Source organism: Tauraco erythrolophus, chromosome 1 (assembly GCF_009769465.1).
Source record: "Tauraco erythrolophus isolate bTauEry1 chromosome 1, bTauEry1.pri, whole genome shotgun sequence".
Taxonomy (NCBI): domain Eukaryota; kingdom Metazoa; phylum Chordata; class Aves; order Musophagiformes; family Musophagidae; genus Tauraco; species Tauraco erythrolophus.
In genome coordinates, this window is record NC_141465.1 from 51,948,177 (window position 1) to 52,005,236 (window position 57,060).

Here is a 57,060-nt window from a genome sequence, read left to right on the forward strand (position 1 = left end):
GTGCTGTTATGACAAAAGGTTTGGGTTTTTTTCCTTTTGGTCTCATATGCTGCAATTCACTTTCTTCTTTGCTACTTTTGAACACGGTTTTCATTTGAACTGTGTATTTTACCTAGCTACAGTGTCATACCATAAAAGCCATAATAACACCTACTCCAAAAAGATGAACATCCAAGCCATGGGGAATCCCAAAGGAGGGCAATTACAAAATATTTGGTGACAGTGTAAGATCAATCAGCTAGGAGACAAATGCCTTACATAAGAGTAACATTCAATTCAGACAACTAAGATTTGCAGAAGCTCAAGTTTCTTCTCTTTTTCCTCTTTTTTTTTTAGTGTAAGCGGCACAAACAAAGACACAGAGATTGTTAATTGATGTTAAAATATTTTAGATTTGGAAGTTTGGTAATGTTTGTTATTATTATTTGGGGTACATTTCTGCTGCAAATACCTTCAAGAACTGGGACAAATCTCTTAAGATGAATACTTTGTGGAAGAAATGTCTATTAAGTGAACGAGGCTTCAGGGAAGGGAACCAAAATAAACCAGGAAAAAAAGGAACAGTGGTAAGGGCATAGGAAACAGTATGCAAAAAGATGAAAACCATGGAAGAGTGTAGAAGGAACCAAGTTAAAGATGACATGCATAGACTTAAGCTGGTGACAGTACAGCATTTCATGGAACATGATGTCTCTCTGAGAGTTTCTTGCTTAGGAGTTTCTTACTTAGAAGTTTCTATGCTTGGCAGGAGAGACTAGTTCGATTGTTAGGATATTGATTAGCAGGTTTGGTGTTTTGTGGGTTTTTTATGTCTTCTTTCCCTACACATTTTTCTTCACATTTTAAACAGCAGTTCATAATTTCTCTGCCTCCTGTGGACCTGAGGAACCCCTTTTGGAAGACTGGAATCTGAAGAATGAACAGGGAAAGAGTCTGCAATTATACTTTAAAATGATCTGGTTTTACTGACTGAGTCATATAGTCATAAACAAAACCAAGAAAGTGTACGGCACCATTATTATTTCAATCAAGGGCTAGGAAAGGGCTTATTAATTCACTATAGGTTCAGGACCGCATTTCTCACCTTTGTGCCTGATTACTAATAGTAATATAATAAAATATGAGTCCTCTGCTATTTACTGGTAACTGGATTTTTCTTTTCACTAGAGATGCACTGAGGTTTTCATTGCAGGTTATAATAGCTAATGCAGACGTCTCACTAAAATCCTGCTGTGTTCTGCAAGGCCATTCAACACTTTTCTGGTAGGAGGAAAACCTTCATTGAAAGGACCTTACACTAGCTATTACACTCCGAATATTTCACAGATTGTATGCCACCAGAAGAGAGAGTTAGCTTCCACTCATTTATAGCTAGCTACCTTATTATAAAGCAAATGTGCTTAATTAGTTGTGAAAAAGCACCTAAGAGAATGACTTAGCACAAGTTGGATTGTGAAAGCTGATTTCTTCAAACACTTAACCACATTCCTGGCTTATGACACCGGAGCATCACTTAAATATGATATGTTCAATGCCCACTCGCTTTGGTTGTAGGTAGCTTTTCTAAAGCACAGTGTCCAGTCACCCAACCCCGTAATTTTTGATAGGTGCTCAGTGTCTTTGGACATCTTCCTTACTGTCTGTGCCTACAAACTTCAGAAATTTTAATTGCTGTACCAATGCTTTGCCTTTTCTTTTGGACTAAAACTGTTCTTTTTTTTTTTTTTTTTTTTTTTTTTTTTTTTTTTGTGTTAGGAACTCTCTGTCACACAACCAAGAGCACGAGTTTCAATTCCACACAGAGTGAAACTGCAACTTTAGCTGAACGCTAATAGAAACACAGAGCGCTTTTTTGCCTTTTTTTTTTTTAACCTAAGAAATGTAGGAAGCAAAATACAGTAATATTTTCCTTCAAAAGGTGGGGATTAAAAGCAGAGGAGCCCAGCAGTCCATAACTTCAGAATTATAACTTTACTTTTAGAGGCACAGGGAATCACTGATACACTGATTTTGAAAGTTCAGGTTTCCCTCAGACCTTGTGCAACATCTCTTTTACCTCCTGTGAAATACAAAGTAACAGAAAGTAGAAAAGTACTTCCTACTGGACCACGTGCTAGGGAAGGACCCACTGGTAACAACACATGTATTTCGCGACCTCTGTGAGTGAAGAATATAATTAAAAATACAGCAAAAGGCTTTAATTGCCTTAATCCTTCATCTACAGGTTTGGGTTTCAGTTAGATTGAAATCAGGCTGGTGAACATTACATTTATTTTTTCTTTTGTCTTCTAAATGAAAACTTACAGAAAGTTGCTTTAATTTATTTATCAAAATCAGGATTCTACTACGTTTATCTTAAAGCTGGTTAGTTTACTTAAAGTCTAAAGGTCTTGCAATAATGTCTTTTCTCTAATGTGCTAATCGTCATACCAATAATTATGAAACAACCCCACATATTCATGGTTAATACGATGTTTGGTGTAACATTGCACAATTTACCCAGGAAATTATCAAAGAGATAAGTTGCTCAAATTTTGAAATACATAAGTTAACTCTTCAAACTGATGTAGACAGATGTACAAAAAGAACCACAAAGAGAAATGGATAGCAAAATTGAGGAAATGATAACAAAATCACTTGCAGAAGCCTTAAGGGATGTAAAAATGTAGAATCCCTGTTAATAACACTTGCAGAAATGTGTTTGCTGGTGCTTAAAGTAATAAAAACAATAAACAGAAGACAACAGTAGAGAAGACTGGCCTACAACAAAGGCAGAGAAAGCTCTCAGATCTCTAGTGAGGGAAAAAAACCCTCACAGATCTACACTAAGAGCTTACCCAACTGCCCAGTGTGCTAACACATGACCAAGGGAGCCACTTGCATCACAGAGATAGACTTTCCCATTTTTGAAAGCTGAAGCTACCCCAGTGCCAAGATTGACCTTTGGTGTTTACAATCCATTAAAACTGTTTGCTGAAAGCAAAGGTTCCTGGCATTCAGAGAATAGAATAGAATAGAATAGAATAGAATAGAATAGAATAGAATAGAATAGAATAGAATAGAATAGAATAGAATACTTTCAGTTGGAAGGGACCTACAACAATCATCCAGTCCAACTGCCTGACCAAAAAAGTTAAAGCATGTTATTAAGGGCATTGTCCAAATGCCTCTTAAATGCTGAAAAATATGGAGCATTGACCACCTCTCTAGCAAGCCTGTTCCAGTGTTTGACCACCCTCTTAGTTAAAGAAATGCTTTCTAATGTCCAGTCTGGACCTCCCCTGGTGCAGCTTTGAACCATTCCCATGTGTTTTATCAGTGAGAAGGGAGGGAGAAGAGCTCAGCACCTCCCTCTTAACTTCCTCAGGAAGCTGCAGAGAGCAATGGGGTCGCCCCTCAGCCGCCTTCTCTCCAAACTAGACAAGCCCAAAGTCCTTAGCCGCTCCTCACAGGACATGCCTGTCAGACCTTGCACCAGCTTTGTTGCCCTCCTATGGACACATTTAAGTACCTTCACATCCTTCTTAAAGCGTGGGGCCCAGAACTGCACACAATACTTGAGGTGAGGCCACACCGGTGCTGAATACAGTGGGATAATCGCCTCTTTTGACTGGCTGGTTGTGCTGTGTTCGATGCACCCCAGGGTGCAGTTTGCCCACTTGGCTGTCAGGACACACTGCTGACTCCTGTGAGCCTGCTGCCAACCAGCACCCCAGATCCCTTTCTGCAGGGCTGCTCTCCAGCCACCCCTCTCACAGTTTATACTTGAGCCCAGCATTGCTCCATCTTAGGTGCAGAATTTGGCATTTTGACTTGTTAAATGTCATGATTTTAATGATTGCCCAAAGCTCCAATCTATCTAGGCCCTCCCAGGGCCTCGTGACTGTTTTATAAGGGTATCTTAGAGGGTAAGGAGAGGTTTCTCTTACCACTCTATGTTGTAATCTTCCATCCCTCCTTATCCCTTGTGACACTGCCTTCCTCCTGGCACAAAGTAAATCCAGGACCTGCCTCTGCAGTGGCCACAGTCAGTTGGTTTCTATGCATCATAGATGACAGAGTACAGCTCCATTGATCAATCTCTCTCTCACATGCCCAAATACTCAGTCTGCCCACCTCCTCCTGCAGCTTGGCCACCAACCAGAGCAGTTCATCATCTACCTAGTCACATCTCCCACAGCTTTGCTTGCAATCACTTTCTACCTCTAGGAATATCCCTTCACACATCCCACAGCCAGAAACCTGGTGGCCACATGCTTGAACAGAAGCTCTGTCTGTGTGGCTGCATTAGTTCTACCAGCTCAGGAGAAGCAGCGGACGCTGCTTTTTGCCGGCTGGTCACCATGTTGTTGCTGCCATGTACCTGCCTTATTTCCTGTTACTGAAAGTGAGTTACCTTCAAGAGAGGCAGTGGGCATCCAGAAATACCTGAAATAGGATGCAGTTAGTTTCCAAGTTCTCCAGAGTCAGAAATGGAACTAGACCTCTCCCCTTTCCCCCTTCCTAAGGGGTCAATAAGATAGGATAGCCAGAGAGGGCATCACTGCCTTCCTCTGGAGGATGAGGAGGAGGAGCAGTGCTAAGGCAGCAATGCTGGAAGTGGTGGTGCATGCTAGTGCAGGAACTGAAGGCAAATCATGGAAGTTGCAGGTTCAGAGGAGTTGGGCACTTGTGAATTGGATATCCTCACGTCCTATTTCTCAGTGATGAAATGACTAGCTTGTAGGACCACCTCAATTTGAAAAGTTTCATGTAGGTAATCATTCCATGGTTTATGAAGTCATTTTCAGGCAAGAGCACGAGGGAGCACTGAAACAGCCACTACAGAACACTGCGGAAGCCCAACACTGACAGACTCGACAAAATCACATAACAGGAAAGAAGCACCATACTAAATAAAGGCTTAAAATTAGGGCAAGCAAGCAACCGTAATTATGCTCACGTTAAACATGATAGTGTGTCAATTTCTGGGTTTCTAGGAACCACAAAAAAGCTGATGTTGTAATTTATTTTGGAGCTTGATATTGCCTATTAAGAAATTGTGCATGACTTTTTTATGGGAGAAGGCTACTACTCAACTGAGTTCATTTTGATCCTAATTTCATGGAGTGCGATTGATACAGATTAATCTCCTTTCTCCCTCTCTTTATATTTTTACAGTACATAATATCTATATAATATAGATATTTCTATTAGAAACCAAAAAAGCACCTGAGAACAGTCACATAGGGAGCAGAGCTTCTCCTCACAAAAAGGTGGCAGGATTAATTGCCCAAACGAAGTGCATCTATATCAACGCACACAGCATGGGCAACAAACAGGAGGAGCTGGAAGCCATTGTGCAGTAGTAAAACTAAGACATAGTTGAAGTAATTGAAACGTGGTGGGATGACTTATACAACTGGAGTGCTGTAATGGCTGGCTATAAACCCTTCAGAAGGCATAGGCAAGGAAGGAGAGGCGGTGAGGAAGCCCTGGAATGTTATGGAGTCCTGGAGCCTTGGTAGCCCTGTGAGTGTTTTGACTGTGCAGAGCTTAATGACAGTGATGAAAGGGCCGAGTGTTTATGGGTAAGAATCAGGAGGAAGGCCAACAGGGCAGATGTCATGGTGGGAGTCTGTTACAGACCACCCAACCAGGATATTCTATAAGCAGCTGGGAGAAGTCTCGTGATCGCTAGCCCTTGTTCTTATGAGGGACTTCAGTTTGCTAGATATCTGCTGGAAATATAATACAGTGGAGAGGAAACAGTCTAGGAGATTCCTGAACTGTGTGGAAGAAAACTTCCTGGCACAGCTGGTGAGCCAGCCAACAAGGGAAGATGCCCTGCTAGACCTGTTGTTTGTAAACAGAGAAAACTTGCAGGTGATGTGGTAGTTGGAGGCCATCTTGGATATGGCAATCATGAAATGAGAGAGTTTTTGTAAGGAGGAGTATCAGGAGAACTGCTACCTTGGACTTACAGAGGGCAGGCTTTGGCCTGTTTAGAAGCCTGGTTCACCAAGTCCCTTGGGAGGCAGTCCTGAAGGGCGAAGTAGTCCAGGAAGACTAGGAAGACTGAACACTTACAGAAGGAAATTAAGGCACAGGAGCAGGCTTTCCCTGTGTGCCAAAAGACAAGCAGATTGGGAAGAAAACTGGTCTGACTGAACAGAGAGCTTTGGCTAGAGCTCAGGGAAAAGAAGAGAGTTTATGATCTTTGGAAGAAGGAGCAGGCAATTCAGGAGGACTACAAGGATGTTGTGAGGCTCTGCAGGGAGAAAATTAGAAGAGCCAAAGCCCAACTAGAACTTAATTTGGCTACTGCGGTAGAAGACAATAAAAAAATTTTTTCTAAATATCTTCCCCTCAAAAGGATGGCTAAGGAGAATCTCCGTCCCTTAGTGGATGTGGGGGGAAATATAGTAAAAAAGGCTGAGGTACTTAATGCCTTCTTTGCCTCAGTCTTTGATAGTAAGACCAATTGTTCTCAGGGTACCCAACCTCCTGAGCTGGAAGACGTGGACGTGGAGCAGAATGAAGCTCCCATAATCCAGGTGACCTGCTAGACCACTTAGACACATAAAAATGTATGAGGATGGATGGCATCCACATAAGGGTTGTCATGGTTTGATGGGGGGGGGGAGTCTGGTGGCAGGAGAGGGGCTTTGCTCCCTGTGACCTCCCTGGTTTTGGAAACGGGTTAGACTTGGTTCTGGCCACCAAATTGGACTCCCATCCCCCTCGGGGTTGAGCCAATCAGCGCCTCTGCGAATTGCCCTATTTAAGTCGGGACAAAGGAATGGGAAAAGGTGCTCTGCCCAGGAGCGAGCAGAGAAGGGAGGAGGGCACTGCCCCCGCTCTCTGGCTCCCGGCTGGGCGGCTGCCTGCGTCGGGCCAGCGCCGCCCACTGAGGATGGCGGTGGCGGAGCCAGCTGGGGAACTTGGGGGCACCCCACTCCCAGGGTGCCCACTGGGCTGAGTTCACCCGGAGAGGACTGAGATCTGAGAGAAACAGCCGCATCGACAGCAGGTCAGTGAGGATGGAGCGGGAGGAGGTGTGCCGGAGCTGAGTTTCCCCTGCAGCTGGTGGCGAGATGGCAGGCGGCCCCCCTGCAACCAGGACGGCCTCGGTGGAGTAGAGACCCACTTGCAGCCCATGGAGAGAAGATGCCAGAGCCTGAGGACGTTTGTGTTGGGATGTACGACAAGGTAGAGAGGCATCTGGAGTCTGAGTGATGACCCACGCCAGAGCGAGTGGCTACAACTCCCTAAGAATCCGAGACTGCAGTAAAGCCCGCACTGGGGCAATCCGATGGGGAAGGATTGCATCATGTGGGTAGGACTCACACTGGAGAAGTTTGTGAATTTTTCCTCGTGAGTAGGGGATCCACTGGAGCAAGGGAAAAGGGTGTAAGGACTCCTCCTCCTTTAAGAAAGAAGCAGCAGTAACAGCACAGAATGAACTGACCTCCACTCCCCCAGTCCCTGCCCCCTGTGCTGCTGGGGGGGAGGAGGTAGAGCCGGGAGGAAAAGGAAAGGGGAGGGGGGAGGGGGAGGGGCAGAGGAAGGTGTTGGTTTTAAGATCTGGCTTTGTTTCTTTTTATCCTCTCAAGTAACTGGTTTGGTTTCCCTTTGTCCTGCAAAGGAACAGGAACTGCAGGCCTGTCAGTCTGACCACGGTGCCAGGAAAGGTTAAGGAGCAGATCGTCTTGCGTGTCATCACATGGCACATCCAGGACAACCAGGTGATGAGGCCCAGTCAGCATGGGTTTATGAAAGGCAGATCCTGCTTAACTAACATTATCTCCTTCTATGACAAGATGACCTGCTTAGTGGATAAGGGAAAGGCTGTGGATGTTGTCTACCTAGGCTTTAGTAAAGCCTTTGATACCTTTTCCCACAGCATTCTCCTGGAGAAACTGGCTGCTCATGGCCTGGATGGGTGCACTCTTTGATGGGTAAAAAAACTGGCTGGATGGCCAGCCCCAAAGAGTTGTGGTGAATGGAGTTAAATCCAGTCGGCGGACAGTCACAAGCGGTGTTCCACAGGGCTCAGTACTGGGACCAGTTCTGTTTAATATCTATCAATGATCTGGACAAGGGAATCGAGTGTACCTTCAGTAAGTTTACAAACACCAACTTGCGCAAGAGCGTTGATCTACTTGAGGGTAGGAAATTTCTACAGAGGGATTTGTACAGGCTGGATCAATGGGCCGAGGTCAATTGCATGAGGTTCAACAAGGCTAAATGTTGCGTCCTGCACTTGGGTGACAACAAACCCATTCAACACTACAGGCTTGGGAAGAGTGGCTGGAAAGCTGCCTGGCGGAAAAGGACCTGGTGGGTATTGGACGACAGTTGGATGAACATGAGCCAGCAGTGTGCCCAGGTGGCCAAGAAGGCAAATAGCATCCTGGCTTGTATCAGAAAATTGTGTGGCCAACAGGACTAGGGAAGCAATCGTCCCCCTGTACTCAGCACTGGTGAGGTCGCACCTGAAATACTGTGTTCAGTTTTGGGCCCCTCACTACAAGAAGGACATTGAGGTGCTGGAGAGTGTCCAAAGAGGGGCAATGAAGCTGGTGAAGGATCTGGACCGCAAGTCTTATGAAGAGCGTCTGAGGGAACTGGGGTTGTTTAGCCTGGAGAAGAGGAGGCTGAGAGGACACCTTATCGCTCTCGACAACTACCTGAAAGGAAGTTGTAGCGAGGTGGGTGTCGATCTCTTCTCCCAAGTAACAAGTGATAGGATGACGGGAAAGCTGGCTCCTGAGCTCAGTTACTTGCTCTCTTCAATGTTTTTTGTTCTCTTTCCCGTCCTTTACATGTCCTTACAAGTATAGCACCACAGAGGCCTGAAGAATGAGATAAGTGTCCATAATCACACCTTGTTTCTCACTTATGGCAACCATATTGGGTCTGGCTGGGACAGTGTTTATTTTCTCCTTAGCAGCCCCTATGGCACTGTGTTTTAGACTGGTGACTAAACCAGTCTTGATAACACACCTGTGTTCTGGCTACTGGGCAATTTACACAGCCTCAAGGCCTTCTCCACTTCTCACGCTGCCACCCTGGGGAGTGGGCATGGGGTGGGCAAGAGACTGGGAGGGGACACAGCCAGGACAGCAGACCCCAACTGACGAAAGGCACATCTGATATCTCATGGTGCTGTATCCAGCAATAAAACTTGGAAGGGGGAGTTTTGCCAAAGCAGCCATCACTCAGAGGCTGGCTGAGCATCGAACTGCTGGCAGGAGGTGTCGAGTGATAGCTTTTGTACCATTTGCTTTATCTTCGTTTATTAACCTGTCTTTATCCCCACTCAGGAGCTGCTCTCACTTCTGCCCTCCTGGCTCTCTACCCCAAGTGGATGGGTCAGGGCTTAGCTGCCGGTCAGGGTCAGCCCCCACACAACAGACCACAGAGCACCAGCACTGCCAACAGACACCCAACCAACAACTCAACGTGACTTGTGCAGTGAGTTGCACAAGTGCTCAGATTTCAATCCCAATAGTCCACTGCCTCAGCAACAGCTTTTGACATTTAAAAACCTTGGAACCCTCAGCAAGAGCTTCTAGAAAGACTGCAAATTTCAAGTACTTTTACTGAGGAAGGCAAAAATTAGTACTTCCACTAGGGCAGCAGAATGAGTCAAAATAAGGCTTGTAGATAAATCATAGAATGGTCTGGGTTGGAAGGGACCTCAAAGATCATCTAGTTCCAACCCCCCTGCCATGGGCAGGGAAACCCTCCACTACACCAGGTTGCCCAAAGCCTCATCCAACCCGGCCTTGAACACTTCCAGGGATGGGGCATCTACAACTTCTCTGGGCAACCTGTTCCAGTGCCTCACCACCCTCTGAGTGAAAAATTTCTTCCTTATATCCAATCTAAGTCTGCCCTCTTTCATTTTAAATCTATTGCCCCTTGTCCTGTCACTACATGCCCTTGTAAAAAGTCCCTCTCCAGCTTTCCTGTAGGCCCCCTTTAAGTACTGGAAGGCTGCGATAAGATCACCCTGGAGCCTTCTCTTCTCCAGGCTGAACAGCCCCAACTCTCTCTCAGCCTGTCTTCATAGCAGAGGTGCTCCAGCCCTCGGATGAAACTAAAACCCACTAACTTCCACTATGCAATGCTGTATTTTTCCTTTATTTCAAAATAATGCTGCTGAGAAAAACAAGTTTCCCACCAGGCTGAGCTTCGTCTGATCTTCAGCCCAGAATCCCAGCATAGGCCAGGGAGCCTAGAGCACTGAACACCAAACAGTTCACAATTTTCTGTTTCCATGCCTTCTAATGCTGTCAAAACAGATGAAGTTTTCATAGAGCTGCTGGGCTTCACCTGTAACTCTTCATAAACATTTCAAGCACACAAAATGCAGCAGACACAGTCAGCTTAATTCCTTATTTTCCTTCTGCTCTTTCCCCATCTTATCTTGTTAAATACAGTCAAGTGGTTTTGCTTACAACAATCTGAGAAATAAAAACTTCAGCTGCTCATAGTGTTAACTCAAACTCCCAATGAAATTTAAGCATTGTACCTTTTTTGTCAGACCATAAAAAGGAGAAGGATGATCTTATTATAAAGATGTGTACCTGTCTAGTGTGATTAACAGTTCATCCTTACATACAAGACAGCTGGAGCATAATTTACAAGCAAGTTTGCATGAGAATCAATGCCTACATTCTTCTCTATTGGACTTGTGCAGGGCATGGTGCTCAAAAGACTAAAAACACAAGCAATCTCTTGTCACAACTAATTTTCAAGTTTTATTTACAATTCTTGTGCACAGTAAAGGCAAACAGGTCAGAATTTTATTTGCAACAAAGATCTGATCTATAATGCAACTGAATTGATATTGTGCATTAAAAGTATTGTATCCCTTTTTCATGGTAATAAGGTCTAACTGTGGTATAATTATGTGGCCACAGACTTGGGGTTAACAACTTAACTGCAAAATAATAATTGCTTTACAGAATGAAACAATGATGGAAATTAATTTCCATTTTGTTATAACGTATCGTTGAAAACTCAGCTGTAATGAGGAATCCCTCTGAGAACTAGCGGCTGGACTGAATTCTCATCACAATATCTTATATATCCCATTTCTGTATTCATCTCTGAAAGTACAGGTGAAATTCTGTTTTACTCATTTTCATATAGGAAAAGAAATCCACAGAAAAAATGGAAAATTACTAGGAAAAAAAAAATAAAGACAATACAAATCCATTCTCAGAGAAACCAAAAGAACAGTCTGTCTGTAGATTGTCTTAAATGGAATGGAAAAATCCATTTTATAACACAACATTGTATCATTATAAATATATGCCAGAATAAGCAAGGTAGGGTGAAATAAGGCTATTTTTTATGCAGCTCCACAGTAAAGAAGCATCTCTCAAGCATGGCAAGTGCTTCTGTAATTAACAAATGCAATTTCAGGTAGGAAACTGTGGTTTCCCTTGATCTAGGTGCAGGAACACTACCTTAATAAGCACAAACTCTTCCTTTCTAGCAGGAAGACTGAAAATACTCCATAGGATTCAAAGACCTACAATTAAAATATTAGATTTGGTTTTTTTTCCCCCCTAGAATCCATTACTGGTGGCATTACCAGGACTTAATCATAAGCTTTCTCAGCATACAAGAGGCAAAACTCTTTTCATAACGATTTTAATTCTCTAATGTTGAAGTATTTGAGACTAGTTAGTCTACCACAGTTCATTGGCTGCACAGTAAAATACTTTGTCATAGAAACCTGAAGCTCTGTTGACTGTGCAGTTTGAAAGTAAAATAAGTATTTTCAGATACTTTTTAATCTACTGAATGTGGGTAGAGACCAGCTTGTATAAACATAACTGTGTTTAAATTTGCTGTTTGGACTTTGCATAGTGAAGCTTTACAATATTAACAGGAAAACTGCTACGAAATTATTCATATGATCACAATCAAGGAACGCCAAAAACTATAGGGAAAAATGAAATTTAAACCAAACTGCTCATGATTAAAGATTGCTCCTTATTATTGAAACACATGAAATGAATCAGGTCAAAAATACTGAAGCATTTATCTCACAACTGAAGACAGTAACTGCACAGAGTAGATGCTAAGCAAACGATTTAATGTAATGAGAGCTTTACAAAAGAAAACAGCAGCCACATATATCTTGCGGAAAAAAAGAACATGAAGTGTATGAAACACAGATAATATTATTGATGTGTCAATAGTTCCTCAAAATTAACATGAAGTTTACATTCTGTTAGGCCTTACAAAATACTATTCATGGTAGTTAAACATAAACCAAAAACCAAAAGCTGCCTGCCTGACAGATGAATAGATGCAAGATATCCAAGCCTGCAGCATTTAGCTTAACACAGAAAATTATCTTAAATGCATACGTCCCATTAAGTTCTATGAACAGTTTGCAGTTCCATATAAAAAACAGATCGGAAGGAGCAGTTTAGCAGAAAGTGATGATAGGAACATAAAAGAGAACTTACATAACACACAAGACTTCAAGACTCTCGAGGGAATTCATAAAGTTTCTGCAAGATGGAGATTTATTGTCCATTTACAAAGAACAAATGGTAATTACAAGACAAATATCATAATTAAACATATAAGGTCTGGAATCGTACAAAGACACTAATTTCTTGTGGTTGAGATGCCTTGTTGAAAACAGCAGTGCCAAGTGAAGGGACCTTCTCATAGATGCAATGTAATCTCCTGCAGTTATAAGGGGACATGACTGAACAGGTAAGACACAGATTCACCATTGTGTGTTCTTCGAATTGCCTCAGCCAGGATCATGGAAATGTCAATAAACTGAAGGAAAGAAAAAATAAATCAAGAAATAAATTTTATGGGATGCCAAGAACGAGAAACTATACCGTTTATAAACACGTGAACAAACATTAAATTTACCGTTGTGCTCTCTTACCTCTTCTAGTAAGTAAAATAACATTAAAGCATTAGTTACTTAACATATACATAAGAACTGCATTAACAGAAAGTAAAAACTCAAAAATTGAGTAAGCAGCATTGCATAAGATTGCTGCACAGGCATACTGCTGAAGACTTCTGGCACAGGGCATGTTGTCAAAAAGAAATTATTCTAGCCATCAGATGGCAGTGTCCACTTGACATAAATATAGTTTAAGGGAAGTATACCTTTTAAGTGCTTGCTTTGTTTCAATAAATAACAAATAAGTTTTAAAAATTCAATGTTGCATTAAAAAACCCCAACCTTTTATGCTTTCCTCCTCTCTTTACTAAGGAAAAACTCCAAAAGGAACACATGACTTCGCAGAACAATCTCATGTAAAAGCTACTGACATAAGTCAGTTTTGTATTTTCAGTTTGGTTTTTGAAGAGAAATGTATGTCATTGTCATCTTGAGCACTTTCATTAGTGTATTTTAAAAAAATTATAAATAAATAAATAAATATAAATCAACCCACACTCACTGTCTAAGATTTCTGCAGCATCCACAATAACATAACTAACTTAAGGTCCTACATACAAACATTGCATAATTAATATTGATAAAAAAAAAAAAAGCCAATTTTACATTTGCCACTTTTTCACAGTCAGACATACTCAGTTTGTTGAAAATACCAAATACGTTGTAATACTCTATTGTACTACCTGAATACCCTTAAAACAGTTCTTCGGCGTGTTTTAGCAAGATGTTCTGCAAACAACAAAGCTGCACAATGTATTTTAGAACATTATTTTCCTCTCAAGGCACAAATTCTAGCATCAGTGAATGGTAAAATACAAACCCAGAGTTTAAACAGATGACAAGACCACCACTGTACCTGAATTTTTGGGCAGTGTTTCATTTTCTCTTCTTGGGGGATTGTATTAGTTACCACGACAGCCTCAAATGACGCATTATTAATCCGAGAAATAGCAGGACCAGAAAAGATGCCATGAGTAAGAATGGCATAAACTTTAGTAGCTCCAGCAGATACTAGCCTGTAGAACACAAAGGAAAAGTATGCTGTGATGAATGTTTACATGCATGGCTATAGATGAAACTAGATACACATCTCTGAAACACATTTTAAATACAAATTCCTCCTGGAAGCTACAGGAAGATACAAGTATCTACAAAATAATTCAGACAATTTAAAACTTTTTCATGTTGTATGAATAAGCCTCACCAAAAATAATAAATAACTGCTAATTAAATAAAAAAGTTCTTATGAGTAGCAGTGATACTAATCTGCACTTTTGACTGTATCAGCACAACATACAACTGAATTCCAGTACAAGATTTCTATCTTAATCAGGCAAAAGTGAAGGGGATCGGATGGCAGTATTCACAACTCTATTGTGTCTCCATTATTCTTCACCTTTATTTTCAGTAGTAATTCAAACAACTCTGCTTGGAAAGAGTTTCTGAGGAAGAATTGTTAATGATTAAAAGCCTAGCTAACGTCAAGGTTGTGGGAAGACATGCTGCTGATGCAAGCATGCAGTGAAATGACACAGCACAGGAGAAAAAAAAAGTATAAATCAAAGAACTAGAACTCTTTGTGAATGAGTCAGAATCTCTTAATTTGGTTTTGACTGGCCTCTCTGCCTCCAGATGCTCAGCTACGTCCCAGCTGCTTTTCTAGTCTTACAAACAGAAGCCCTGAAGACTGGTATTTTATCAGATCATAGCATAAGAACAGTAAGATAGGAAAGACAAAACCACAGAAATACAATCTCATTTTGAACGACTCAACAGAATCAAAGTTTTCTGGTCATTCTCAGCATTACGTTTAGTAGCTGCAGCCTACAAGGAGAATGCTCTGCGACAGGGTGAGTGTGTACCAAGGGTGTGTACTTAAGTTTGTACTTCAGCAATTTGAGTTGCTGTATCTGAAAACACATTTCTTCGTTCATCTGCTTGATACGCATCTAAGTTGCTGAGATAAAAATAGGTCGAAAAAGTATTTTGGTGAGCCAGTCTAAAAAGTACGTCTCACCTAGATTTGCCATTAATGAAATGCACTACTTCATGTCAAGAACATGATATAAGGCAGCATCCTTCAAGCAAAAGCATCTTTCTTAGTAAACACTGCAGATACATTAAAGATTTCTGATGGTTTTAGAATTTGCTCTATAGAAATCTACTGTCATTAAATAAAGAAGTGCTTATTTTGTAACACGGAAGTAATAAAGGCCTCCTTTTTGACAGGAATTAACTTCCTCTATGCACAGGAGTATATAAAAAAAAAATCATTGGCTAAGCAATTCACAATTTTGATCTCCAAAAGGCACAGCCTAGAAGCATGCTTTGAGGTCCAGTGCAGATTAGTACACAGATAGCAAACAACTACTCTTCGCAAAATTTCATCAAATTCCCATCAAAGTGAAAGGAAACACAAGACCATATGAATCCTTCTACCACGAGTTTCTGACATGCTTTTTACCTAGATGCAAACAGCAAGCTTGCAATTAAAGACTGTGTCCCAACAGACTGTAAACTCATCGAATGATTTTTACTTCAAACCACCAACAGTAGTGTCTAGCTCACTGAAGTTTCACCCTGTTGCTTTGACAGTTTCCCACAGCATTCTCTTTGAGAAACTGGCTGCTCACGGCTTGCATGGGTACACTCTTTGCTGGGTAAAAAAACTGGCTGGATGGCCAGGCCTGAAGAGTGGTGTTGAACAGAGTTAAACACAGTTGGCAGCCGGTCACAAGTGGTGTTCCCCAGGGCTCAGTATTGAGCCAAGTTCTGTTTAATATCTTTATCAATGATCTGGACAAAGGGATCAAGCGCACCCTCAGTAAGCTGGCAGACAACACCAAGTTGGGTGGGAGTGCAGGCTCTACAGAGGGATCTGGACAGGCTGGATCAATGGGCCGAGGCCAACTGTATGAGGTTCAACAACCTCATTCAACGCTACAGGCTTGGGGAAGAGTGGCTGGAAAGCTGCCCAGTGGAAAAGGATCTGGGAGTGTTGGTCGACAGACAGTTGAATATGAGCCAGCAACATGCCCAGGTGGCCAACAACATCTTGGCTTGTATCAGAAATGGTGTGGCCAGCAGGACTAGGGAAGTGACTGTCCCCCTGTACTCAGCACTGGTGGGACCACACCTCAACCTCTGCGTTAAGTTTTTGGGTCTCTCAATACAAGACAGACATTGAGGTGCTGCAGTACGTCCAAAGAAGGGCAACGAAGCTGGTGAAGGGTCTGGAGGACAAGTCTTACGAGGAGCGGATGAGGGAACTGGGGTTGCTTAGCCTGGAGAAGAGGAGGCTGAGGGGTGTCCTTATCACCCTGTGCAACTACCTGAAAGGAGGTTGTAGCAAGATAGGGGTCGGTCTCTTCTCCCAAGTAACAAGCAATAGGACATGAGGAAAGGGCCTCAAGTTGCACCAGGGGAGGTTTAGGTTGGATATTCAGAAAAAATTCTTCACTGAAGGGGTTGTTAAGCATCAGACCAGGCTGCCCAGGGAAGTGGCTGAGTCACCATCTCTGAAGGTATTGAAAAGACGTGTAGATGTGGTGCTTAGGGACATTGTTTAGTGGTGGACTTGGCAGTGTTATGTTAACAGTTGGACTCAATGATCTTAAGGGTCTTTTCCAACCTAAATGATTCTATGATTCAAACAGAGTCATGTAAGAAGTACCATATGGATTTGTTTTGGATGCAAGGCTATTTAATACTCTCATAGTGTGTAGAAATATATTGGACAGGAAGATAAATTCAAAGTGCTCTCAACTGAGACATACTAGCTTTAGAAAGGACTACATCCAAGTGTAGCAGTGCTATAGTAAACGTTCAGCAACATAAATTTAAAACATTCCCATGTCTTGCTCCTCAGCAGTTCCTTCCTACTTTCAATGTGCACTATTTACAATCATATGGGGGTGGCCTTCACTATAAACAGTATCAAAATACAAGATTTTTGAACAGAAGATTTAAAACCTCAAGACTACTGCCAAGTTTAGATTGCAGCCCCTGACCTCCCAAACCAAAGTTGGTAGCACATGTTTGGATATGAACAGATGGGCAGGAGCACTTCAGTCTACTATTGCTCAACTGTAATACTTCAGACATTTGCTCTTAATGAATTTCAGTCCCTTTCTCCAATTTGTGAAGACAATTTTGAAGCTAGTTACTGCCATATATACTGAGTTGTGAAGCTACAGCAATAGGAAGAACTAACCATTTCAGGAATCAGCTATTTTTTAAAAGGCTACAGACATTACCAAAGTTCAGTGCAGTTAATAATGCCAACTTCTGTGGAAAAAAACCCTATTACTATCCCGAAATGTACCTGCGTAAAGTTAGCTGGAAAACCATAAAGTAATTCTTTCTACTTAGCACTGCTAGGGCCACAGTTAAGATTCTCACTCGTATTCTCCACTTCAAGAAGTGGACCAACTGGAAAGAATCCAGAGGGCATCAACAACAGAGCAGAAGTCTAGAAGCCATGTGGAAAGACTGAACAAACTGAAGTTACTTAGTCTAGAGGGGAATGAGAACACTCTTCAACTAACTTCCAGACAAAAGATAAGAAAACTTATTCTTACCTCCCTGGATGAAAAGGACAAATAGACTTATATTGAAGACATACATTAAAGATTAATATTAAACACACATTGAACACTGGAGAGAAAACACTTTCCAGTGTTAAATCTAGCAAAGCTTTGTGAAAGATTGCCTAAGGAGAGTGGAAAGGCTCCATGATGAGGTTTAAGAAGAGAATGATTTTCAATCTGTCATTTCTGCCTTGGAATTGAAAAACGCACTAGATGCCCTTTTGACTTTTATGGCTTTTTATTTATTCCGTTCTCTTTCTTTATATAGATATTTCTGTAAATATTTTCTCAATTCCACATTCTAAAGAAGGACAGACACAGTTTGATCACAGGACTGTGACCTGTTGACTTAAGGATCAGAGTGACTTCATGCCACAGAGGTAGGGTTGGGTTACAGGCATGCAGGACACGGCAACTGCATTCATCAGCTATCTGCAGGTTACAGCACAGTGAAATAGTGGACCAGTTCATAATACTACTTACTTGTCTGCTGCATGACATATCGTGCCACATGTGTCAGCCATATCATCAACAAGAATTGCTACTCTGTCTTTCACGTCACCAACCAAGACCATTCTGTCCACTTCATTTGCCTTCTTTCTTTCCTTATGAATGAGAGCAAATTCCACATTCAGTCTGTCAGCAATTGAAGTAACCCTAAGTTACAGGAAGAAATACAGCACATTTAGAGAATGATTTTAAGAGAAAGAACAGATCCATACATGTGCATTTGTCAAAAAACACTGTTTTTATGTTTCCTGGCTTTCAAATTACCACAGTACAAACTTTTGCAAGTAATGAGACAGGTTAGAAATGATCTTCATTTAATGCTAATAAATACAACCAGAGAACCTTAAGCTATATTCCAGAAATAGATTTTTTTTTTTTTAATTGAATTGACTTTGGTTTTCTGTCATTAAGGGTCTGACTTTGAAAACATTTTGGCTATTCACAAGTTTTTATTAAGCTGCTGCAATACCTAGTCACACTAGATAATTTAGAGGGAGCCTCAATCCTAAGCCTACAGAAGCATGCACTTTAACATCCCAACTGAAAATACCATTGCAGGAATGTGAAACCAAACCAAAAGGAAAAACCAAACATAAGTTTACAGTGATTAATAACTCTTTTAGCAGCATGTGACTAGTAATCAAGTAGCTTACTTGATTAGTAATTCCCTTAGCAATAAATCTGCTCAACAAAGATCTTTTAAAACTATTCAGGGTGACCTCTGGTGGGCAGACAAACCTCCAATAACAAATTTACTTTGTTACAGACTTCTGCTCGCTTTCGTCAGGTTTTTTAATACACCAGAGCTGGTAGGTATAAAGACACAGGAATAAACAACACTATGCTTTTTCTATGCTGGTGCAACCTTGCAGCTTGTCTTTTTAGAATATGATTAGAACATTGTTAACAAGGTCATTAATATTCACATTTAATAGAGAATACAGTTTTGTTTCTTTACCACTAAAATACAAAGGAGTTGTTAGTTACCGTATTCCAACAACTGGGTAATAAACAAAACAGCCAAATGTTTTGGCATTTTTTGGGAACAATAGTGTAATTTCATAGCAAGTCTCAATACCTCAGAGGCATTAAGATATCAATAGACTTTGTATGCCTTATTTCAGTCATAAAATTTAATAAGCTGGGAAAAAAAAAACAAGCAAATGGTAAGAAACAAAAAAGAATTCAGATATTTTAAATGAGTGCAAGAACATGTATTTTTTTTTTTAATTTCCTTAATGCTTACAGATTTAAATTTTATTACAAATTTGCTTCATGTTCTATTCACTTTTCATTAACCTAAGTATTATTTTGAAGGCTTACATGTTTTAAATAGAAAGGCCAAACCATTTTCTTTACATTACATTACTGGAAGTGAAGGAGAAGCTGTGAATTTGGAAGCAACACCTTAGCCTACTTCACCAGCAACTGCTTGGTTGCATTACAACACAAAGGTAGCAAAGATAGTCTCTAGCTATCTATCTATATTAAATACAGTGAGAGTGGTCCTCAAAAAATAAACTCTTACGATCAACTTGATAATATACAAAAACTTAGTGGGGGGAAAAATGCTGTCTTCTGAATTGAATTTAAGCAAAGGCTGTATTTAAAAAAAAAAACAACAAAACCACACAAACAAAAAATAACTGAAAACAACAGTATTCAGATAGGAATGAACAAAGACATTTAATTGACTGAGTCATCTGAATTTCAGAATGCTTTCTGTAGTCTATATTCGTCACATCTTTAACTTGATCAATCTAAATAGAACAACAATGGAGTTCTAATCAGTCTTATTTCCCTATTAATTATTAGAACATGAACGTTCACAGACCCAAGGACTTCAATTAAAATCAAATCATGGCAGTCTTTCACATTTTACCCCATACTACATTCCAAACATTTAAACTACTACGGGCTTACAGGATTCTTAATTCATTTGTCTTTGTTCCCATTCAGTTTTGTAGCAGCAGAATGACCAATAAAACTTGAGCATAAGTACTTTGCCTCAATGGCATGCTTTATCACTGCACCAGCCAGCATGCATCTGAGTTTTTGCATTACTTTATACTCAACCGATATAAAATAAAAGATATTCTGCTAAATGAGTAATGCATGCTGCAAATTGAGAAACACTCCAGTGACCTAACTTTGCTATTTTCACCTTTTGCCACTCAAAGTAAAACTTCACTCCCTTTTTCTATTATGCACAGTGCACAACTTGAGATCAATAGGTTTACAGCTGGAATGCAATAATGCAAAGAAAAAAGAAACATGACTCAAGAAAGCTCTTACCTAAATGCCAGCAGGTACAGTGGGGATAGGCCATATGCTTTGACAGAGAAGGGAAGCTTAGGCAATTCCAGAGCGAAGCAGGAAGAGGTGCAGCAACTGGACTAAAGAAGCAAGCAGCAGGAAAAATCTCTTCCCTCCTGCGGAGGGATTCAGCTAATGAGGCCATATCCAGGGAGAGAGAAAAAGATTTTCTTTAGAGTACAGAAAGCTCCTGGATGCTCTCAAGCATGAACAACATTGGAAGAACTAATTGTTCTGTTTTTAGAATGCAGCTGGATTCATCAGTGATGTACCCTGTATCTTGCACAATTCATAAAAGAAAAAAGATGACTAGACAAACTACTTCTTTAACCACTAACTATATAGAAAACTAACAGTTTTAGGCTTGTATAGTACCTTTTTGCACCACCAGCATCAGGTGAGACTATGATACAGGTTTTCCACTCCAAAATGTTCTCTTTAATCCACTGCAGCACCGCAGGTTCTGCATACAGGTTATCTACTGGAATGTCAAAGAAACCCTAGTCCGAAAGAGAAAGACTTTCATGAATATATATTTATGTCTTACCTAGAATGAAGACATGGGAAAAGAATCAAGCCTTTGCTTTTCATGCATGGTAGAACTTTAATTAGTTTATTACACTGGCCTAATTCTCCCCTCCGATATTACTATCAAATGCAGCAGAAGTTAGACAAATATTAAGGTCTCTCAAAATCTCAGAGTAGTGAGATAAGTAACAGTTGTTCTCACATGATGCAAAAATTAGAAAAGATGATCACCTCCAGGCACCCAAGTAAATTCACGTCTGTGAAAATCTCTCAAAAACATCCAGTGAGTAATATTCAGCTTCCATAAATTTCAACTGCGTGACATGAGCAGTAGTATTTCAATATGGAGAAGATTCAGGTTAGTATTACTTGAGCAGCAGAAATGGAAACTTTCTTTTTGTGTAAGTTGTAACAACCAGAAATCCATGTTAGACCACAAATAAAACTGCTTTGTATTTGCCTGACAGCCATTGAGCATAACAGGAAATTCTGATTTATCAGAATACCAGAACTGGAAGAGAAGGTATTTCCTTGGAAAAATAAAAAGTATCTTGAAGAGGTACACATGAGAAAGTCAAATGATGTCTGCTCTGTGTTTGAGGTGAAAGTTTTGTCATTTGCTGGATTCAGCAGTTAGCCAGCTAAGAGTTGACAGTCATCATCTCTACTTAAGAGAATACTGTCCCCTTGGCTGGAACAACAAAACTCTACCTAGGGCAATACTATAATCTCTGACCAGGCCAAGATTAAGAGAACTCGCCCCAAACCAGTATATTTTATGTTCTGGGAGCTCTTACACTAGACTAGGCAAATTCCACTGAAGACTTCAATGCACACGTATTCGAAGTACTTGCAAAATTATCCGATAAAATCAAGGCTGGTCTCTTTCAATAAGGAAATTTAATTAGAAACAGGTAGTGAGACTTTCTCTGAACCTTGAGAATTACACTTCTGTACATAGTCTTCCAAAACAGTGAGAAAAAAACCCAGAGAATTAATATTAGCCTTTCACAATAATTCAGTAGAGCCCCTAGCCACAGTTAGTAAGAACTAATAGTTACCTGGATCTGAGAAGCATGTAAGTCCATGGTGATGATGTGGTCAGCTCCTGCAACTGACAGCATGTTGGCAACAAGTTTTGCAGAGATTGGAGCACGACTCTGAGGAATAAAGCACAGATGCTTAAATTTTAGAAAGATTTCAACTAGATGCAAGGAGTCACAAAATTAGCTACTTTTATTAATTTTTCCTTTAGAATATTTGGAATCTAGATATGAAGAGCCTCAGAACTTTAGTCAAACTAGCCTGTTAATAGCTAATCTTGCTACTAGGGTTTTGAAACTCAGCAAAATATTTAGGAATATCTAAATCACTTTGCAGAGTCTGCCTAATAATGCTTTGTAGTAATTAGACTGACTAACAAGTAGATAAAATTTGAGATGTAGTTTTCCAATTCTTCTATTTAAAACTTTCAGATAGCTTTTCTATAGAAGAAAGACAGTCTCCATTTCTCTAAGCCACCACCCTGCATTAACTCCAACTCTCAAGCAACTATCCTGTTCTAAAAAACATTGCCAAGAAACAAACATCAAAGGCAGAGTGAACCCAACTTTTGAAAACACTGCTTTAAAACAAAGTTAGTATCAAGCATTTCTTCATGATGCAGTAAAGCTTGTAACAGATCCATGTCAGCAGGGGTCTTCTACCCCAGCCTATTTATTTATTTATTCTTTTTTGCTAATTCAGGCTTAACTGTTGGATGCAATTAGGAGTTCAGAATTCCCAAAAGAGATAGGAGGGATGAAAAAAACAGAGAGGTGGAAAGAACAAAAGAGCAAAAATCTCATTAGCAGAGTTAATGACAATGTCAAGAGTTTTTTAAAAGTGACAAGGATGCAGAACAAACAACAACATAAAAAAGAGAAGATGGAAAATCATGTCTGAAGGATACTGCACTTTTTAATCAACTCCAAAGTTTTTTCAGATTTTTTTTAAGCTCTGAAACAAGCTGTTGCCCTAGACAGCTTTCTCTATTATAGAAACACTAAACAAAACCTCCTGTTTTCTTTTTGCCTATCTTTAAACAAGGCTAATAGCTCACAATAACAGTAGCATGAAGGCAGAACTGCAATTCAGAGGTTCCATCTCTCTGTCAGACTGTGTTTTTTGCTGGCACAGTATTCTCTCCTGCTACATCTCTTTATCAAACTGCCTCATTTAGCATTCTAGGAACCCCCTCTCCCTCCACCCTGCTCACACAATTACAGAGTGTCTCTGCTCTCCTTCCGCTGATGGAAGGGCATAACCTAAACCAAGCTTTACCACTGCCGATTTAACGTGGAGGCTTTTCAGTCTGTTTTATATCAAGGAGACAGTATTTTTCTCAAAACTTTTGCTAATTTAGGTGGAAACTCAGAATTTCTGTTTTAACCTGTAGATTGCCAATATATTTCCAGAAAAGAAACTGAGCTATTGCAGTCTTTCTTATGGCTGGATCAAGTTTATCATCATCATTATGGAAATTCTTTATTTTGAAAATCATCCCTTTTAGTTTTTGTGTTTCACAGAACATCACCACCATTTGGTCTGTGTAAGATACACAGAAGACACATGCAGCATCTAGCACTTCCCCAGATCTCTGCAATTTGGAGGCATATAGCTTCAATAAGACTGCTATCATTAGCGCTTTAGCATGGATAATTTTCAAGTTACTGAGGACTATGTGACTCCTCATTTGAGTCCAGTTCTGCAAGGTCCAAGTCAGCCAAAGCTTTCTGGATATTTCTGTTATTAGTAGTAAACTTTTGGTTCATATCATTCAAATTCCCGATCACTTGAGCTCATCTTAGCAGTACAAACTGACATTTTCAAGCTGAGCTTCAAAATATTCTCAAATCTCTGGCAACATCTAATAAGACAAAGATTTCGTTTCTACTCTTTTGACTCTACCACAATGTTCTCTTACCAGCTCTTTGCAAAGACCTGGTTTGATGCTACAGCTAAGCTTGACTAACACGTGGACCACTTAGTTTGTCTCCTGTATCAGTATCATGAGTATCACCATAAGGAAAAAAAAACCACAAAATACTTTCCTGCATCAAATACTAACGTATACGTTACCAGTTGGTACTTCTTTCAGCTGCTGGCCTTGCAGGCTGCCTTCCCAGAAGGAAGAACTTGAAGGTTTTACCACTAGGTAACTTGTTTTAGCAGACATGCACACATCACAGATTGCCTACATGTTGGTGGACAGAGCGTCTTGGAAGGAAAGACAGCCAGACACCAATACCTGTTTCTCAAGAATGGGCTAATAGGAGATTAAGACAAATGAAGTTTGCAGCTATCTGACAGTTTCCTTTACACAAAATTGTGCATTAAAAGAAAATACATGACATGTTTGAAAGGATTTAAGATTTGATTGCTTGCATAGAAAATAAGTTTTGTGTGACAATATGATCCAAATTGAAGATTATTTTAAAAATCAAAGGAAGTATATTCATGGGAACCTCAGATAACCTGGCCTCATTATTCAGAAACTTGGACGACAAAGGTAGATGAGAACTCAAGATATTCTTTATCTTGGAGTTTGTAAGGTTTGTATCTGATCAGAGAGGCAAGAACAGAGATTCACGATATTCATTGTTCCATTCTTTGACACAGTTTGAGATTAGTTTCAGAATTATTAGTGTGAAACGCAATATTACATTATGTACAGAAAGAAAATTGTAAAAAATCACTGAGTTTTCACAGTTCTTAAGCAAATTCCCCACTTATATATTACAAGTGATATAAATGATTTACTCCTTTGTGATGCATGACAAATTTATTCACAATTCTTAAAATTACTCGGGGCAGGGGAGAATCCACAAAGCTGATATAAATAACCTCACAAGAGTAACTATGCAAAGGACACATAGCTGAAAGTAAAAGTTGTCCATCAAGGTTAAAGCTCTGTTGCCTTTAAACATCTTATTACATTGCCTTGCTCAAAATGCATCACATGCATATTGAACGAAAAAAAATAAATCCAAGAAACTCCGAAGATTTATAACTGGAACTTTCACTTCCAAGAAAGCCAGTTGTGAAGTGTATGGATACTGAATGTTCACTAATGTATTACCTAAATTTATCATTTCAAAAATGAAATATGTTTTGAAGCTTCAGAAGTTGACAGCCATTATCTTGAATGTCCAGATAAATTTTTAACTAGAAACTAGGAGTTTTCTAGTAGGAAATTATTCCACAGGATTACTGTCATGGCCTAGGTGAAACACAGGTAAAATCAAGAAGTGAAACTGAATATGTTCCCAGTTATACATAATGTAATCCAGTAAGTTTCACCCTTTAAGGCCATATTAATGGAAATGCATAGTGTTAGATTAAAAAAAAAAAAAAAAAGAGGATACCTACCCAACGCTCCACGGATCCCTTCTACAAATCAAAAAAACAAAGTTACATGAGCTGTAGAACACCAAACTCACCTGTCACTCTACTTCTAACTTATCTCAAAGGCATCTCTGCAGCATCCTACATAAATGTGTCCTGCTCACGGCTTGGAAGGTTAGCTTAATTAGAGGATGCACAAACATAACTATGGCCAAAGCACAGATACACCTGAACTGATTTTAAAATAGCCAGTTTGTGTATTAGGAGCATTCTAGTTTATGGCAGTGCAGTACTTGAGTGTGTCTAAATTAATTTACCAACTTTTCTACGATTCTCAGCAAGCCTTTCTTTCTTTTTTTTGTTTTTAAAAAAAAAAAAAACAAAACACACCAAACCTCTGTTTCCCATTTAAAGCTAGTCCAGGTTCAATGTTAAAATTTCTAGAGTAGATTACACAGGTCTTGTTCAGATTATGATTTTTTACTGCAATGCTCTTTCCTTAAATAAATAAACCAAGGGCACTTTCATTGTTCTCAGTGATCATAACTGCAACAGCGGCATGAGGAATACAGGGTTATTTCAAGCAGTAAGGACTCAGTCTGTTTAGTTCTTTATGTATTGAAGTCAACAACTTAAATTCAAACCAGAAAACAGCATCCAGCAAGCAAAGATCACAGTGCTTCAGTTCATAGTCAAGCAAACTACAGCAGTATCTATCACCAGAAAGAAGAAAATCTATGTATAACCATAGAAAGAAAATGGCTGGCACTTTACTGACACTTCAGGCAGCATACAAAGCTTGTGCACTCAACATGGGACAAAGACCAAGTGATATGATGCAATCCAACAGCAAGAGGAAAGATCAATGCTGACAGCTATATTATAGCTTATTTTGCAACATGGAGGTCAACTACCAAGGTTAATTTCTAAAGCTGGCAAACATTTTCTCAATAGCAAAACAGAGGTAAAAAAAAAAAAAGAAACGGCTTGCCTAGAATTGCAGGAGAACTCAGTGACACCCAGAGAACAGTCTGTAACAGAGATTTTGAGCATTGTTCATCAAAATCACTTTCCTAGGCTATCCATCTTCAAAATGCTCCTGGGTGGCATGCTGGGTCACCACGCTGTGGGTTTTAAGTGTCTCTGGGAGGTCTGTCATGCAGATTTTGGGTACCCTTGAGAAGGCATAACCTAGATGCTTGGAAAACTTGGAACGTACTCGTCCTTTTCCCGTACCAAGAACTTACAGGGTGGTCCAAGAGAATCTTCCAATACGAATTTGGAAATCAAAACATAGCGAGATGCTTTCCTTCTCTTTCAACAAAATGCTTATCATTTCCCTTTCAAGATCTTTTGATGAAAATAAGTATTTCAGCTTTCCTGATTGAGGGAGAGCATGGTTCAATACAAAACAGCAAAAATGAAGTTCCCAAAGATGTAGGCAAAGAATAGGGAGCTACTATCTAACTCCTGAATTCTGTTTTTCGAAGTATAACAAGCGGGTCTTGATAATATTAGTATGGTGTTAAAGAGCCTGCACTTAAAGAATGAGTATCCTAGAAAATAAATTTTCTGTATATAGTATTTTCTCAGACATCACAGGCTGAGCACTATATATTTCGTAGTATCTGCTATTATTTTTAGCTCCTGCATTACTTCTCAGTCCTGTTATGTTTTATATAGAAGATCATCAAAAACAACAGAACGCTTTCAGGATGGTTTGCTCGATGCCCCAAGTGAAAGCGAGGGGGCAGTCCATTTATGGGAACTATTGGAAAGGGACAATTTTCCAAAACGACAACCATTGCAATCCAATTTTAAAAGCCAAATTCACAAGTATTCTTGTTAGTTCTTTTCAAGTGCGTTTAGGTAAAAGTAACATTTTTGTATATATAGTAGAGATAGGAAAATTTAGTTCTATATTTTTCAAAATCAAACTCACTTGCCACAGAGTTTTTTGCTGTATTATCAGCTTAGCTGAACTGGTATATTCATCAGTTACGGCAGACCAAATTCAGGAAAGGGCACTAAGATCAGAAAAATATTTATGGGGTTTCCATACAATTTTTAGTCTGCATCAATAAAAATAATTATTACAGATATACAAATTGTTTGTAATCTGTCTTGCAGCATAAAATAATGTTTTTATTGATTACTGTTATGTATTGCAGCAGATTTAATAATTTCCTTCCATTTGGCTCTATGTTTAACCATATAGGGTAAAATCCACCTATGTAACTGTTACAGCACTTCAAATTTATGATTTAATTCCATGCAATTAAAGTGTTTAAAAGGGTGTACTCTCTTCATATATAGAGGGAAAAAGAAAAAAAGCAGCTAGAAAAGGCAGGAAAAACAGTCCTATAAGGTGAGGTTTGCTAGCAGAGTACTCTGCAACATACCACACACATAGGATGTGCCTACTTTTTCAAACTGAAAGTGTATCAATTATCAAAACACAAGCAAAAAATAATTTGCCTCATGTGATTCACCTATAGACGATATAATTTGACATTTTACCAAAAAAGAATGGGGAAAAAAAGCAAATCTTTCGAAGTGAACAAGCTGAAAAAGGCCTTCCAAAAATCACACAGGTCTTACCTACCTTGTCTTTCTTATCTTGCCTGGCATATGGAAAACATGGAATTACGGCAGTCACTCTAGAGGATGATGCAATCTTGCAAGCATTGATCATGATGAGCAGTTCCATTAAGTTGTCATTTATTTCTCCACAGCCACTCTGGATGATATACACATCTTCTCCTCGCACACTTTCACCAATCTCTACACTGAAAGAGCAGGAGATGACCATTTAAACACTTGAATTACTGGAAAAGCATTATTAAAGAATAGAAAGAACAGTTTTAACAAACTTTTGCAGGTTTATTCCCATTTAAAGCAAGATAATTTTTTTTTTTTTTACAGTTATTTGGATAACTGTCCCCTTGATACAAAGTCTATTTCAATATAAGTCAGTCTAAAATTTACTCCAACTTAAATATGGTCTTTGTAAGGTCAGTGTCAACCAACACGTAATTATGGCTACAACACTGATGCAGCTCACACTGTTATTAAATTTAATAACAGCTTTTTTCTGTTTAGTCTGTATATTCTGTGTCCTTGCCATCTCTCAAGGAGATGACCATTTAAAGACTAACCTAGATGGTAAGTACAGAAACAGAGCCAACTTTAGAGCATTAAATACTACCTGCATCACAATACCTCCTTAAAAAAGGCAATTATTTTTCTATGATAATTAAGACGCTACTAAATTTGAGAAACTACCACATTTTAGAAGAGAGAAGTATCAAACCACACCCCAAAAATAGAAGTCTGATTAAAATTTACACCATGATGTGCAAGTAAAGTATTTTTTTTTAAAAAGAAACTCTTAGTGAAAAGTTAAGAGGGCTGCTCATCAACAGCTCACCAGGATTCAACAACTCTCACATTGCATCAGTTGTTCTATTTGCTCCAGCTGTGCTTACGTACTTTGATTCCTTATGATAGTATCTAAGAGCTGTTTTATTCTTCCACAGATTTCAAGGCAAATTCTGGTACTGATCACTGCTCACACCACGGAATTCAAAAGTTAAATAGAGCTTATAAATAAACAGGAAAATTAAAACAAATCAGTTGAATGTGGATTCTTTTCCAATTCTATATCCAAGCAAGCGAAATCTACTGTTGAACCACACTAACTTTTCAGACCTGTTACTCCAAAATTTACACATAAAACCAGCAGACTCATCTTCATTTTTCCCTGAATCCATGCACAAAGCACAAGAAATATACAGACTTCCTAAACAACAGAGCTATCAGACCTTTCAAACCCATGTCTTAATAAGTTAGTCTTAATCATTAATGGTTAAAACATCTTCCTGTCTTGGGTCCTTATTTAAAAGGTTGCATTGTTACTCGAGACACAAATAAGAAAAAGCTGGAAACCATCTAAATGGCCCAGATGTGGGTAGAATAATTTCTCTGATAGGTCCTTCCACGCTGAGGCTTGCTCTAGTTAAATTCAGTCTGAACAACTTTCATTTATCAGCTTTCAGGGTGCTGTGTAAGACTCATTAGCTTTCTGTAGCTACAAAACAGAAAGGAATTTACTGCTTAAAAACATCTTAATGATATGCAAACATTTGATTTGTTACCATCAAGATAGTTGAGTCCATGCTCTCAGCTCCCCTATTCGACTCCTCTGCAGTCCCAAACAAGCTATAAAAAGATCCTGTCTTAATTTTTCTCCTTAACTGAAAACATTTTTTGCCCAAGAATGCCACTAGCAGGATTTCTTAATGGCGAAAGAAAAAAAAACATCTAGCAAACATCAGGATTTCTGGAAGGACAGAGATGATCAGGGACAGTGTCATGTGTGGATATGTCAGTGTCAATCCAGGAAACCTTTCCGAGGCTTTCATCATGACACAAAGAAACAATATTTTGGTCATAAAACTGTTACTTCCCTGTCCAAGTTTTTGATCAACAGAATAGGGCTGTTGAGAGAAAACTGTTTTGATCAAAATACATGTGGTTTCCTTTTTGGAGCTGAAAAAGTTTTTGTTTTTGTCAACGTAACAAGTTCAGCAAGACACTAAGCATACTCCAGAATCAGAAGAACTGGTCAGGCTTAATTAGAAGCTCTACCGGAAACATTTCTGGTGTTGGAATACCAGAGTTACACTTCCCAGAAGAATAAGCAAAAGCAAATAAATACACCAAGAACCCTGTCATTGCTTCTGAATGCACAAATCCAGCTCCAAGTAAAGCATTTACTCACTGGCTTATGGATGCAACCTCAATCTTCATTATTATTATGAGGGCTCTGAAAAATTATTGCCACTTGACTTGGCACTTACACAGGCCTGCTTGGTAACAAGCGGTGTCACATACCACACCTCTGGAATAGGTCCAAAGAATGCCACCAGATGCAAAAGCTCTAGGGCATGCCTTCCAACCCAAGACTGAAGTTACACTCCAGTTCTGGAAATTAACCTAGGAGCCATTACCAGGAGAAGAAAGCAGAAAAAGACTAAGAAGAAAACATCATCTGTTTTCAGGGGAAAATGTTATTGGAGTGACAAAGAAGGGCAGAATAAGATTTCAGTACTTTGGGAAAAAAAGTAACCACTAGTTTCAAAGACACATTATGTAATAGGAAAAAACTGCTGAATGACAAAAATACATGATCTTAATGTTCATTATATACACAAAGAACACCGAATTACAACATTTGGAGTTGTTCTGCTCCTTTAAAAACCAGTAATTTCTAAGCACACCACTAAGAAATAACAGCTTTCAGAAGGTCAGGGAATATACTTTGAGATAAATATAGATCTGGTTAATACAATGGACCTGAAGTGATGCTTCTTCCATTGCCATTAACTGCTGTCTTTTCAATGACCTTGAGCTAGCAGTAACTTTTTACTCTTGTAAACAACTTAGAAAATGAAAATGCTACTACTTTCTCTCTTGGTGCATTTGAAAAATTCTTGCTTATGCTTTTCAGGCCAGAATGACGTACTTATTTAGCATACAGAAATGTGAATGTATGTGTATATGTAAATAGAAATACCTTTCTAGTGGACACAGAAGTTACGAGCAGATGAAAATAAATCAAGCTTAAATTTATACTTGCATAGCACTCAGGAGTAACCCAGCTAAAGGTGCCAGAGAATAGCATAATGTAACTATTGCACAACATCTTCTCCCAATCAACTGGAGACAGCTGTGCAACACGTCAGTATCTCTTACTGTCTACCTTCTCAATTGGTACTGAGAGGTATTGTGTAGAGTCAACTAACAGACACATAGGTTCCTGTTTTACCTTCATCGAGCCACACAGTAAAAGATAACAGTCATTGTGTTGCAAGTATTTCATCAGACATAGCCTGTACTAACCACATTGGAGGTTTTTTAGGTGGCTTTTGTTTATTTTGGTTTTTTTTTGGGGGGTGAGGAGGGTTCGGTGGTTTGGGGACTTTTGTTTGCGTTTTTTGGGGGTTTCTGTGTCTGTCCTCCCCCCACCCGTCCCCCCCTTTTTTTTTTTTTAAACACATTCAGCTATAAACAAGCAAACAATAAGAAACTATAACCTATAGTATTGTACCTCAAACATCTATTAGAGAAGACTAAGTTAACAGCAGTCAAACCTCATGATGGAACTAGATGATTTTTAAGGTCCCTTCCAACCCAAACATTCTATGATTCTGTTACTATTAAATTCCATTTAGACCATCTATATCATGACCTAATTAACTGTTTGGGGGGTTATTTAAACAATTTCACATAGTGAGGACACAGAGGAAGGACACAAGAACAAGCTCTTGCCTCAAGATTACAAGCTCTGTTTGTTTTATGCAATTTAATCAAATGCAGCTATTTGGTAACAGTTTAAATAAACTTCTCATTCAAGAAGAGTCAACAGAACATGTACATTAAAAGCCCTGACACCACACAATTGTGTTTTAAAGTAAAAATTATAGAAATTAATAGCCCACAAAAGAAAGTAATTTTATTTGAGCCAGTTGCTTAGAATCCACAATCACAAGGTTCTAGCTGTCATCACATAAGACAGGTCGTGATGAAAAATAAGTTTAAGTGTTGGTATCTGCCTTCATCTTGCAAAGCCTGGTTTGAGACTTCAATTTACTAAGTATAAACCCGGACAGACTGATTACCATGAATTAAGGATAAGGCTCAAAACTCACTTATGTTGCAAATGTATTTCAATGGCTGAAGCATCCCTTAAGCATAATTAAAAATCAGGAGTAACAATAGGCTGAGATCCTGCTTAGCTAGATTTACAGTACACTCCCAACAGAACTTACAGTGACGAGAATTTTAAATTTGTATATCCTAACTAAAAAAAACAGTTGTGGGGAAGGAGGGGAATAAGTATGCAAAGCCAGACTAAAATAGTAAAAATAAAGTAAATCCATAACTAGGTCACTGTTCAAATCATGCACTTAAAAGGGCTCTATGTACCTTTTAAAATAATTTCAACAGATTAAGTTTCTAGCCATGCTTACAAGAAGTAAGATTTCTCAAGCGATTTATGTGCCAATAAAGTAGATGTGTACTTCAGACACTTTTAATAACCAGAGAAGAGGCCAAAATTTAAAGTCTAGAGTGCTCATATGCAAAAAGAATCAATATCTCAAAAGCAATCCAAAAATCCACATGCTGAATTTGCAATTCACTGAAACCCAGCCAATAGAAAGCACTGAGCAGAGGGGTGTGTTTGATCTCTTACCTTTGGGAACGCATTTTGCAGAGTAAAGTCTTTTAATGCAAGACCTCCAACTTACTGGGCAAATATTTCGACTGCCATGACGTTATATAACACAGCGGGTACCAACAAAGCCCAAAGAAACAATAAAAATCCCAGAGTTGGTTTTAAGTCTATAGGTATGCCATATCTCCTGGCACCCATAGTACCCCCCATCAACTCTAGGCTCTTCCACTTTAACAGCTCCAAGACCAACCCCCAACTAGACCTTCATTGACAACTGCCCCATTCTAGTGGTGGGCACCGGGCATGGTAAGCACAAGATAAGAAACATCTTATCCTCCACTCGGGCACGCATCCTGTCACGGCAAGAGGAAAACACCTCCACTCAAGCAGCTCTGGATTGAACCACATGCACTCTGAAAGAAACCCTCAGAAATTTACAAACAAAGGTCTAACAAGCCCAAGCACGTGCAGAGAGCCTTCAAAGGCTCAGTACCAAATTCTGCAACTAAAGATATGTGAGATCACCAGCCATTATTCACATAGGTCGTTTTTTGGTTTTAAATCTCAAGCATTAACATCTACTTAAAGATAAAAAATGCACAGTAGACAGCAAGGTCAATAAAGTAGAATTCTCAAACCAAAAGCTTTGAAGCATTTTGGGGCCTCTTCTGATTGATAGCTATGAACAATGTGACAAATGGCTGTATCTGCTGCATCTTCAATTCCCTATATAAACAAAACATGCACAACGTGCAATCGGGAAACAATTTTTATCTTTTTCAACCAAGCTGGTAAAATCTGTTTCACCAGCCTCCCCTTGCTCATGACAACGTACATGAGCTAGGAGCAAAGGAAACATCTGGCTCCGCTGCTGCAGGCAGAGCACAACCACCTTGGTTGCAAATCACTCACTCAGCTGTTGGGCAGTACGAAGAGACACTTCACATTTCAGCATGTCCCTAATCCACCTTCAGCTGATTTAACACCAGTTTATCACCTGAGCTTGCCTACTCCACAGTTAGGGGTCTGCAAACACTATAGCCACCTGCTCTAGTGAGGGCGACACAGCTCATGGCCCCTGCAGCAGCTGAACCCAAAGGAACCAGGGTACAGGAGATGTAGTGAGGTCATGTCTCATCTGAGACAACTGCAGTAGAAGAGCTGGAGAATGCTGACGGGGAAATGGGAGGGAAATGTTACAGCCCGATGCTGAATTGTGCATCCCTGATATATAGCACTGATAGTTTCCAGGTTTGTTCGTGATTTTCTTCGATTATTTACTTTGAAGAACAAACTGTTCATTGCCCTGCTTTGTGTGAAATAGAGACTCACATCCATCCCTGTAAGAACCCTCCAAGGAAACATCAGCTATTTTTCCCTATCTTCTAAGATTAAATTCCAGTCCGAGATACCAGTTACATTTATTTGCTTACAAACAAATGGTCCTCATATCAACAACACAGCTCATCCCATACAGCGGACAATCAATGTCTCTTTGTAGTCAGTCCACATTTTCCTCTGTAAAAGCTGAACAACATACACTGAAGTCGATGTCTCTGAAACAACCCAGCTTCGACAGCTAAATAAGGCCACGTGTAGGCAGCCTCCAAACTCACATGTGCCAGGCAGGACTTAAATTCCCGTCCTCATGGATGTGTCGAGAAGATTGGCAAGAAGACTCACTTCAGCCAGCGAATCTGACAAGAAGCAGCAAGGAAGCTCCCGGGAATAGGTGTGAACACTAACTTCTTCCACTGCGAGAGAGGTGTGTAAGAGGATGCCATCTATGACTCCAGTATCTCCATTTTGAGAATAACAAGTATTTCAAGGACAGAGTTAAAATAAATAGTCTCTAGAGAAGCAAACATACCATATATTACTAATATATATATATTTATTTAAGAAGTGATGTACATACGATGATAATTTTTTTTTAATTAGCTGACACAAGAAATACCTGCATTGGGATTTAATTGTGTATCAACTAGAATTAAATGCCATCTCACTGTATTTGGAGACAATTTTGTGAAAAACTTCAGAGTGTTTAATATCTGCATGCTTCTGTTACATGTCTGTCAGAGTTTCACATGGCTACAACAGCCATGCCAGTTCAAGGACTTCGATTCCTTTAGTCTTCCTCCAGCCTGCCAAACTGCTGCAGACAGTTGCCTGTGGGGTTTGAAGAAGATAAACTGACTAAGCCCCCACTGCAGCCCTCACATTTTGCCAGATAAGTGAGAAGGTGGTGCCACCCAAGCTCCTACCATAACACTGTGGCTGGCACTTACTTGACTCACAAGGTTTGAATACTGAACAGAATTATCTTACACAGCCAGATATTATAGAAAAGCTCTTTTGCCTGTTTTAGTTAGGGTTGCCTGACTTAGGTCGTCAGCTGAAGGAGAGCATTTCCATACAGTTTAGATGGAAGAAGGAAAAAAAAATAAATGCGGCAACGGTCTAGTCTGCCAGCAATTTTCCCTCACTCCACTAGCACAGACACGACATTTCTCAGTTATAGACCTGCGAGAATAATGAATGCCTAAATCGGAAGGGAACAGGGATATTGCTAGATATGCTAGTTTTAGTATCAATTAAAGAGAGAAGCCTCCCATTTTAAATTTTCTGCAGTTGGAAATGCACCTGCCGATTTAACCACAGTGCTTGTCAGTGGTGGCCCTGTCCCTGGCTAACCTCAGGGTATGGCTTTAGCTCATCAAACCCACTTACATCTACTAGGGATTGGGACTGAGACCTAAAGCCTGTTTGACTTGAAATATAACACAAAATATTTAATGACTTTTCCCTCCACTCTGTTCTGCAAGCCAGACTAACCGCAGTTCTCAAGTAAAGGGCTTTCAGCTAGGACTCTGACAAGGATTCAAGCCTGGGGCTGCACACATTTATCAATTTACACATAATCTACATTTACCTTTAAAAGAATGCAGCAAATAGCAAAACAGAGTTTTTAACAAAAGGTGAATCGTCTCTGCAACTTGCTAACTTGACAGATCTGACAAAGCAAGAGTTTGTTGACCCTCAGGCCCAAGCTTATCTGTTTGCACAGGGGTTTGCCCAAGTGCCATTGGGAAAGTTTAAGGTTCTTTGAGCATTTTAACTATCAGGTTCTGGTATTCTGCAATACTACAAATGTGTTTCGTAATGCCAATACACAGTTTATAAATTTAAAAATGCAACAAAAATGAGAAAAAAAGAGATTGTGCTGGATTATCTTTATATAGGAAGAAATAAATGTTTGCTTACATACACACATGAAGAAACTTTGCTATACAAACAGACTGAAAATCCAGATGCCTCAGAAAAGGATCACTGCAGCATAAATATCTTATCAACTTTACTTCAATTTCAACTACATTCTTGAGGAATTCTTTTATTACTATTGCTGATTTTTTTATTAAGAACATGAGTCTACGAAACTGGAAGGCCAGCATCTTGAAATAAGCTGCTAAATATATTGAAAAGACTACTCACTTAAAACATTATATAATGGGTACAACTATACTTGCTGAAGGAGAAACAAGAGCTTCATTTTAGAATCTCAACAGTATGACGCAAAAAAAAGAAAACAAACACACACACTTGAGGATTTAAAGTGTCAAGGCATTTTAAGTTCAGGAAAAAAAAAAGAAAAAATACAATGTCAGCCTGGAAGTGTTGTAACAGAAGCAACGAGAAATACATGTTTAGATTAGATACATTTCTCATATCTATACCACACTACATGCCTACTTGCCTAAGAAACTAAACTGGCACTACTAGATTAGCCAAACCACTGACATGCCGCGGTCACCACTTCCTACTTGTTTAATGGCAGAGGCCAATATTGCACACCTGGAAAAACAGGTGGAACGATAGACTAGAGATTATTATATCCTGAAGGCTAGAATTTAATTAGCTTACCTCATAAAATAAATATGCAAACTTTGGACATAAATTTCTACCTTGGATGAAATCTAAATCAATTAATCTCTGCTTAAAACATCGCAAACAGCAGAACTAAAGATAAGTGTCTCTGGAGAACAAACATTAAAAAAGTTAGACATAAGTTAGTAAGAAAGTCATGCAACCAAATACACAAGTTTTATCATGCAGAAAAGACATCAAAGAGCAATAAAGTGAATATGGGGCTGGAAAGACTTGAGAGAAGATTTAAACCTTCATTTTATCAGGAATGAATAGAAGAGTTAAGAGCGTGCAAACACTAGGTTGCATAAACACCAATGGAAGAGGGTTTATAGTAATGCCAGTGAGCATAACTAGAACAAGAGCAATTAAACTCAGAATGCAAAAAAGTAGACAGAATAGAAGGACAAGCTTTGTGAGAACAATTTTAGAACACACCATGTTAATCTTTCAAAGGAAGCAATGAACACACGCTTGTTCGAGAGAGTCAGAACATGAACAGATAAAAATAAACACCCAATAACCTCAGAGACCAGCCAGCTACTTACAGTCGGGAACTTGTGTTTCAGAATCAGCTGGCAGCCTAATCTCATACACTTGTATAGAAAAGCAGTTGCACAGTCTTACCAGCTCATGGGATGAACATATAGCTGTCACCTCAATTTAAATTTCTTCATTAAAAACCAAGTAAAGAAAACAGGTGGGGCAGAAATCTAAGATAACAAACTAGTAAAGAGTGGCGATATTGCTAGAAAAAGCACTGGCAGGCACATTCTCAGAGACTCAAGGTGAGCAAGCTGTCCTCATGGTTTCACACAGGATTTTTTGCACTGGTATCAGAGTCACTTTCTGCATTTGTCTGGCCAGGAACCCAACACGCCCGCACTTGCAGTGGCGGGCCAAGGCCATCACAACAACTGTATTATCCTCATGCAGGACCAACAGTCTTGGACTAAGGAGAGGAGCGACACAGGCAGTGGAACTGGTCCGTCGCACACGCAACTGGCTGCCTGTGCAAAATAAAGACCAGTCGCAACAACTCCTGAAGCGTGATTTGACCCAGGCCCTTTTTCAAGCATCTAATCCATCATCACCATCCTGTTCTTACATCCGCTCACATACAGACCTACTCAGGAAACCGCGTAACGTGCTGTAATTCATACAATCAAGACGCTGTTATCTTTACGGAGGTAAAGCTGATCAACCGTTTAATTAACTGCCTGTGAACAGCGGGATGAAGCCCACGTTGCAAACGGGCTGCCTGTTGCGAACACCATCCTCACCCCACCAGAGGATGCTCTTCGCCCGCCCAGGGGCCCTGACACCTCTCCCCCGCCGCGGGAGCTGCCGACGGGAGCGCTCCCGAGCTGGCTCAGCCCAAGCGGAGCCGGGACAGCACCGGCACAGTCCTCGTGCTCCGCAGGCCCCTTCTGCCGGTAGCGGCAGGGCGGGCGGGCCAACGCAGAACGAGCGCCGGGGGACCGGGCAGGACAACACCTCACCACGCCGTACCCCCGCGGCGGCGCCCGCACCGGGCCAGGCCCACCCGCACGCTTGTGCGGCGCAAGGACTACGCGGCTGCCCCACCTGCTCAGCCGCCCGCGCCCACCGCCCGGACCCGCCGGCCCGGGGAGGCACCGGGGCGCGGCGGCCGCCCGGCCCGCCGCGGGGGCGTGTCCGGGGCGCGGCCGTGACGCCGGCGGGGCGCGAGACCAGGTAATGCCGCGCCGGGCGCCGCCCCCCTCCGGCCGCTCGAGGCGGCGGTTACCGGGGGGGGGGGGGGGGGGGTCCGGGCGGGGAGGGAAGGGGAGGGGGAGCGCCGGTCCCCGCGGGCGCACCGCTCCTGGCTGCCGCTGCCCGCCCGGCCGGCCCCGCCCCGCGCACCTGGTCTCCTGGTTGCTGAACTTCTTGGTGACAACCTTGCCCAGCTCCAGCCCGAGCCGGTCCGCCACCCGCCGGGACAGGTCGTGGTGGGAGCTGCCGCTGAACAGCACGATGTTCGGCATGGCGGGGGCGAGAGCGGGCGGGGCCGGAGCGGCAGCGAGGGCGAAAGGGAGGAGAGCGGGGCGACCACGGCGCGGGGTCAAATAACCGGCGCCGCGGGCCCGCCCCGTCCCCGCCGCCAGGAGCGGGGAGGGGCCGTGCGGCGGGGCGGGGCGGGGCGAGCCGGGGGCGCCGCGGGGCGCAGGTAGCGCCGGCGGCCGTCGGCCGACCGGCCGCGGGGAGGGGGGGCGGGGGGGCGTTAAGGGGGCGGCGGTGGTCGGCCGGGCAGAGCCGGCCGCGCCCCTCTCCCAAACCAGGGGTTTGGGACTGGCAAGCTGTGCAGCTGGGTATGTGCGTATGTACGGTTCAGGTGATGCCGTCAGCTAAAAAAGCAAATGGCCAATGCAGCTACAGCTAGGTGTGTGTTTAGTTAGACGGATCCCTAACTAGTTTTAGTTACCAGAGCTGTCCTTGAATAACCTGCGGCCGATTCTGTATATACGCCGTTCGTTTTCCATCAACGCGTTTGTTTTTTTCTCGATTGTTGCTTAGGAATAGGCTCGTGCACAAACTACTGTCGGAAAACTGAACAAAGACAGAAAGGCCTTAGCTTTTAGCTAATATAATCCTAGCTCGTATGGATAAAAATAAATAAATTGCATTGATGACTTCAGAACCACCTCATTTTTCCTGCTTTCATGCGTCTTCTTCAACAACTAATTTTGTGTGCTACACTTTGTTCTGAGCTACTTGCAATTTCGAGTTTTGCCAGCTGTCTTGATTTCACTGTGATTTTTAATATTGGTTATTCTAAAATCTTTAGCTTCTGTGACAGGAGATCGCAGCTTCCATTAAGACTGTAGGTTTCAAATCTGTGAAAAAGGAAAGTTGCTGATATGACCTCAGGATTATCACAACTCCTTGCTTTGAGGAGCAAGGTCTTTAACGTATGTTTGATAATGCTCTATCAGTGGGATTATTGATGACCAGATAAACCCCAGTGTTGCATAGTTCATCTCTACAGACAGTTTTAGATCTGGTCAAAAAGTTGTATTGCAGTAATTTTTCAAATGAATACTGGATTTTCAGTGAAATGGAATTTCTGCAAAGAAAGAATGTTTTTTTTTCCAGAAGGGAACTTTCTCCATTAAAAAAAAAAAAAATCCAAAAGAACAAATACATATCTTGAATGTTTTAACCAACAGCTGAGCAATAAATGGTTTGGGTTAGGGCGTTAGGGGTTAACAGCTTAAGTTGCTCACATTACCATTCATCCAGCTAGATATTGACACAAATCATGGACACTTCTTGCTAAGTATTGCATCATTGCAGAGGCAACATAAACAGGAGACCCGGCTTATGGACAAGAATGAGAACATAAGTATTGTGACTTACTACAGCATGATTTCAGAACCTAGTTGGACGTTTTGCCAAAGCCTCAACATACGAGGCTTATTTATACGGCCCACTTACCCTTTTGCCCTCTTTGTATTTTCTTCTTAGGTAATTAAAAAGAAATAGGTTTTAACTGTCAGCACTGTAGGCTCATAATAGCATCTGAAAGTCAAGCGTGTGCTTCTTCCAGTTCATGCATCTTCTTCAACAACTAATTTTGTGGGCTACACTTTGTTCTGAGCTACTTGCAATTTCAAGTTTTGCCAGCTGTCTTGATTTCACTGTGATTTTTAATATTGGTTATTCTAAAATCTTTAGCTTCTGTGGCAGGAGATCTCAGCTTCCATTAAGACTGTAGGTTTCAAATCTGTGAAAAAGGAAAGTTGCTGATATGACCTCAGGATTATCACAACTAAAAGCAGTGCTAGACAGAAAAGAGTAATTTAACTTCAAAATAACGTAATAAAGGAAAACCATGCTTTGTTGGAGACTCAAGACAGCACCAGAACTTTTTAAATGGTTTGCAGAAGACAAGAAAACAACTTGAGCTGCCAATAAGTTTTTTTTATATATGTTTGGCAGCACTGAACCCTACAGTGAACTAGCTCATTTGGTGAATGTCTTGACCTGCTCTCTTTTTTTTCCCAAAGTATCCAGTTAAAACTCTTGTCCTCACATGCAGTTTTGTATATATTCCTCTATTTGCTGGCTTAGCAGGATACTCAGGCAATTGTTTTCAGACCACTAAGACTTTTGTGCCCAACAGCTAATTAGTGTTTATTCTGTAGCTACAGTATAGAAATTGTAGTCATTAAAACTAGTTGTGGAGGCTGACATACAAAAGAAATAGTGCTGATTGACATGCAAAGTACAATTATCTTTCCTGTGGTTGTGATAGACTAAAATAGCAGACTAGAATTCAAAAGTTTGTGTCATCAACACTTGAAGTTTTGCGCTTTTCCAGGGGGGAAAAAAAAAATCATTATATTCCTCTTTTTCTTTTGATTAAATGAAGACAATAAGGGAACTACCTGTCTTACAGCAGAAAGCAAAACTTTCAACAGGAAACAGCTTTCTTCATTTTGTCATCACATTGTGGATAGAAACAGTCTTGCCTGATGTAGGATGTAATAATCAGCAAAGAACAAGAAAATGTTGTTTTCTGGTAACTAGATGTCAGTAAATATTGGTCAGTTTAGCCAGGATGAAGACTGCAACACTTGATAGTCGCTGGACCTGAGAAAGCATATGTAATTCTGCTCCTGCCACGGAAAGCCCTTCCAGCCAAGGTATGAGAGCATAGGAAAAATAAGAGATTTTAAAATATCAGAAGCAGAAACTGGACTACTAAGAGACTTTGATTTACATAAAACTGAAAAATTTTTGCCCATCTTGGTTTCACTGCAGTGCACAGTTTTGCAGATCTTACCATATAGCTCACCCTATGACTTTCCTTACAGTTCCCATACTAAAAATTGTTACACCCTGAAAAAAAGTCACTCAAAGTAACCCAGGGCATTTGTAGTTTTTGTATCGCAGTGACTTCTGACTTGTTTTTTTTTTCTTCCAAATTACAAAATGTCTTTATGGGGGAATATCTGTTGGGAAAAAAAAAAAAAAACAAACAGCCTTTTAAAAGAACAGACAAAATTCCTGTGAGGTCTCAGGAAATACAATCTGAATATCAAGCTATTTAATTTCTTCCCTTCACAGTCATAATTTGCAAAAGACTGTTGGCCAATTTCTGCCTTCACTTACAGCATTTAATTGTCAGACGTTAGCAGATCATGGCTCTGGTCTCAATAGAGTTGATCATGAAAAATCTGAGATTTAAAACAAGCAGTTGCAGGCTATTTTTATTTGTGGTGTGTATTTTTAACTGTTAGTGTACATTTGGGTCATGATTTCAAGATATTATCAGAGTCTCCCTTAAAAAAAAAGAAAGCTAATGTTGTCTCTAATCACTTGTCTCCAGGGACTTTGGTTTGAAGAATGAACAGCAAATATTGGAGGCCTTGATATGGAATAGCAGCAGCTGACAGCATTACAGTCACATCTGTCCAAACACATTATCTCTGCATTTTGAGACCTGTGATTCTATTGTCTTCAAATGCTGATCTGGTTCTTCCAAAGCTTGTTCTATCCTGCAAGTATAAAAACATAAAAAGTTTTTAAATGAATAATGCTACTGAGAAAGAATAAAGTTTTGTTGTAAGACTCCTATAGCTGTTCCTGCCACCCAGTAACTTAGCATGTTCTTCATGATTTTGGCCATCCACTGCTCCCAAATCACCCTCAGTGTTCCCATCTTCCATGTAGCTCCAGTCATCTCTTTCCCCACTGTCTTCCAAATCCCCATTGCTTTCCTGCTTTGCTCTATGTCTTCCAATTTCTGTGATTGTTTCTAATGTCACCTCTGGATATTTTCTGAATACTGAATATTTCAGCTGCTGCTTCCCTTTCAGATCCACAAATCTGTGATATATTGTTCGGCTGCTATTGAAATCTCTTTGATCACTTAGCTCCACTTTTCTTTGTCAGCAGATACAGCTCTGACTGCTTCACCTACTTTATTCTGTAAAAAAGCTATTGCCCTTACATTTATTCTGAGGGAAGATGCTAAGCCAAACAGGAAACAGGTTTCATAAATTTCTCCTAATGTGCATCATAACACACCTTTCTCATTTCTAATCATAGAATCATAGAATCACAGAATGGCATAGGCTGGAAGGGACCTCAGAGATCATCTAATCCAACCTCCCTGTCATGGGCAGGGATGCCTCTCTCTCTCCTCCCAGGCTACTCAAGGCTCCGCCCAACCTGGCCTTGAACACCTCCAGGGAGGGGGCATCCACAACCTCTCTGGGCAATTTATTCCAAAGTCTCACCAACCTCGTACTGAAGAATTTCTTCCTAAAATCTAATCTAAATCTGTTCTCCTTCAACTTAAACGCATTTCCCCTTGTCCTGTCAGTGGACACTCTTGTAAAAAGTCCCTCCCCAGCCTTCCTGTAGGTTCCCTTCAGGGATTGGAAGGCAGCTATTAGGTCCCCCCGAAGTCTTCTCTTTTCATCTAACAAGTGACACCGTATACAATGGGTGATCAATGGAGAAAAAAGAAAGCATTTTCGAACTGCAAGTTATATAAACTTAACTGTTCACTCTATGCTTTGTTTTCAGGACATTTTCACATCAATGGCCTAGACTGTTCTTATCTCCCTACTTATGTACATAGTAATGTTCTCTTCTCTAACAGATTTTCTCTTAAGCTACCTTTAACTGAGCAATAGAAATTGTCTTTTGGTGCTGAGAAACCTGGAAAACTTGTCACTATTTTTCCCGTCTGAGCTTTGATGGCTATGTTTCAACTGCAGTAACCAATCATTTCATTATTCCTGTAGTTACGACAGGTTACCAAACCTGTGTATGTGTCACCTCATAATGCTGCAGTTTTCCCAGACAGTTTACAAAGTACCTTTCAGGATTCTCATACCTTAAAAGGTACTATCTGGGACGTGTGGCTTGTCCTGAGCATGATTTTTTTGCCACATATAACAGTAGTGAAAATGATCTACTGAAAGTATTTTTGTATCTACTGTAGGTATTGCAATGGAGGAAAGGGCCAGATGACGTGATTTCTTAAGATCCTGTATAAATCTTATTTTCTGTAATGCTACTATTATGCTAGATTTTGTCACTGCCCAGAGTTTCTGTGGGTTTCACAATAATATAATGCTTTCATCGCTTAGACTTTTTCCGTATTAAGTCATCATATAGTCATGGCTTGTGTTTGTACATAAACGCTTCTCTTGAACTATAAGTACTAGCATTTATGTCCATTATGGAAGTGTTTAGAAGATTGGGTAAGTTAAAACATCTCTTTTCATTTGTGTTTTTTACTTCTGTAATAAATGATAAATTGACCTTTACTGACCCAGCAATAGGTTCTCATGGAGAAAAAAATAATTCTAAACTCTCAAGAACTGTCATGTATTAAAAATCTTGTCCAGCCACCATTGTTACACATTTGATTCCTTCTCAAGATGAGGTCTTAGTTCCTTAAGTTTCTGTTGCAGTTTATCCTGTTAAGAAGCTCCAAGTCAAAGGAAGTAATTTACTTAATAGGAAGCAATCTGATTCCCTTTGTTTTGTCCTAACAGTTTAGACAGGGATCCTTCAATTCGGGTTTCCCAGTGAATCATGAAATATTTTAATTTTTACACAAAGACTCAGTTCCTACTACTAGGTCTTTTCTCAACTTTTTCTAGGAAAACAATCATATACTGGTTTCATTCCTTTCTTGTTTCAAATCTTTTTTTTTTTTTTTTAAAAATGTTTACAGAACTTCCAGTTCCTACAATACTTATTTTAATTCCTTTTCACTGTTTTTTCCTTTCTGCCATCATTTTGCCTGCTTGAGCTCCAAAGGAATGTTAGCTCATAACCTTCATCCTTGAAAACTGCATCTCACCTTTAATACCAGGGCTTTTACCTCTGATTCTTCCAGTTAGTGAACCACCAGTTGTCAGCATCTTCTGTGTTATCACTCGCATGAGTAAATAATGGCAAGAAAGCAGACTAATCTTAGAACGAAGTATTTCTTTGTAAGTCTGTATATACAACAGTATTGCTGTTGCTTCACAGAATACAAGCTCTATGAGAAAGAAGCATTGGAGAAAGCAGCATATTAGTGCCAAACTAAAGTAGAAAGAGCAGACTATATATATCATCCATTCAGGTATCAGAAGCAAAAGACCAAAACTGTCTAGAAAACCTTTTTTTTATCCCTTTAAAACCAGCCTAGTTCAAGATAAAAGACCAAAGATTTCAGTTTCTTTTGCAAGACTAAAGTTTGTGCATTCTGCTTCAGGCTAATTTAAAAAGTTTTATCTTGTCTTTTATGCATCTTGGTTATAAGTCTGGGCAGCCATAAGGTTCCAGCTTAGCCTGCAAGCCTGTCTGTTTATTCTCCACTCTAATCTTCTACTAAATCAACATATCACCGTGCTGTGTCTCAATTCTGTCAAATCACATTTTCCAAAAGAGAACCATTCTGCATGGGCATTTTTGACTGGCAAAAGATGAGGAAAGAGAAGCAAATGAGAAAAAAAGAGCTCATGATCTGAGGCTGAAGTCTTTCACATCATACTTTCACAACCACAGGCATTTACTTTTGGCTGTAGTCAGAGGTGGAATGTCAGATATCTCTGTCAGATTTGGTTTGACCCAGTATAGCCTTTCTCATGTTGTTACGTTCCTATGTTCTGACAGCTTAGAAATCCAGGGTGTCAAGTCAAACTAAAGTCTCCCTGAAAGCACATAGCCCCTAGTCTATTTTGAAATTTGCATGGTAGATTGCTGTAATGTTTGTAATGCTCATTCTCCTAACATTATTGTACTACTGCTACTTCAAAAAACAAGATAATGTATTCAGATTACATAGACTTTCTATCAGCTTTGGGTAAAACTTGCTAAGGGAAGCTCTTAGGAGCTGTCTTATTGTTTCTCTGCCTGTGACTATGCAGTGAGACCCAAGAAGACTTCCTTGCTTCAATATCTGAGTGAATATTCCATCTCAGGACAAGATCTGCACGTGGACCATTAATTATCAACTACCTCTTGATAAAAAACCCAAGCACACTGAAAGGAAGATCTGAAGTACAAACAAACCAGGACTGAAAAACAGCCCATCTATTACTGAGTGAAAACTTCTTTTTCCCTTCCCGTTCCCGCAGTATAATTGCTATAAATGCTGCTAGTTGTCAAACAAATGGGCATAGAATCTTCCTATAACACCAGAATAAATATAAAAAAAGATTAACAAAGTACAGCAGAAATAAAAATGAGATTTTTTTTTTCTGAATCTGAAATTATTAAGTATCCCTACAACTTTGCTATACTCACAAACAAAAATGATAGCACTACTCCAAATTAAGTGATTTTCTTTGATATTTAAAAAAGTCCTGTATGGCAGCTTCTTTAAACCTTTTTGCAATATTTGAGGGAAAAAAAACAAATACAACAGAAAATACTTCTTGCCTGTCTATGTATTTTCCAATTGATAAGTATTAGACTTATTATTGAAATTCTAACTAAGGATTTGAGAAAGAGTGGAATAATATTTTTCAATAAATATTTTGAAGAACGCCAAATCAACCTCAGCATAGTGTTAATATTTGAGACAACTGTAAATGGTGTGTGTTTTATTCAAAACTGATGTGAGAAATTTCTTCACTAGATGAAGACATGCATGCCAATGAAGTTTCACTAACACCGGCATAACAAGTACCAAGAAATGAAAGTTATATGAAACATCACATGAAACATAATAAGACTTGGTACCCCTAATCCACCATAAGTCACTCCACCTTCAAAATGTTTTTCTTCTTGTTGTCTGTCTTCATATACAAATCAAACCAAATGAAAGCTACATCACTAGCTTTTGGTTCTTTTTGATTATTCCAGGCTGATTTCAATGATAGCTTCATTAGTTATGTTCAGGATTGGACACACTGGGTTCTACTTCATTCTTACTCCGGGGAGAAATTACAGTGGCTTGTGTTTATTAGCTTCATTCTCATTAAAAATAAATTCTTTCATCCCACATGATCAGGTGCAGACTTACCATGAAGTGGAAAGAAGGAGAATGAGAGATCAATATACAAGCACTGACTGCTGTGGTGCTTGCACTCCCAAGTTATGTAAAGTAGGAACTGTGATGGTCCTGCTGAGGCTGCCTCTTGGACTGCTAACCTCCTCAGAGAAAGGGTCATTGGCTTGTGAGGATGAAATATATGTAGAGAACATTTCTATTTAAAGTAGACCTACTTAAATGTTGAATGTGATACCACAATTGCTATGAGACATGTATTTTTTTTTAAAAAATTGATACCCGATCAAAAAGAACTTATTAAATAGACTTAAAAATACAGCAGCTATTCCCATACAGCAGCCATTCCAGCTTGGCAATTGTATGACTGAGTACATTTACTTCACCCTCTAAAGGTTTCCTCCAAGATTAGAAGGAACTTTCAAGTGTATATGTGTAAGTTTGACTTTGCAAAAGCTGAAAACATTGGTCATACAGGTCCAAAAAGCATTTCTACATCAATGAGGTCTTGCAAAGACTTTTGATACTTTAATACACTAAAAAAATCTTCAGCCTTTACCAGAAAAAAAAAGGTCTATGTATACAAACCTGCTTCAAACCATCCATCCATTAACATACTGATGTTGTATTTCAGTGTCTTTCTTGTACTGGGGAGCTCAAAGCTGGGCACAACACCCCAGAAGGGGTCTCAAAGGTGCTGGCCACACTCTTGCTAATGCAGCCCAGGATGCCATTGGCAGAATGCCACCAAGATGGTTAGAAGGATGGCACAGATGATGGAAGGGGGGAGGGTGAGAGAACTGAGCTGGTTCAGCCCAAAGAAGGGAAGATTGAGAGGGATATTCCTGCTGTCTCCAACCACCTGCTGGGAGGTTATAGAAATGGTGGAGCCAGACTCTCTTCAATGCACAATGATAGGAGGAGAAGCAATGGACAGAAGCTGGAATGCAGGGAATTCTGATTAAAGACAGGAAAACCTGCTTCACCTTGGGCTGGTCCAACACTGAAACAGAGAGGCTGTGAAGTCTTCATCCTTAGAGATACTCAAAACTCAACAATATCCTGAGTGACTCAATCTTTGTTCTACTTTGAAACGGAGATTGGACTAGATGACCCTCAAAAGTCCATTAAAACATACATGTTTCTATGATTATGAAGAAGTGCAGATTGCTGTTGAAAGCATTCAAGAGTTGGATCTGCTAGATACCTGAGAGGGAGCATCCCTTTCCTTTCTCAGAAACCATTTCCTCTGATAACTATATGCTGCCCGCACTAGAAACTCATATTTTTTCCAACTTCTGAGTAGATTTTACATCAAATCATAACATAAAAATATTCATTGAAGGTGACAAAACCTTAATATTCCTGTGTCCTGATTCCTCCCTACCTGTCAAAACATAATGGCAACAAAAATGAAGCCATGACAAGACTAACATGTACAAGAGGCAAAATCATGTTTTCCAGCAGCCTGATAATTAGAGATCTTCAGTGTCACCACTTGAAATTCTTATTGGTCTAAAAGCATCCAGAGGAGTCTCTCTACTTCAGGGAGAAATCTTTTTGCCACTGTTTTACACTCCATTGGGAATCTTTTACTCATTCCCAACAGTTCCAATCATCTGTGCAGCATGGAAGGGTCTCTGTGCTAAGGACTTAGAATTGATCCATTAATTTAGATTTTCCAGTTATAGAATTAATGTTCTGCACATAAGTGCTTTGCCAGTGACAGGTGCTTCAGAATTATTTAAATAATGAACACCTCTTAACATTAAACTACAGTACTCCCAAGGCAGCATTGGGGATTGGGGGAGAACTCCTTAATATTTATTTGTTCCCTGCACACTTGTTCAGTATGAAAAAGAAATGAGACACTTCTGTCCAGCAAACCAAAGGCTGTTAGTAAGGGCAAAACAAACCTGCCACTAAGGCTCATCTGTTTTCTGTAGGTACAAAAATGCTAAATTTCACCCAGTGCTGAAAATCTACCCTAAGAATACAGACAAAAGGACTGATTTTCTTTTCTCTAGACCTGAGTATGATTGCTTGGATACAACAAAACGTCACTTCCTTCATCAGGTCTTACACACTTCCAAAAACTAGTTTCAGTTTGTCATGAGAGCAGCCCTGAGGAAAAGGACTTGGGAGTGCTGGTGGATGAGAAGCTCAACTGGTGGATGAGAAGCTCAACCTGAGTGCAATGTGCGCTGGCAGCCCAGAAAGCCAACCGTATCCTGGGCTGTATCAGAAGAAGCGTGGCCAACAGGTCGAGGAAGGTGATTCTGTGCCTCTGCTCTGCTCTCGTGAGACCCCACCTAGAATACTGCGTTCCGCTCTGGAGTCCCCAACACAAGAAGGACGTGGAGCTGATGGAGCAGGCCCAGACGAGGGCCACGAAGATGATCCGAGGGCTGGAGCACCTCTGCTATGAAGACAGGCTGGATGAGGCTTTGGGCAACTTGGTGTAGTGGAGGGTTTCCCTGCCCATGGCAGGGGCGTTGGAACTAGATGATCTTTGAGGTCCCTTCCAACTCTAACCATTCTATGATTCTATGATTCTTTGTCTGGTTTTTAATGATCAGTACAAAAATAAACTATACATGGTTTTCTTCAGTGTAAGTTGATTTTATAATTTTCAGCTCTAGTATTCTTACTGTTTGGCTTAAATATTCTTGTAAAAGGGAGAATCTAACCTCTACTTGTAATTTAAGAGAAAACACTGTATGTTATTCCATGAAGAACCCCACTGCAAGCACTAGGTTGGAAATGGTCACAAGCACAACTGAGTAACAGCACTCAGGCTTTAATTGCCTTGGGAAAATGGGGACGTTCTAACAGCTGCTTTAAAGATTTTGTACATGTCTCTATATTCCCAGTTATTCTTCACTTTCACAGTGTGTGTGTCTTTTCCTCCATTTTTATCACTTTCCCTTTACATAGTAGCCTAGTGCTCTATATCCTAATCTAGGTCTGGTCTGATCACAGCTGCATGCATATTCCATTTCAGTAGCACACCAGAAGAGAGATGGAGAAGCAAGCCAATGTGCAATCTTTTGTCATTAAACAAATAAATTGCAATCTGATGTAATGTTTCAGTAATATTTCAATTTGTTGACAGTTTCAGAGCTAAATCCTTGACTGCAAGGTCTATGGGACAAGGCAACTGTTTCTCTCTTATTTATAGTACAAAAGTTGTACATTATGGGCATTATCTGTTAATTGATGTCTTAGTCCCCTTCGCTTAAATATGAAGACATGAAATTATAAAATCCTGTTAGCTTGACCACATTCAACTACAAAAATTATAATTTAAAATCATGTACTTTTATGGTCAAACTTTTGAGATCCATAAATATGTTAAAAAACCCTTTGTAGCATCAGTAGAATAATACACAGGTATCTTGACCCGAATTTCATTATTTTCTTCTGGAGTAACTACAGAATTTCATGCAAAAGGTTATGTGGTCTAGATAAACTCTTTAAATCACCCATCCCCCTAGAAAGGAAATCAAATGCAACAGTTCCACAAATGGACATGGAGAGAACAATTATCTCATATGGGGGAGCGCACTGTGCTGCTTTCTTTTAGTGTTTCAGCTGAGGCTGGTACGTGCCTTGCCTTTCCATCGGAGCAATTGGTCCCAGCTTTTTGTAGATCCTGAAGCAGTAGTGGAAGATCACTGCCACCACACAGATTCATAAATCTGCTTGCTTTTCTTCAAGCAAGGTTTTTTTTTTTTTTCCCTTGAAAAATAGCGTAATCCATAGGGCACTGAAGAAGAGTTGTAGCTCCAAACGGTGTTACTTTATTTTCCTCGATATCCTTAAGAGGAGGAGAAGGTGATGCATCCTCTCTCTTCCTTCTCCTGCACAACCTGTTTACTCTGCCTTCAATCACCAGACCACTCAGCAAAAGGGCACTGGGCAAAAAGTATATCGAGAGGTTGCCTTGACCCATCTCTGCAGAAACGAAGTATGTAGCGGCATGGCGTGAACCATGAGATGTGGAAAAGGACCTACCAAGAACGGAATGCAACTTTTATTTCTATTTTTACCCTTTGCAAAAAAATTCTGGTGTTACTAAAATGAGCATTCAAAAACTTCTGGAATACATGGGAACAAAATATTATTGCTTTTTGTTATTTTGCAGGCAGTCCTAAGGCCTGTATCTGGAAGTAGCCTCACATTAGATTTAAAAATGTCAATCCAGTTTGATTGACACTTATTTTTTATTTTATGCCAATATTTAAATTTTATTTTTATGTATATAATCATACCACAGTCAGCTTAGAATGGCCCAATTACTTTTTATCTCATTGTCATTCCATGATGTTCTGGCACTGTAGTTTGTGATACTGTAAAAGAAGCAGTATTTAGGATTCAGATGATAAAACTCTGGATCATCTCCAAGAGGATACTTTAGGCCCATTTCAAACCTACTGGCTTGTTATTCTTCAAAAGCCATTTCAGATTCAAGTAGTACTCAGTTCATATCATGTTTAACAAAAGAAGACTAATATTAAAGTAATTCTGTTACCCGTGAAACAGAGTGCAGAGACTGAGGAAGGAATGAAAAAAAAAAATGAAAGGAAAAGAGACTGTCTTAAAGTACATGAAAAGAAAAAGAGAATCAAAAATTGAAAGAGAAACACTGCTGAAACCTGCATTCCTAGGTTTCAAGAAAAAAATATTATCTGTAATTCTCAACAATGACTTGCAGATCACTTGCTTGGACCAAAATATAGCAGAAAGCCCTACATGACTAAGCCCTTTAAACTGGCCTGTGTTATTTGTCTTCTCCAGTCACAGAGATTCAGCAGGTCAAATGCCTGTTTCTGAGAGGCTAAAGGGATCTTAAAAGCAAAATTAGTCAGCAAGCTTATTTATTGCAGCAAGTTTATTTATTGCAGCAAGTTAAAAATTAGCTATTTTGTGGCTCAAATTGCAAGATAAGCAGAAAAAAAGAGTGCAAATTTTAAGTATACCCCATGATTTTTTTTAATGGACCTCAGTGAGACACGAAGGCAGAATGGCCACTGCTCCTCTGCGGAACCCAGATCTCTTCTTAGCAGTAACAACATGCTGATGAAAGTCTAGCTTGATTCTCTCACAAGTTTCCACATGTTTATTAATCTCAGATCCAACTAATTGCAACTGAGCTCTGAAAATTAAATTAGGTTCTCTCCAGCTCTGTAATACTGCTTCAGAAGCCCTTCACATGTGCCATTATCTACACTCAAATTGTTTTCAGATTACCCAACCTGCTTTATGAACATACGGATGGAGCTAAGGGTGGGGGGTGGAGGGGAAGATGTTGTCTATCTTGTTCTTTCTGTGTTTTGTGGTGATGTTTTGTTTTCATTTTTTAAATGTAATTCTGGTCATAATTACACCAAAGGGAAAAAAAAAAAAGCCCCAGACTCTCATGGGGGAGAGGATGTGTGCTTTCAAAGGTCAGAATTACACAATTTTCACAAAATAGTATTTTTAAGAGTGACATTTTAACAGCAGAAAAATTCAGCATAATGAAACCAACAGTTTGAAAAGATGAAACAGTGAAGGACGTGGATCTGCCTGTAAAGCTCCTTTCTTGGCCAGGTGTGGGGCCACATACTGAACTGCCTGCACTTCCCAGGCTCAGAGCGCAGTGCAATCTCTCAGGGAATGCATGCTAAGATGCTTTTACTGTATAAATTCCTATCAGAGATGCTCTGCTGATGTATAAAATGATCACCCACAGCTTTTATACCTGTACAGATTTTACAGTAGATTGAGAACTTTAATGAAAAAAGCATGAATCACACAAAATTATTTCAATCTAATTTCCTTCTAGGTGTTACAGGCAGTAATTCTTATTGACCTTTAATTTTTTTTAAATTATTAAATTAACAGCATTAATAAAACGTTAGTCATTAATGTTTCCCCCTAATTCTGCAGAGAATAACTAGCAATTCACCAATGCTACAGGCTTCTGTGATTTGATCCAGTCTCACAGACTTAATGGATGTGATTTTTTTATGCAGAGTAAACATTTGCAGTGTTTCTCCTCTCGTTCCTGTCTCAACCTAAGCAAATAAACTGACTGCCAGCATCAGTCTCATTCTTCTCATGTGAAACCTATTGTGAACTTTCAAAGCCCAGTACTGTAAGAGAGAACCTGATGTACTTCTAAATAAATTCACAGATTAATTTGCTTAATAGTTTTGAACAATTAAGGTCATGCCCCCAGTCATTTGTCTGCAAAGTATTCTGTGGGAAATTAAATTCAACTGGAAGAAAATAATTATTCTCTTTTTCTTTCCCATTGCTTAAAATGTCTCTCCAGAATAAAGTATTTTTCCCACATCCATTTTCACTACACGAATAGTTTTTCTTTCTTGGAATTTGAAGGGAATTTGCAGGAAATAAAATGACATCATTTATATGTTGTACTTTTGTAATAAAAGGTTGGCTTTCTAGAATGAGGAAATAATCCAGCACAACTGAATGTGGATTGGTTGCACAACTGTTTATTCAGCATTGCTTTCCTTCATGTGCCTTCACCTGGCATTGCCAAATCCCTGGTGAGACTTCACTTTGGATGTATATGCACTGACTGAAAATTTCCTTCAAAGGATTATTAAAAGGCTTTACCTATCAGTCATTAAATGCTTTCTAATTTATTACGTTTACATGAATTATTCAAGATCATACAGTCAGTCAGTGGCAAAGTCAGGAACAGACACCAACAGCATTTGAGGGTTTGGCTTCCTATCCTAGCATCTCAGATAACAAGCTCCTGCCATCTGCCCATACTCCCTTCCCTTGTATGCTACTGTGCAGCTTTAAAATAATTAACATTTGACCTGGCTGGAGAAAGCTGGAGGGCAGGTTGTGAAGGAACCTGGTTCAGGACTACCTCTAGGTTATGAGAGATGCACTTTTAAAGTTTGGTATCTGCTCAGATCCAATTTTTACACAGAATATTTTGAACAAATTCAATTATCTGCTTCCAAGTCAGAGGGTAGCAAAAGAAACGCTTTCACTGTTACAAAATAGGAGCACTTCCTCAGAGTTCTCAAGCAAAAATGTTTACACTTGGTTACTTGAAATTCGTCACATAATTATTGCCACACAATGCACTGCAGAATAATAAATCTTTTCTAAACCAGTTATTCCACCCAAATTTGAATTTCAAATGAGTTTATGAAAACCACATACCAGGACTCTCAGGTATAACACACTACATTCCTTGCTGGAGACACGCTTAAAAGCAGATAGAGATTAAAGGTTAAGTCCCACGCTTCTGTAGTCGATAGCAGAGTTTCCGAAGGGTCTGGGCTCTGTACTTTCTGCTTCTGTGGATGTTGTAAGACGCACACCCTACCTTCAACAGCACTGGTGAGATGGCGGTAACTTGCCTGCAGCTGCAGCAAAGGGATACGCCGGAGTCAAATTTTTTCTTGTTGAGTGTTTCCAAAGGATGGTTGTTTGTTACTCCCAACTCAACCACCAGAAAGACCTTGTGAGAGTAATGAGAAACCTGGGGCCTGGTGCTAATGATCCCTGTCCTATAGCTCTCGCTTCTTACAATGACTTTTTGCACACATTCTCTTATATTAGAATATGAACAAATTTGCTGAAACAGGCTCCTTCCTGCCTAATCAGGCTAGCAACCAGAGGATATGACAAGAGTAAGATCTTCCTTTTTGCAGAGTTATTTTCTTGAGAGTTCTTTTTCTTGTTAATTCAGTTCCCAGCTGGTGACCTTCAGCTGTTACGAAATACAGATGATAGCAATAGTAACCAGGACAATTGCCTTTGCTAGCCAGGTGGTTTCAACACTTTTGTATACAAACAGTCTCTAGACTGTTCTCATTCAGGGTGTCCCTCAAAATCGTGGGTCAAGGGAGCTGATGCAAGCTGTGGCATCCTCCTAACTAGGGGGCATTCGGTGACTGTCTTGGTGATATTGGGGCTCCACAGTATTCCTTGGCTACCTGGGACTTTGCAAAAAGAATTTAGGATGTTGTTCTTGACCTAGTTTAGGGCCAGTTTTTTTGACTGTCCATGTCTCTCCTTTCATGATACCCATCGATATTAGCAAAGGTGTTCAGCTTTTTCTCTCTCTGGAATTCACTCTCAGATGCCATTTTTAAAATGATTACTCCTATTATTTTGAGCTTTTAGGCATACCCTGAAGATGATGAGAATTAATTAATGAGAATTAATTAAATTCTTTAGTTTTTTGTGGTTTTTTTTTTTTTTCCCCTTGGGGATGAGAATATACTACCACTTTTATTCTCGTTGGGTTCCCGATTTTCACACCTTTCAGAGAGCGTAGATTGGAGCAGGCCACTCAAAGAAAAGGGCTCTGAATAGCAGCCCCCAGGACAGAGTGGATGGAAATATTTTTCCAGTGTTAGATACATCTAAAGAATGGAACTAACCAGAGCAGTGAGGCTCCTCCACTTGGACTTTGACAAATGCCCTCCACCTAATTGAGACAATACAACTGAAGAGGAACATTCAGGGAAAGCAAGTGTGGTAAAGCTGGGCTTGATGGAGGCAAACAGTTGTTACAGAGCTGCTGATGTTTGCACTAAATGAGGTTCAGTGTGCAAGATATTACCAAGGCTGAGAAGAAATGTTTCCATGAGCACGTTGGCAGTGAGTGGAACAGGACAATACTGGACTGTGTATCACAGAGAGGGAAAGCTATTGGAAGGTAATGGCTGGGAAGCCAAAAGTGCTTTTTTTGTGTGTCACGAGCTTCACTAATAAAGACCCGTGATGAGGTGTTTAGCACAGCTAATGATGGATGCCACTTCTGACTAAAATATTAAAGAATGGGCTGGAGCCTACTTAGTGATTTTCTGCTGAAATGGGCCTTATGAACTTACGCTGAAAAAGGAGCGGAGATGCTGCTAGGAAAATGAGAACTGAAAGAGGTGAGGCATTGAAATCAGAAGGTTACACTGAGTTCTTGAAGTCAGTAGAAGTATTCAAGGGTTGCACCTAACTACATTTAAGTCTGCATAACTTCAGGACTTAACCTCAAATACGTAATACAAGCTGAAGACAGGAAGCAACGCCCTGTATTGTTTTCTTTTGTTTGATTTTTATGCTTCTCTCCTTTTAAAGTCATCCGGTAAAACTTCTGCTGTTAAATATAATATAAGATTTTTCCCTGTCTTCCTAGATCTGAAAATTCTCAAAAAAAACTGAGCTGCAGCCAAAGATCTCGAGATATGCCCCTTCAAATAAAGCTAGGCTATAAAGCAAAGAAATTCCTGCAAATGAGAAGCAAACTGCGATTAGTGGTAGGATTCATCTCATCAACATTTACACATTTACAAACCAGACTTCTATAACTGCACTAGCCTCCCTGACCCCCTACACAGCTCCCATTTAGAGTCAGTAGAGAAAAACCCCAGCATTTCTTGGGCACAAACAATCCGACTTCTTTTAGATATCTTCATCAGGATGACAGGAATTCTGTCGCAGAATTGCCCCTTGTTTTTCTGTTGCCTATAAAGGGAAGGTGGAATGACAGTGCCATCCTGAGTGTTAATGCAAAAACATTGTAGTTGGAGTTCTGACTGAAAATAAATAGATACAACAACCAACTCTCCTTGCCTTTTACTGTGCCGAAAGAGGCATCCATGAATTCAGAATGAGGCTTTTTTTTTGTCCAGAAGTGGCAGCAGAATAAGCAACAAAATGAATAAGCAGAGTGAGTTCATCCCACATTTTCAAAGGTAAATTCAGTTAAAATAATCTGTACCAAACTTTTATATTTTATTGTGAGATACAGAGGCTTATATTAAATATTTGCTTTCCACTTCATCTCCATTTAGGCTGACATAAATCAGATGCTAAAATCTGTTTCTGAACAGCTATGAGCTTTGAGAAAGTTTGAATCTCCCCATCATTCTCATAATTTGCATGCACAATATTATTTCTAGGATTTTCCTTAAGTGATTTCTGCGCTTTTTCTCTTGATTGTTCTAGCTCTTGGAAAAGAACTAAACATGCCCCTTCTGATTTGCTTGTTTAACCTGGTAAGGGTCTACTAAAACTAATTTTCCTTTCATACATTTGCTAATAAGGAGATATTAGCAATCAGAAGATAGTCCCATTAAGGATTTAATTCACATTGGATGGAGACGTAGCATTACATTTCTCTAGCAGTGTTGGCCTTGTTCAACAGATCTTAATGAAGGATTGATTTTGATGCCATCATTAATGAGTACATGAATAAAAAGATTAAGTCTTTTTGTCAAGCTTATCTGAGACTCTGAAAATAATTGAAAAGCTTAAGGTGACAGACTGAGACAAGACTACTCTAATACAACCAAGCCACTAAAAATAACGGGCTGTCAATATGGCTATCAAATATTGATTGATTGTTTGCACTGAAGAAGCAGAAGTGAATATTTGTTTCAGAATTAATTAAGATATACTCCAGAATGATCAGTTGTTCTCCCTCACACTTTGTACGTACTCAAGAGATCTCAATAAAGGCACAAAATACATTTAACAAGTGCAGATGCTGCTGCTTACACAATAACCTGTTCAAACTGGGGCAGCATCTACTTTTCCTGGGTAGCTTTAGACTATGTGGAATGAGAAAATACAATTGAAAGTGGCACCACAA

General features: G+C 39.8%; 1 protein-coding gene across 3 annotated transcripts; it reads right to left on the reverse strand.

The window, feature by feature from the left end:
- Positions 1-12,598: 12,598 nt before the first annotated feature.
- PRPS2 (phosphoribosyl pyrophosphate synthetase 2) lies at positions 12,599-38,442 on the reverse strand. 3 transcript variants are annotated; one of them, XM_086609366.1, is made up of 8 exons: positions 38,321-38,442; positions 27,878-28,061; positions 25,297-25,317; positions 21,948-22,046; positions 20,734-20,858; positions 18,016-18,189; positions 13,800-13,959; positions 12,599-12,804 (listed from the first exon to the last, which is right to left on the reverse strand). In XM_086609366.1, exons 1-8 carry the CDS (start codon positions 38,440-38,442, stop codon positions 12,712-12,714), a joined length of 978 nt encoding a protein of 325 aa, XP_086465492.1. In that variant the 3' UTR covers positions 12,599-12,711. The 3 variants fall into 3 exon arrangements, with proteins under 3 accessions (XP_086465492.1, XP_086465506.1, XP_086465496.1); XM_086609380.1 differs by lacking the exon at positions 25,297-25,317; XM_086609370.1 differs by lacking the exon at positions 25,297-25,317 and having other exon boundaries at positions 27,863-28,061.
- Positions 38,443-57,060: the final 18,618 nt, after the last annotated feature.

Coding starts and splice junctions, on each gene's coding strand:
- PRPS2 (XM_086609366.1), bottom strand. CDS start 38,442: ATGCCGAACATCGTGCTGTTCAGCGGCAGCTCCCACCACGACCTGTCC. Junction 18,190..20,733: donor GATGCTGGTGGTGCAAAAAG/GTACTATACAAG, acceptor CCTGTAACTTAG/GGTTACTTCAATTGCTGACA. Junction 12,805..13,799: donor AACACTGCCCAAAAATTCAG/GTACAGTGGTGG, acceptor TCTTTCCTTCAG/TTTATTGACATTTCCATGAT.